Genomic DNA, 72,089 nt, shown 5'->3' with positions numbered 1-72,089 from the left:
GGAGTCTTCGCATTAGTGCATAAAGCAAAGTGTTTTTCAACTTGAACTTTACTATAGTGTAATTATCACAAAATTTGTCAAAAATTTGGTTGCACTAGGCATTGAACCATCTTTTCATTATAACAAATCGGTGACAACACACACCTTTGCGATGTTCACTTGAGACCTCTATGTCTCGCTTTGCACCGTTAATGGCCATGTGCACTTTCTATTCATGGACGTTCTTGAGAATACTCCCAATTCTCATTAGAGGCGACACCACCCCTAGGTCCATATAGGTAGAATTCTTACAGTATTTTGTTACCAAAAATACTTGTCTTCACAAGACTGAATTCTATTAAAAAACCTTTCAGTTTTAACCCTCAACTTGGTAACTCACAAGTACTCAATATCTCATATGGGACTTGTTTTGAGTACAACTAATATTCACTTGATTGACTTGTTGTTACCTATTGAACCTAACACCAGTTAAATAACTAGTGTTAAGATAGGTTACAATCAATCGTGAATCTCTTTAGGGAGTTTAAGTCTCATCCCTCGAGATGATGTAGCCATTAAATCCCTCGTTAGTGGCTTAGTGAAAGGATTCGCCAGATTTTCACTTGTTCTCACCTAGGATATTGAGATGACTCCTCTCTGAATCAATTCTCTTAAATATCCATGTCTTAGACTAATATGTCTAGACTTCCCATTATACACTCTGTTGTATGCTCTATCAAAAGTCGCTTGGCTATCACAATGTATCGATATAGTGGATACACTCTCTTTGATTAGGGGTATCTCTATCAACAGATCCCTTAACCATTCGGCCTCTTTGCTAGTAGCAGCTAGAGCTATAAACTCTGCTTCCATAGTAGAATGAGATATACAGGTTTGTTTCTTGGAACCCCAAGAAATTGCACCCCCACTAAGTGTAAATACCCAACCAGTTGTGGACAAGTTGTCCCCAAGATTGGATATCCAGCTTGCATCTGTATATCCTTCTAAGATTGAAGGAAATTTGGAGAAATGAAGACTTAGTCCTTTGGTTTTCTTGAGATAACCTAGGACTCTTCCAATTGCCTTCCAGTGATCCACACTTGGATTACTTGTAAACCTACTAAGTTTACTCACCGCAAATACTATATTAGGTCTAGTACATTGGGCATCATACATTAGACTCCCTATAGCACTAGCGTACTCCAGTTGAGCCACCGCTCTTCCTTCATTCTTCTCTAGTTTTACACTATGATCGAATGGAGTATTGACATCTTTAACCTTGAGATGGTTAAATTTTTTCAATACTTTCTCAACATAGTGGGCTTGCCCTAATGCAAAATCCCCACTATGTTTCTATACTTTGATACCAAGTATGGTGTCAACTTCTCCAAGATCTTTCATCTTGAAGGTTGATGATAGAAACATCTTCATTTCTTCTATCTCTTTCATGCTATCACTTAGAATAAGCATGTCATCCACATATAAGCAAACAATGATCACATATCCCTTACAAGTTTTGGAATACAAACACTTGTCTCCATTGTTATGTCTAAACCCATTAGACATGATGGCTTGATCAAATTTCTCATGCCATTGCTTAGGAGCTTGTTTCAATCCATATAAGGATTTTACAAGTCTACACACTTTATGTTCATATTTTGGTAGGACAAACCCTTCGAGTTGTTCCATATAGACCTCCTCATTGAGGTCACCATTAAGGAATATTGTTTTGACATCCATTTGATGAACATAAAAGTTGTGTATAGAAGCTAAAGCAAACAAAATTCTTATAGAAGTTGTTCTTGCAACAGGCGCATAGGTATCGAAATAATCGATACCCTCTTTTTGCCTAAACCCTTTAGCTACTAATCTAGCTTTAAAGGTTTGGATAGTGCCATCAGTGTGGTATTTTCTCTTAAATACCCACTTACACCCAATTGGCTTATACCATGGTGGGAGGTCTACCAATTCCCAAGTGTTGTTGGAAAGAATTGAATCCATCTCATCATTGATGGCTTCTTTCCAAAATGCACTATCTCTTGATTGCATAGCTTCTTTATAAGTCTTAGGATCATCCTCAACAAGAAGTACAATAGGAATTTTCCTAATGACTTCCTCTCTATTTCCTTCTACCATGTAGAATGAAATTCGTTGAGAATCTATCTCATCTTCTACTAGACTTTTCTCATTATTTTTTAGCCTTTGACTTCTTCTAAGTTCAAAGGGTTGTTTTACATTCTTTTGAGAATTCTCCTCTTGAGAATTAATTGTGGATGTAGAAACTTGAGAATTTTTCTCATATAACACATTCTCCTTTAGAGATGTTGAAGCTTGAGAATTGTTGTCACATAACATGTTCTCAAAGAATTCAAGTTCTCTAGATTCAATCACAATATTAGACTCTAAGTCTAATGGCCTATAAGCTTTACTATTGTTGGCATAACCAAAAAAAGCACACTTTATGGCTCTTGAACCTAAATTTGTTTTATTAGGTTCGCTTTTCTTGCAATATGAAAGACACCCCCACACTTTGAAGTACCTTATGTTGGGTTTTCTTCCTTTCCATAACTCATATGGAGATATCTCATTTTTCTTCATCAGTATTCAATTAAGAATGTGACAAGTGGTTAAAAGCGCTTCACCCCATAAGTTGAAGTTCAACTTAGAAAACACCAACATAGAATTTATCATCTCTAGATAAGTCCTATTTTTCCTTTCGGCAACACCATTGTGTTGTGGTGTATAAGGTGCGGTGCACTCATGAATTATACAATTTTCTTCACAAAATGTATTGAATTCATTGGAGAAGTACTCTCCTCCTCTATCACTTCTTAGCACATTAATCTTTTTATTTAGTTGATTTTCAACTTCTAATTTATATAATTTAAAAGCATCAAAAGTTTCATATTTATGCTTTAAAAGAAACACATAGGTATATTTACTAAAACCATCTATAAAAGTAAGAAAATACCTTTTACCACCTTTAGTTAAAACACCATTTAATTCACAAAGATCACTATGGATTAAATCTAGTAAATTAGATGATCTTTCTACACTGGGAGATGGTTTCTTAATCATTTTTGCCTTAACACATGTTTCACATTTACCATAGTTTTTAATATTGCATGCAATCATACCACATTTTACTACTCTTTTCATGGTTGAAAAACCTATATGCGATAGTCTAAGATGCTACAAATATAAAGAGTCATACTCAACAATATAGGCGGAATTTGCATTTTTATTGATAACATTGAAAGTTACATCATTGGTGCATAATTTAACCATACCCTCACAAGAGTACCCCTTTCCCAAAAATACATTTGATTTGGTAAGTATAAGTTTACCGAACTCAAAAACAGCTTTAATGTCGGGCTTGCCAAGCAAATCACCACTTACCAAGTTTCTACTCATTTCGGGAACATAAAGTACATTCACTAATGTAACTCTCTTGACGGAGGTGAAAAAGACTTCAATGGTACCTTTTCCAAGTACCTTGGATTTGCCATCATTGCCCATTTGAATCTCATGGTTGCCCTTTGACTCTTCAAAGGTCTTGAACAATGATTTGTCATAGGTGACATGGACGGTGGCACATGTGTCATACCACCATCCTTTCACCTTACCTTGGACCGCTTTCACCTCACTAAGGGTAGCAACTATATTTTCCTCTTGAGTTGTGTTTACCTTAGGTCCTTGTTGGTCTTTTCTATGCCTACACTCTCTAGCATAGTTGCCCTTTTTCCCACACACAAAGAAAGGACCTTTCTCGCCCTTAAACTTGTTTGGGTTGATTTTTGGACCCAAAGATTTCTCGTTACCCTTTTTCCCTTTGTTTCTGGAATGTTTTGGTTGTGACACCGCATTTGCTTTGGAAGTCTCTTCATTAGACCCCTCCATAAGTTTATCTCTACATATCGATTCCTCTTCAATTCAAATATGTTTTTGGATTTCCTCCAAAGAATAATCCTCATTTTTATGAAGGATTCTTTTCCTATAGCTCTTCCAAGTTGGTGGTAATTTAGCCACTATAGCACGAACTTGAAAGGCCTCGGGAAGCTCAATCTTTAGCACTTTCAATTTGTTAACAATAATTTTCAATTCATGTATTTGAGGAAGCATGGGTCTATTACCAAAAAATTTGAAATCAAAATATTGCGATATCAAAAAAAATTTGGTACCTTCCTCTTCCGCCTTGAATTTTGTTTCAAGTGCATCCCATATCTCCTTTGCCGATTTGGTCTCGGTGTAGAGGTCATAGAGCCTATCGGAAAGGGCGTTGAGGATATGACCCCTACAAAGGAGATTGTCCTCCTCCCTCTTCCTTCTTTTCTCCACCTCCTCGTGTGTAACGCCCTGGATAGCCAAGACCGTTACACTATGTGTTTATAAAGGTGCAAGACTCGCTAATCAAGTCATTTAACTCAAAACGTGTTACTGAAACTATAGTTGAACTAGGGTTAAAAGATTTTGGTCTCAAAAGTTGCATTTCTTGTAAATAAACATTTTCTTTTACATGGGATCCCAAAAGTAATAAGTTAAAGACTGTTTACAAAAGATTATAGATTTAAATACAGTGATTAGCCACTCTAAGGCAAAACAGATAGTTAAGCATTTCTTGTCCTGTTCCACTCCTCGGTCGTGGCGGCCAAACAACTGACTATGTACATTCAACCCCGCAGCTCTCCATCTCAGGATTGGTCCAACTTTCCTTTGCCTTTACCTGCACCACGTAGCACCCGTGAGCCAAGGATTAGCAAGAAAACACAATAACAGAGCACAATCATTTAACAGACAATCAGGTAACTCATACCGCATAAGCATGTACTTAACAGTTTAAGCATTCATGTTAATCAAGTATTCAGGATACCAAGTATATCATTTCATATCAACAATTAATCCACATATGATAACTAGGGTTAACGCCCTTAGGCTGCACCCTCTATTTATCCCACTGACTCCGGCCCGCTTAAACCGAGCTCAGTGTTTATTAAGCTGTCCTCAAAATTGACCCCAATATATTCCCTAAATTCCCAGAAATACCCCCAGGCTCGACCTGAGCCGGGTATAAATCCCCGCTGTGACTTTTTTGCTAAACCGCTCACTTGGATCATCTCGCGTCACAGATTACAAATATATCTACATAATAATGTGGTTTCGACAATTTATCACAAATATATACAGTTATGCCCTCAACGGGCCAAAATTACGATTATGCCCTTTTAACCTAATCAGGGCCTACATGCATACTAATACACATAGTCATGCATCGCAGATATTCAAATAGTCATATAACATGATTTAATCATTAAATCACAAATAATCCAGTTATGCCCTCCCAGCACACTAATCAAGGCCCTTAAGCCTTATTAGTAATTTGGGTCGTTACAATTATCCCCTCCTAATGAGAATTTTGTCCTCGAAATTTACCTGAATAACTCGGGATACTGATCCCACATCGCTGTCTCAAGCTCCCAGGTTGCTTCCTCGACCCTACTACTCCTCCACAACACTTTGACAAGAGGAATCGTCTTATTCCGTAGTATTTTATCTTTCCGATCCAAAATCTGAACTAGTTTCTCCTCATAATCCAAATCTGTCTGCAATTCCAAGTCTTCATACCTCAACACATGAGTCGCATCTGAGACGTACTTCTGGAGCGTAGAAACATGGAATACGTCATGGACTCCTGACAACGATGGTGGCAAGGCTAACTTGTAAGCCACCTGACCAATTCTTTCCAGAATCTCAAAAGGTCCGATGAACCTAGGGCTTAGCTTGCCCTTCTTACCAAACCTCCTCACCCCTCGCAATGGTGAAACTCAGAGAAACATGTGGTCCCCAACCTAGAACTCCACGTCCCTACGCTTGGGATCAGCGTAGCTTTTCTGTCTGCTCTGAGAGGAGAGCATCCTAGCTCAGATCTTCTCTATAGCTTCACTTGTCCTCTGAACCATATCTGGCCCCAAATACTTCCTCTCACCCATCTCATCCCAATGAATGGGTGATCTGCACTTCCTCCTATATAACATCTCATAGGGAGCCATTCCAATTGTTGATTGGTAACTATTGTTATACGAAAATTCAATCAACGGGAGATACTTACTCCATGACCCTTCAACGTCGATCACTCACCCTCTGAGCATATCTTCCAACACCTGAATCGTCCTCTCAGACTGTCCATCAGTCTGAGGATGAAAGGCTGTGCTAAACTTCAACTGAGTTCCCATAGCCTTCTGCAAACCACCCCAAAACATGGAAGTAAAGATAAGATCCCAGTCTGACACTATAGACTTAGGAACCCCATGGAGACGTACAATCTCCCTCACATACAACTCAGCATATTGATCCACAGTATATGTCAACTTCACTGGAAGAAACTGGGCTGACTTGGTGTATCTATCTACTATCACCCACACCGAGTCATGAAGCCCTACAGTTCTGGGTAAATCTCCCACAAAATCCATCATAATATCCTCCCATTTCCACTCAGGAATACCCAAAGGCTGAAGCAACCCTGCTGGTCGCTGATGCTCAGCTTTCACTTGCTGACAGGTTAAGCATCTGGCTACGTACTCCACCACATCCTTCTACATCCCGGGCCACCAATATAACATCCGTAGATCCTGGTACATCTTCGTGGTACCCGGATGAAGTGAGTACGACATCGTATGAGACTCATCCAGTATCTCTCGTCTGATGCCCTCATCTGCTAGAACACAAATCTGACCCTGATACCGAAGCAAACCAACCTCAGAAATAGAATAGTCCTGAGCTACTCCCGCTAAGACATTCTCTCTAACCTCCTGTAACTGAGTATCTACCAATTGCCCTTCTCTGATCCTCTCTAGCAGGGTCGACTGTAGAGTAATATTGGCCAACTAGCCTACCACCAATTCTATCCCTGCTCTGACCATCTCATCAGCTAACTCTCTCGAGATTTTGGTAGAATTGTATAACTGACCTGGGCCCCTCCGGCTTAGTGCATCTGCCACTACATTGGCTTTCCCCAGATGGTACAGAATATCACAATCATAGTCATTCACCAACTCTAGCCAACGCCTTTGTCTCATGTTCAGGTCCTTCTGTGTAAAGAAATAATTCAGACTCTTATGGTCAGTGTACACCTCGCACTTCTCCCCATACAGATAGTGCTGCCAAACCTTCAGTGCGAATACCACCGCCGCTAACTCCAAATCATTGGTAGGATACCGCTGCTCATACTCCTTCAGTTTTCGTGATGCATAAGCTATGACATTCTCACTCTGCATCAACACACAGCCTAAACCCAACCTCGACGCATCACAGTAAACAACAAACTTCCCTTTCCCCGAAGGAAGACTCAACACGGGCGCGGAAATAAGTCGTCGCTTCAACTCTTGGAAACTGTCCTCACACTTGTTTGACCAAATAAACTTCAAATTCTTCTGTGTCAATTCTGTCATCATTGCCGCTATCTTCGAGAAGCCTTCCACAAACCGTCTGTAATAACCCGCTAGACCAAGAAAACTCCGCACCTCCGAGGTGTTCCTTGGCCTCGGCCAATCCCTAACTGCCTCTACCTTAGATGGATCCACCTTAATCCCATCTGCACCCACGATATGTCCAAGGAATGTCACTTATAGTAGAAAAAATTCACATTTCTTAAACTTAGCATACAATTGATGCTCCCTCAATCTCTGTAGAACCTGTCAAAGATGAATCTCATGCTCTGCTTCTGAATTAGAGTACACTAAGATGTCGTCAATGAAGACAATAACGAACTGATGTAGAAAGTCCTTGAACACCCTGTTCATTAGGTCCATGAAAGCTGCTGGGGCATTGGTCAAACCAAACGACATGACCAGAAACTCATAGTGTCCGTACCTCGTTCGGAAGGTCGTCTTCGGTATGTCCTCATCCTTGATCCTCAGCTGGTGATAACGAGATCGAAGATCAATCTTTGAGAACATCGTCTTACCATGTAGCTGATCGAACAAGTCGTCAATCCTTGGTAGGAGGTACTTATTCTTAATAGTCAACTTGTTCAATTCCCTGTAGTCTATACACATTCTCAAAGTCTCGTCCTTCTTCTTCAGAAACAAAACTGGAGCACCCCATGGCGAGTAACTAGGCCTAATAAACCCCAACTCCAGAAGCTCCTGCAACTGTATCTTTAATTCTTTCAATTCTATCGGTGCCATCCTATATGGTGCCCTCAACACTGGCTCTGTCCCTGGCGCCAACTCAATGACAAACTGAATCTCCCTACGCGACGGCAACCCCGGCAAGTCCTCAGGGAACACATCCAAGAACTCGCAAACCAATCTGGTCTTTTCCGGTCCTGCTTGCGAAATCTTGGTGGTATCCACCACACTAGCCAGAAAACCTATACACCCTCCTTGTAACAGATCTCTGGCTCTCAGTGTCGATATCCTGGGTACGCGGGGTGCATGCACCGCTCCCACAAAAACAAAGGGATCCTCGCCCTTTGGCTCAAAGGTCACCATCTTCTTCCTGCAATCAATAGTAGCTCCATATCTAACCAGCCAATCCATACCCAAAATCATATCAAAGTCCTCCATACTCAACTCAATCAAGTCTACTGACAACTCTCTACCATCAACTACCACTGGCAGTGCTCTAATCCACCTCCTAGATACCACCAGTTCCCCTATAGGCAAAATAGTCCCAAACCCTGAAGTACAATACTCACTAGGTCTACACAGTCTATCAATCACCTTATGAGAAACAAACGAATGTGTAGCATCAGAGTCAATCAATACAATAAAAGAAGAGCCAGCGCTAGAAAGCTAACCTGTTACTACCGAAGGCTAACCTTGGCCTCTGCCTGCGTCAGGTGAAAACTCGAGCTGGAGTCAAGCTGACCACCTTCCCCACATCTCCCTTCTTCACTGTCGAGCAGTCTTTCTTGAGGTGTCCCACCACCCCGCACACATAACAGGCCTTAGCCCGACATTCGCCCGAATGGCGTCTTCTACACATTGTGTACTCAGGATAAGTCCTCCATGTATCACCGCCTCCCTAACGACCACCCTGAGTACCCCGACCTCTCCTATCCGGACCTGGAGCGGTCGAAGCATCAGGGGTCTACCTCATCAAATCACTGAGGCCTCCACCCCTACCAGAACCAGAATATGGAGGCACCGCCTTGCGGCCATCCCGCCTCACCGCACTCTCTCTCCATATCTTATTCTTTGCTTCCTCGGCGGTAAGAGCCTTCTCTACAGCCTGGGCATAAGTTGTCAGCCCTCTAATGAATCTATCATGCCTAGCTGCATAAGTAGGCACAAGATCTGGTGCGAATTTTGCAAGTCTATCAAACTTTAGGGCATATTTTGTAATGGTCATGCTGCCCTGAACCAGCCCCACGAACTCATTTACTTTCGCTGCCCTGATGGCAACATTATAGTATTTCTGACAGAATAGGTCCTTGAATCCTTCCCAAGTTAAAGCAGTAACATCTCTGGTCTGTGATGCCACCTCCCACCAGATCCGGGCATCCTCTCTCAGCATATATATGGCACAGGCCCCTCTGTCATGTCCCTCTACCCTCATAAAGTCCAGAATGGTAGTAATCATGATCATCCACTGTTCAGCCTTCAGTGGATCAGGTCCTCCCTCAAAGATCGGGGGCTGCTGCTTCCTGAACCGCTCATACAACGACTCCCATCTATTCCCAACCTCAACTGGCTGTACAACAGGTACCACTGTAGGTGGCACAATGGGGGCAACACTCCCTGATGGAGCCTGCTGCCGTAGAATCCGGATCTATTCATCTTGGCTCTGTAGCCAGCCTGCATGTCTGCCATAAGCTGCTGCCAGTTCTCAAGGACTGGTGAAGGGGTTTGGCCCTGGTCATCATCTCTAGTCTCAGACCTGTTGCCAGCTAGTCGCGTAGATTTTCTTGGACGCATAATTATCCAAGTCAATCTAATATCAACGAATCGGCGATCAGACTATGATGACAGGGTAATAATCCTTTCATGATCCATCACTGGAACTCCAATCATTTACAAGCAATCAAATTATAACAGTTTATCCAAATATTCATCCATATATTCATTCACATGCATAGCAATGCCAATAAGCATGCCTCAATATCATCATGCAATAGTCAAGGGCCAGGCCTTATCAGTTTCTCATGCTCCCTATTAATCAAGCAGATATCAACAGTCATATCTTATTCAAATCATTTAAGCACATAGTCATGTATGCACAATTTACCAAACCCTGAATCGAGCTTGGCTTTTACGGCGAATGTACATGTCCAGCCAGTCTTCAGGAACCCTTAAACCTAGGACGCTTTGATACCAAGTTGTAACACCCTGGATAGCCAATACCGTTACACTGTGTGTTTATAAAGGTGCAAGACTCGCTAATCAAGTCATTTAACTCAAAACGTGTTACTGAAACTATAGTTGAACTAGGGTTAAAAGATTTTGGTCTCAAAAGCTACATTTCTTGTAAATAAACATTTTCTTTTACATGGGATCCCAAAAGTAATAAGTTAAAGACTATTTACAAAAGATTCAAGATTAAAATACAGTGATTAGCCACTCTAAGGCAAAACAAACAGTTAAGCATTTCTCGTCCTGTTCCACTCCTCGGTCGTGGCGGCCGAACAGCTGACTATGTACATTCAGTCCCGCAGCTCTCCATCTCAGGATTGGTCCAACTTGCCTTTTACTTTACCTGCACCACGTAGCACCCATGAGCCAAGGCCTAGCAAGAAAACACAATAACAGAGCACAATCATTCAACAGACAATCAGGTAACTCATACCGCATAAGCATGTACTCAACAGTTTAAGCATTCATGTTAATCAAGTATCCAGCATACCAAGTATATCATTTCATATCAACAATTACTCCACATATGATAACTAGGGTTAACGCCCTTAGGCCACACCCTCTATTTATCCCACTGACTCCGGCCCGCTAAAACTGAGCTCGGTGCATATTAAGCTGTCCTCAGCTACCAGTGGCCGAGTCGCGCCCTGTGCGCAAGTATAATTTACGGCACCCTTAGGCCATCTATCACATGTCCCATGGCATAATACCATCTATGCCATTATACATATATAGGGAGCTCTTAGTCCCATCACAAACACATAACCGGGTGCAGTTTTCTTACCTTTTGATTCGCGAGCTTTGTTCAATTTGATCCTCAAGCACGATCCCTCTTGAGCCCTAGCGTACACCTAGTCAAAACCATGGATTATAATCATCACCAAACCTCAAGTCCAAAATCCTAGCCTCAGGACCAATCCCGAGCCCTTGGGAAGCCCTAATTCCACCAAACAGGGTGGTGGAATCGAACCCCGAACCCCCGAGCAAAAACCCTTGAAATTAACCCAAAAACCCCCTTTCTGGAAACAGGGTAGCGCTACAGCGCTCTTAGGAGGGCGCTACAGCGCTCTAAGGAGAGCGCTACAGCGCTACAAACAGAGCCTAAAATGCCCCAGACCACATAGCCTAGCGCTACAATGCCCAATGGCTAGCGCTGTAGCGCTAGTCACAGCACAGCAAATCCTGCATTTTCCTCCTTCGATTTTCCCCGAGCCAAACCTTACCAAAACTCTTCCAAACTTCAACCAAACATAAAAACAAGCCTACCAACATCCTCCACTCATCCCAACCACACATAACTCAATCACATGCACCCCCAATCAAAGAATTCACCATAGTTAAATCTAAAGTTCAGAAACTCAACAAAAACAACAACTGAAACCACAGAACTTGAACTAGAATTCCTTACCTTTGCTGGATGAGCTTAGCCTAGGTTATCCTCATCACTAGCTTGGCCCTCACCTCCTCTAAGATCAGCTTCAATTTCCCTAGAATTCCCCATCACAACTCAACTCAAAATCCATGACAATACCAAAAACCAGAAACTGAAAGCTACCTTGAACCTTACCTCAAAAGATGAGTATCCCCTGCCAATTCCTCAAACCAAGCCAAGGGCCCTAGCCTCAAGCTTCTGCTCTGACTCTCCCTGAGTTTCTGCCCCAAAAGACCTCAAGAAATGGTGAAGAAAAGCTTAAACCGAGAGAGAGAAAAATAGACTTCCTATTTCCCTTTTTTTCTTCCTTTTCCTTTCTTTCCCTTCAGACTTCTAAATCCTTCTACTTATTCCACTGAGGTATAAAGCCTAATAACACCTATCCTTTATAAACCAAATGACCACAATACCCTCCCTTTATTTCTAAGCCTTTTAATCAACCTAGGGGCATTTTGGTCATTTTACCAAATTCCCGCTAATTCCTCAAGCATCTCTAATATTTACCGCTTACTTCCCGACACCTAACTAATCATCAATTATATTCCTCAATGTCAAAATTGACCCCAATATATTCCCTAAATTCCCAGAAATACCCCCAGGCTCGACTTGAACCAGGTATAAATCCCTGCAGTGACTTTTTCGCTAAACCGCTCACTTGGATTGTCTCGCATCACATATTACAAATATATTCACATAATAATGTTGTCTCGACAATTTATCACAAATATATATAGTTATGCCCTCAACGGGCCAAAATTACGATTATGCCCTTCTAACCTAATCAGGGCCTACATGCATACTAATACACATAGTCATGCATCACAGATATTCAAATAGTCATATAACATGATTTAATCATTAAATCGCAAATAATCCAGTTATGTCCTCCCGGCACACTAATCAAGGCCCTTAAGCCTTATTAGTAATTTGGGTCATTACATTAGGAGTGTCCTTGTCGGATGGTGTTGGGAGAGGTTCTAGAGTGGGTTCTAGAATGTAGGCGATTTTGAGAGTAGTCAAAAGGAATCTCACCTTGTCTTCCCACCTAGTGAAATTGGACCCATCAAACCTATCCAACCTCACTATGTCTTGATTCATTATCTTGATGGTTTCACCTTCCATTGAAACAAACAAGGGTAAGCTTTTAAATGTTAGGAAAAATAGTCTTGCCTCAATGGAAATGGTAAGATAATTACAACTCTAAACAAAATATTACAAATAAATAATTATTGATTAAATAAAGTTACAACTCTGTGACTGAAAATACAAATAAATAAAAGAAGAAGGAGAATAAGAGAGATAGAGAAATACAACTCTATGCAAAATAATACAAATAAAGTGAAGTGTTTGAAACAAAAAGAAAAGAAGATTACAACTCAAAACAAGAAATACAAATAAACAAAAGAAAAGAATATGAAGATGAAGATGAAGAGAAATAGAAATAGAAATAGAATTAAAAGAAAGAACAAGAAAACAAAATAGAAACAACTCTCCCTCACACTACCAAAGTGAAGAGTGTTGGGGATCACCAACTTGAACAAAGTTTGAAACCTTTGTCCAAAAGCTTATTTCCCCCTAACTCAAGCACTAAGGGATCTCTCACAGATTTTTGGAAATGCTTTATGGAATAATCAAGTCTCAAGGTGTTTCTAGCCAAGTGCTCTAATGGATAGAAATGTTGTATCTTACAAGTGAGCATTAGGCTCCTATTTATAGAGTTTTGAGACACCATTTGAATTTCAAATTCCACCAACCCCCATGGCTGTTACCAATGATTAATTGGATGTTTATGGAATTAAAATAGAGAATTTGGGAGTTATTTGGCTGTTGGAAACGTTCAAAGTTGGATAAAACTGAAAGTTGGAAGATGCTGTCAGCCACTTCGGCCGCTGCCTGACAAACAGGCGCCGTGGCCCTCAGAGTGTTTCTGCCACTTGGGCCGCGGCCCTAGACATTTTCCAGCAACCAATTTTTTCAAAATGTTCCAAATTTATTCCTACTTGATTTTGTAACTTCCATACACAATATGAGAGTTAAAATCACATCTCTATCAGCTATTTCTCATATGGCTTTAAGAAATTCATCTCAATATTGTGTAACAACAATTCTACACAATAATGGGTGATATTTGGAAGTTACAAATTTGTAACACCAAATATGTTACATATTTGGATATATCTCATATATCTAAATATTGTAACTCTCTATTATATGTTTCAATATATGACCTCTTTGTCACATTTATTTAATCTAAAACATTATATTATAATATAATATAATATAATATTACATTATATTATAAAATAATATAACACCTACCGCCCTTTGCAAAGCCGCTCATCGCCACTAGCACCCCAAGCGGTCGCTGCTCGCGCCGTGCTCTTAAGGGCTGTCGTTGCGGATTGGCTCTCCATAGTTGAATCTGATGCTCAAAGACGCCCCAAATCACCCCATTGAGAAATTGGGCAACCCATGATGCAATTTCAACAAGAATTTACCTATTATACCTAGCCCACTCAATTTCTACCATCAATTTCACGGGTCAAGCAAGAGAATAGAGCAAGATGGATTTCAAGAAATGTGCAAAATTCATTTCATATACAAATCAATTATATATATATGTATTATTTAAATAAAATAATATATTTTAAAATTCAAATAATCTAAAAATAAATTCGAGTATCTTTAGTAGTATATTTTTATAATGACATAATAGTTACTGACCTACTATGTTATTTAAAAAAATTATTAAAGAGATATTCTCTAAATTATTTTATTTAAATAATACACATATATAATTGATTTGTGTATGAAATAAGCATACAAATATATATATATATATATATATTTATTAATATTACCTATATTATTTTATCTAACTTTTCAATAATATTTAATATTAGCTAATAATAATTTTTTTTATTGAACTCAAGTCTCGGCACTTCATGGACAAAAGTAATAAGCACGAATTTTATGAGTTTTTTGGTTGTGTTTTGTAAAATTTTTGTTTTTGAATTTTTTAAACACAAAAATGGAAATATTATTTTTATTTTTAAAAAATAAAAGTATGTTTGGTAACTATTTTTGTATTTTGTTTTTAAAAACAAAATATAATAAATGTGTTTGATAACTTTTATTTTTATATTTTGTTTAACAATACAAAATGAGGTGTTGATTTGAAGAAGAGAAAAAAAAAATAAACGAAAAGTCAAAAACAGTTTAAAAAACTTTTGAAAGTAAAAAAAAAATTCTATTTTTAAAATTTAATAAATTTTAATTAAATTTTTTAAAAATAATAAATAAAAATAAAGTTACCAAACACTATTTTATGTTTAATTATCAAAATTTTAATTAATTAAATAAAAATTTATTTTTTTAAATGTTACCAAACAGCACCTATATTATATACTTTGTATAGTGTGGTTTTTTTTTCCTGTTATCATAAAAATTTCATGCACGGAAAAATTATATTCGGAAGGTACAAAAAGTTTTTAGTATATGTATTTATGCTCCCATTGTAGCGTATAGGAAACCAACTCAAATGATTTAAAAATGTTGGAGACCTTTGATAAAAAATTAATTTTTAAGGCTATTGACTTATTTTTTCGTCAACTCACACGGAGTGATAAATGAAGAATCGTTTTGTGTAATATCTCAAAGTGGATCTTAATGATGAATAGTGAGCTAAAGAAAAAAGAAATAATGAAACAGTAAATGTATGAGATGAAGATTTATAGTGGTTCGGTCTAAAAAAGATGACCTACGTCAAGTTTAGTCAGTATTATTTATGAATTTTGAACCCTCAAGAGCAAGCTGAGTTTAATCTTGCTCTTTGGGTAGTTACACTGATGAAGAGTAGAAGCTCTCTCTGAAAATGAATAGTTACTGACTTGTTTTTCTCTTAAATTTTCTTCCCCCCCCCCCTGCTATTGTAGAGGTTGCACTATTTATAGTCGCAGAGATGGGTAGGGCTGACGGTGGCACCTTGTTTTCTGAATAGGCTAAATCTTGGTACACTTGGCTTGGAGACAAACTTGTGTCTCACCAAAAATGGAAGTCCGACGTATCTTATTCATTTAATGGTTGAAGGCGCACTCGGGTGCGGAACAAGGCTTGGGTGGCGAGGGGCCTTGGTGACCGGGGAGGTGCCTCGGGATCAACTATCTCCGATGGCGACTTTAGCAGATCCTTGTGATGCGTGTTTGTTTGATTTGTATGTCTGGTTAGGGGGGTTAGGTAGGGCCTTTTTCTTTTTATGATTGAAGTTGGTGTGGCCGTCTGAGGATTATTTGGCTTCACGCAATGGGAGAAGTAGGCCGGAGCTAGCGAGTCCAGTCTCTTCTTGAGTATTGGGGAAGTGGCAAGGGCCACTCCGTACGGCGGCTAGAGGTGACTGTTGTGTCCCAACACTTTGCCTTGACACGTCATCTCTTCGCGGGCTGCCATGAGGAAGTGCCAAATTTTGGGTATAACATTTGTCCCCCAAATCAGGCTCCACGTTGGTGTAGGGTTGATTTATATCACCAAGGGGCAGTCCGCCTGCTGTCAAGTTGTTCTCCTGATGGTGCGCAGACATCTCGTATTTATAGACCGCGAATTCCCATTCACGGAAGATTCGTACTGCCTTTACTGTGCAAGAACTCAGTGAAAGAAGGGTGTCTTGACGCCTGAGACGGTTGACAGGATGAATATTCATCCCGTACTCATGTGATTTCACTGTGCTAAAGGGATTTGACTTGCGTATTTTTTTACTATTGATGACTGCGTTCGTCGTTGGTGAAGTGTAGAATGGCGACCGACGACGAGGTCTTGGGCACTGCATTCTAATTAGCGTCATTCGCGACTTTTCAATTTTTGGGAGTTATTTTGAGCATACAACATTTCTCTTTCCCGTTGAAAATAAGTGGGTCCCACCTTAACAGTGCATCCGTAGGTGGTGGCAGGGAGCCTCCTAGGAGCTCCCTTTTATAAGGCAACAACGAGGGAGAGGCCATACATCCTCACTTGTCCCTTTTCATGCTTCAAGAGAAATTGAAACACCACCTTTGTGTTAGGAGTGTGTCCTAAAAGCATGTAAAGACATTTGTTTTTTCTGTGAATAAATAAATACAATGGTTTATTATTATTGTCATATTTAGATTGTTAAATTATTGTTTGAATAATTTTGTTATTATTAGAAAAATTCCATATTCATTATTGAGGATGTGATCTTGTATTAGTACGAGAGAATTAAGATCACATGAATGAATAAAAATAGTCAACAACGAAAAATTAAAGTTATGGAATTCTTTAAATTGGAGTTGTAAGTACGGTTTACTAAGTATCATAATGATACAAATAATCTAGATTCGGATTATTGACGTGGTAAGACATCTCGGTAAAGGTGCTTTATATAATATGATTATATATGACATGGACCGATATGAATTAAAGTCTTTATCCAAAAAAAAAACCATTTAATAATAAAGACTTGTAATTCATATCATAATTGATGATCATTTATAGATCAACCTAAATCCTGAGTGTTCATGAACTCCTATTCATGTTTATTAAATCTTTTGATTCATTCGTTAAAGTCTCTTCAAAGAATGAGGCTAATGACTTTTGTTTTGGAGATTTAATATCATGGATGGCTGGGAACATGTATCAACAATACGGAATCTAATCTTTCCTAACGGATCGTATATTAGTTCCCTTAAGGGTTAATTCTGGAACTGAATGATTTTGAGCTCAAATCTATAATTAGATTATAGATTAATTATTCACTAGTGAATTAATGGAACTTAAAGAATAAGAAGTAAATTAGAAAGGTTAAATGGTAATTCTTCTATTATAATTTATGAACTAATTAATTAGAGGGTTGAACTATTGTAAGATGGTTATATCAATGGACGACTTAACTTAAGAAAAAGATTTTTGTAAAAGTATATCTATAACATAAAGAGTGCAATTATGAATTTATAGTGGAGTAATATCATAATTAATAAATTAACTATTATAATTAAAGAGTTTAATTATTTAGTTTCAATTTATTGGAGCTTAATGTTATAGGTCCATGGTCCCTGAAATGGCTCAAACAATCACTGTCAAAGGCAAATACAAAAAATGGGCAAAAAGGACTTATGTGATAAGTAAAATATTTTTCTATGTATCAAACATAATTATTGTTTAATTATGTGTAATTAATTAATTGAGAATTAATTAATTATTTGATTTAACAAAAATATAATTAAGTTTGAATTAATTTATTTTTGGGATTTTTGGTATTTAAATAATAATAAAAATTGAGAAAAATCACATGCGATCACAGGCATGTGGTACACGTGTAGCACAGTGCACAGTCACTGTGCTACACGCATAAGGGAGTGTGTTCAGTCTCTTGATTCCACAATTTTAGTTATTTAAATATTAAATAAATAATGAGATATTTTAATATGATTAAAATATTATTATTTAAACAAAAATCTGATAACTGATCAATTATTTTGAATTTATTTAAAATAACAAATATTTTAATATATTGGATATTATTAAATATTGGATATCATTTTTCATAGAACATAATTTTTCAGGGATAGAAAAATATCTAGGATTCTCTCAGAGAAAAGAGAACAGTGACAAAAACAAATGTCATTGTTCTTCACAAAACCTAGGTCTAATGTAACGCCCTGGCTACCCCAGAACAGTTACGGTGAACGGTGGACCGGAAATTGGACTCACTACCTGAGTCCTTTGGTCAAAAACGTGCTCTAAGTGTAATTAACAGGTTAAGGTATAAACCAATAAAAAGGAAATGGAGATTTTTATTACAAACTGCTCTGCAGAGCTAAACAAAACATTTACAAGTGGTTCTTAGTACAAAATGGTCATTACTGTTTTAAATTTACAATCCCGCCGACCTAAGCGGCAAAAATAAGGGTAACCCCCTAGTTCCTCTGAGAACTCCTTGGCCGTGGTGGTCAAGCGGCCGCATATGTACACATCACCACATCAGCTCTCCACTCAAGGCTAGGTGAGCTTTTCTTTCCCTTTACCTGCACCACATAGCACCCATGAGCCAAAGCCCAGCAAGAAAACATAATACTTTTCATAAACATTATCAAATGATTATCATTATAATCACACTGAACGTAAAGCTTTCCAACAAGCGAGTGAACATCACATGTTCTAGCGGGGGAGAGTGGCTGTTAGGTAAGCCACTAGCCTCCAAGCGCTTATTTCATTCATCGACCCTCGGGGTCGGTCTGGCATTAATGCTCTTTGAGCCATTCAATGCTAATAGTCGATTAGATCTAATCCCTGTTGGCTTGCGTGATCCACGCTATGGTCGCTCTGACTAATAAATCAGCGCTATGTGACCAGTGTCCAGTATCACTGCCGAACTTGACTAGTAAGTCACAGCTTCACAGCTGATACTAACACCTTTGCCAATTCTAACTAACAAGTCAGTGCAACGTGACCAGTGCCCAGTACCACTGCCGAACCTGACTAATAAATCACGGCTTCACAGTTGATACTAGCACCTTTGCCAAACCTGACTAATAAGTCAGTGCCATGCACAAGTGAGCAACACATGCCCAACATTCTATATTCAATCCATGTCCATATTACACAACCAACATGCCTCACGAATATCCATGCATGTCACACTTGGGGTGCAGTTTTTTCTTACCTCGGGTTCCGAGCTAGAACAAATAAAAGAGTGACCCTGAGAACGATCGACCTTTTGGTCCTTTAGCGGTTACTTGGTCATAACCAAATTATGGGATTCCATCAATAAAATGAATAATAAAAGGTTCCCAAATCAAAACCTAACCTCCGGGACCTCAAACACTACTCAACCGGGTAGTAGGTTCAATCCCGAGGCCTTAGGTTTGAATTCCCAAGCCAAAAAGCTCACTTTGGCCAAAAATTCCTTAAGGGTCGCGGCCCTCCTTGGCCATGCTACGGCCCGCCCCTCAAACAGAGGCGCCCAAACTCAGCCTTCACCAAGGGTCGCGGCTCTCCCTGGCCATGCCGCGGCGCAACCCCCAGTTCAGCCAAAACCCCTGTTTTTCTTCCTCTACGATTTCTCTTAGAACCAACCCTTCAAACCCAGTTTAAACACCACCCAAACCTCCAATAAAACCCCTAAACTTGTTCTATATCACACCCCTAGCAAAACCCAAGACAAACCCCAACTAAAACCTCCATAAATTCCAAAAATCCCCCACAAAACACAAGCTGAAAATTATCTTTAAAATAGGGCAAAACCAGAAAAATAATGGTCAAAGCTTACCTCAAACTTGGTATTGAACCCTCTCCAATGGCTGAACTAAATCCACAACCTTAGCCCCTTGATTTCCTAGCTTAGTTCCACACCTTGAGCTCAAAAACTCCAAAGAAGAAACAAGGGAAATGAATGTACGGGAAGGAAGAGACTCTCACTCTGTTTTGGTTCTATTTACTCTACAGCCTTCCAAGCTTCATATATATCCAAGCCAAAAGACCATTATACCCCTAGGTCTTTCAAAGTTTCTAAAGCCAACTCAAGGGTAATTTTGGCACTTTCCACCTACACCGTTAATCATAATTAACGCTTCCCAATTCCCGCTAATCTCAAAATTCTCAAACACCACTAATTCACCTCCCGTTACCCTTCAATGCCCGGTAACACTCTAATCATTAAAAGCACCTCGAGACTCACCCCGAGCCCCGAGCTTAAGCCCGTTATGACCAAACCGATATTTAACATTCCTTGATCGTCTCATGCCAAATAGCTCGAACAAACCCACATCATAATGTGGTCTCAAATTATATCACCAACATGCGAACAAATAATCAATTTACCCTCAACGGGCCAAATTACCATCACACCCCCGTGGATAGAAATATGGACACACATGCATGCATTTCACATCATATCATAATATAATCAACATATACATGCATTTATCAATTAATAACATAATCAAGCAAGTATGGCCCTCCCGGCCTACTGTTCACGCCGTTAAACACAACGGAGAATTCGGGGCATTACATCTAAACTTTATCAGATCTCATGTGTTGAGAACATCTGATAAATAGTTATTGCCTATTATTTGTATAGCGAACCCACACTCGTTCTTTGTGTGTCTGAGAACATTTTGGAAGATCTTGGTGTGAGATCTCAAGGATTCAGCCATACGAAAAGATAGCAGCAAGGAAGGACCTGAGGTAATTTTTCTATTTTTGTCCTTGATTCAATATATATATATATGAGTGTGAAGAAGTAGATCTAGAAATCTTATGGGATTAATCTGATAATTTGATTGTTGTTCCACTGCGCATAATCTCTGATTTGATCAATAAAAACCAACAAATTCCGTACAGTCCAGCCCGGCGGCCCCGTTTGACGCCACGTGTCCCCGCCTGACTGGTCCATAATTTTTTTTTTTCTGAAATTAATCTGTTATTTTTAAATTTTTAAATGTTTAAATATCCTATTTTTGAAATTTGATATTTAAATAATGAGATATTTTTGTTGTCTTAACAAACTATTTTTTTTAATATCTTATTTAAAATTTATTTTTTCAAAATAACAGATTTTAATTTAAATTTATTTCAGTTTTAATTAAAAGTTGTTTTAATTAAAAAGAAAAATAAAAATAATGATTATTTAAAAGTTTGTTTTAATTAATCAAAATAATTTGAAAATTGTTTTCTTATTATTATTCTGGACCAACAATGTCACAAATCCTACCGACAGTAAAGTAAAGAAGCCCGATGGAGATCAAGGCATTTTATTTTATTTATTTTAATTTTATAAAGTGGTTGTAAAATTAGAAATACCCAAAAGCACCCGGTTCAACATTTATTGTTTATTTATTTAAATAATTATATTCATGTGGTTAATGTGATTGATAACATGTTCATGCATTGTATGCCATACATGAAAACCCACACAGTTATAATCATGCATCTCATTAGTAGAAACATGATTATTAGGATTCTCCTATATGTTTATATGAATTATTTTGTGAAATCAATTGCATGTAAATTACTTAGTTTTATTTTGAAAACTTGGTAAAATATCACACTAAATTTTAAGTCTTTATGACTTAATTTCTTTAAACCAACTTTATTTTAAAATGTGTTTTTTAGTAAAGTTTAGATACACATGATTGGTAATTTAAAATTGGATATGCACCTAGAAACTCGCTTTCTTTCCAATTTTAATTATGTTCATAAAGTGTAAAGAAACTGTAATTAATTTGGAATTAATTAGGTTAAAAACACTTATTTCAAAATAGTGAGTGGGAGAGGGTTGATATCTCAAACATAACCCATGGTCTCCATTATTAATATGACACCGTGAGATATGAATAGCGCCTCGCGACGGCTTTGTTTTCGTCCCCCTAAGGAAGGTGTCTGGACATATCAATAGCAAGGTTATATTTCTTACATAGATAGGAACTACTGATGTATTTTAGGCTTGACCGACCCTAAGGCGGCATGTCCTAAGTTAAGTCATGAACTCCAAAATAATGGGTTACACTCACAAAGTTATGATTAAGCTTGAGAGTGGATAATCATAACTTGACCAAACTAAGCGGTACTTTAATGTTTAAAAGAGAAAATAAAGAGTTATTTTAAGTATTAAACAATAAAGATAAGAATGTCTTATAAATTCTCTAAAATTAATTTGACCGACCCTAAGGCGGCACTTTAATTGTTAGAAAATTTTATCGTGGAAATGAATCTTTATTTTATGTGTTTTAATTGTGCTCATGCATCACGTTTAATTTCTGAAACTTTGATATTTATTTTTCTAAATATAATAATAATATATTTGTATTTTTTTTATTCAGAATATGTCTATCTCTGGAAATCTCATCACTGCTTTGATTGCACAAGAAAAATTAACTGGTGATAACTTCATAAAATGGAAATCAAATATGAATCTGTTGTTGGTTAGTGAAAACCACAAGTTTGTCCTAAATGAGGAATGTCCTGAAGAACCTGGCGCCAATGCCCCGAAACATGTTCGGGACAAATTTGATGCATGGATTCAATCCAATAACAAAGCTAAGTGCTATATTCTTGTAAGCATGAGTGATGTCTTACGAACAAAGCATGAATCCATGGAAACTACTTTTGAGATACTAGAATCTCTTAAGGAAATGTTTGGGCGCCCATCTGATCAAAGCTGTCATGAGGCTACTAGAACCTACATGAATGCTAAGATGAAGAAAGGTCAATCTGTGCGTGAGCATGTTTTGAACATGATCAGTGTACTTCATGAAGCTGAGGCGCATGGAGCAGTCATGGATGAAAAGACACAAGTAAGCATTATACTTGAGTCTTTAACTCCTGCCTTTTCTGCATTCACAACAAATTATGTCATGAACAAATTAGATTTTAACATGACACAATTGCTGAATGAATTACAAACTTTTGAGTCTTTGAATAAGACCATCTCAAGTCAGGCTGAAGCAAAACCATCTTCTTCAAAGAAGAAAAGAAAAGGCAATAACAATGATAGCAAACCTAAAAAGGACAATCCGAAAAAGGCAAAGAAGTAATCCAAGGTGCCCGAGAACAAAAAGAACAATGACCCCAAACATAAGGCACCCAAAGGAAAATGTTTCCATTGTAATGTCGATGGTCATTGGAAGAGAAACTGTCCAAAGTATCTCGCCGAGCTAAAAGAGAAAAAGAAAGGTAAATCAGATTTATTTGTACTCGAAGCTTGTATGGTGGAACAAGATAAATTATCATGGATAGTTGATTCTGGTTCCACTAACCATGTTTGTTCTTGTTTGCAGATGCTTGAGTCCGCAAAGCAGTTGGAGCAAGGAGAGATGACTATGAGAGTGGGAAGTGGAGCGCTTGTTTCAGCCAAAGCATGTGGAACAGTCCGTTTAAATTTTAAGAACAATTTTCTAGTTTGAATAATGTGTTATTTATTCCTGAAATTACTAGAAACATTATTTCTTTATCTTTGTTACATGAACAAAATTTTAACATTTCTTTTAATAATAATATGATTTTTATTTCAAGGAATGGGAACAATATTTTTCATGCAAAACAAAAGGACGGACTGTACATGCTTAATCTAATAGAAAAATCGCTCAATAATTCTGAATTATTTAAAGTAGTTGTTCCGCAAAGTAACAAAAGACAAAAGGTTTCTAAAGAAAATGACACGTATCTATGGCACTTAAGATTAGGTCATATCAGTCTAGATAGGATAAACTGGTTAACTAAAGATGGACCTCTAAGGGAACTAACAGTTGGAACCCTACCGGTTTGTGAATCCTGTTTAGAAGGAAAATTGACTAAACGACTTTTCACTTCGAAGGGAAATAGAGCCAAAGAACCACTAGAGCTAATACATAGTGATGTATGTGGTCCAATTAACATTCAAGCTCGAGGTGGTTATGAATATTTTGTCACATTCACTGACGACTATTCTAGATACGGTCATGTGTACCTAATGCTTAAGAAGTCAGAAACTTTTGAAAGGTTTAAAGACTTCAAAGCTTTAGCTGAGAAGCAATTAGGTAAATCTTTAAAAACACTCTGATTTGATTGTGGTGGTGAATATTTGGATTCTTAATTCAAAGATTTCTTGCTGGAGCATGGAATTCTATCCCAACTCACAGCACCTGGAACGCCACAACAAAATGGAGTTTCAGAGAGAAGTAACCGGACTCTGTTGGACATGGTCAGGTCTATGTTAAGCTACTCTTCACTTCCCTTATCATTTTGGGGATATGCACTACAAACGACTAACTACATTTTGAATGTAGTTCCATCCAAAGCTGTGACAAAGACACCTCTGGAACTATGGAATGGAAGTAAACCTAGTTTACGACATTTCCGTATTTGGGGTTGTCCTGCTCATGTGCTAAGACCTAAATCTAGAAAACTGGATTCTAGGTCTGAAGTGTGTATATTCATGGGCTATGCTCTAGAAACAAGAGGTGGATATTTCTATAGCCCAAGTGATCAAAATGTATTTGTTTCGACAAATGCAACCTTTTTAGAAAACGACTATATGAATGATTTTAAACCTCGGAGCAAAGTAGTTTTAGAGCAACTAATAACAGATAATATTTCATCTCCATCCTCTTCATCAGTTAATGACAAAACAACCAAAGAAACCACATTTCCTGAAAAGGAAAAACCAGTGCAACGTCATAGTGGGAGGATTGTGAGACAACCTATTCGCTATGAACACGAGGCACACGTTCTTGTATCATATACTGAAAAGGACGATCCATTGACTTTTAAAGAAGCAATGGAAGACCCTGATGTTGATAAGTGGCAAGAAGTCATGAATCAAGAAATGGAATCAATGTATTCCAATTCAGTCTGGGAACTTGTAGATCTACCTGACAATGTTAATGCCATTGGATGCAAATGGATCTATAAGAAGAAAAGGGGTGCAGATGGAAAGGTAGAAACCTATAAAGCAAGGCTTGTGCCCAAAGGCTACACACAAAGAGAGGGTGTGGACTATGAAGAAACATTTTCTCCTGTGGCCATGCTTAAGTCCATTCGCATACTCTTATCCATAGCTTCCATCTATAATTATGAGATATGGCAAATGGACGTCAAGACAGCTTTTCTGAATGGCCACCTTGATGAAACCATTTATATGGAACAACCAGAAGGGTTTATAAAGAAGGATCAAGATAAAAAGGTATGCAAATTGTTGAAATCCATATATGGATTGAAACAAGCGTCAAGATCTTGGAACTTAACATTTGATGAAACTATTAAAACATATGGTTTCGAACAAAATGTTGATGAAGCATGTGTTTATAAATACATCAAAGGAAAAATTGTGGTTTTCTTAGTTCTTTACGTTGATGATATCCTACTCATTGGGAATGATGTAGAGACATTATCAAATGTAAAGAAATGGTTGGCTCACAAATTCCAAATGAAAGATTTGGGAGAAGCGAGCTATGTTCTAGGCATTAAAATTTTAAGAGATAGAAAGAACAAGCTCCTAGCACTTTCACAAGCAAATTATATTGATAAAGTGCTTGAAAGATTCTCTATGGAGAATTCCAAAAAGGGTCAATTGCCAACCAGACATGGAATTTCTCTTTGCAAAGATCAGTGTCCAAAGACACTACAAGAGCAAGAGGACATGAGAAAGACCCCTATGCATCAGCTGTAGGGAGCCTAATGTATGCAATGTTATGTACTAGACCTGACATATGTTATGCAGTAGGGATTGTCAATCATTATCAATCAAATCCAGGTTTGGAACACTGGATTGCGGTGAAACATATTCTCAAGTATCTCAGGAGAACGAGAGACTATATGCTAGTATATTCGGGTAGTGACCTCGAGCCTATTGGATACACTGACTCAGATTTTCAATCTGACAAGGATAGTAGAAAGTCTACTTCTGGGTCAGTATTCACTCTTGGTGGTGGAGCAGTTGTCTGGAGAAGCATTAAGCAATCCAGTATAGCTGATTCAACCATGGAAGCTGAATACATAGCAGCTTGTGAAGCAGCTAAGGAAGCAGTTTGGCTGAAAAAGTTCTACACAGATTTGGAAGTAGTTCCAGAAGTGGAGAAACCACTTGTTCTATACTGTGACAATAGTGGAGCAGTGGCCAATTCTAAAGAACCAAGAAGCCACAAGAGGGGAAAGAATATAGAGCGCAAATATCACTTAGTCAGAGAAATCGTACATAGAGGAGATGTGACCATTCTGAAAATCGCATCAGAACACAACCTGGCGGACCCGTTCACGAAGACGCTTCCAGCAAAGCAATTCGAGGGTAATGTACGTAATATGGGATTGAGAGAAATGCCTCACTTGCTTTAAGTACAAGTGGGAGATTGTTAGGAGTGTGTCCTAAAAGCATGTAAAGACATTTGTTTTTTCTGTGAATAAATAAATACAATGGTTTATTATTATTGTCATATTTAGATTGTTAAATTATTGTTTGAATAATTTTGTAAATATCAGAAAAATTCCATATTCATTATTGAGGACGTGATCTTGTATTAGTACGAGAGAATTAAGATCATATGAATGAATAAAAATAGTCAACAACGACAAATTAAAGTTATGGAATTCTTTAAATTGGAGTTGTAAGTACGGTTTACTAAGTATCATAATGATACAAATAATCTAGATTCGGATTATTGATGTGGTAAGACATCTCGGTAAAGGTTCTTTATATAATATGATTATATATGACATGGACCGATATGAATTAAAGTCTTTATCCAAAAAAAAAACCATTTAATAATAAAGACTTGTAATTCATATCATAATTGATGATCATTTCTAGATCAACCTAAATCCTGAATGTTCATGAACTCCTATTCATGTTTATTAAATCTTTTGATTCATTCGTTAAGGTCTCTTCAAAGAATGAGGCTAATAACTTTTGTTTTGGAGATTTAATATCATGGATGGCTGGGAACATGTATCAACAATACAGAATCTAATCTTTCCTAACGGATCGTATATTAGTTCCCTTAAGGGTTAATTCTGGAACTGAATGATTTTGAGCTCAAATCTATAATTAGATTATAGATTAATTATTCACTAATGAATTAATGGTACTTAAGGAATAAGAAGTAAATTAGAAAGGTTAAATGGTAATTCTTCAATTATAATTTATGAACTAATTAATTAGAGGGTTGAACTATTGTAAGATAGTTATATCAATGGACGACTTAAGAAAAAGATTTCTGTAAAAGTATATCTATAACATAAAGAGTGCAATTCTGAATTTATAGTGGAATAATATCATAATTAATAAATTAACTATTATAATTAAAGAGTTTAATTATTTAGTTTCAATTTATTGGAGCTTAATGTTATAGGTCCATGGTCCCTGAAATGGCTCAAACAATCACTGTCAAAGGCAAATACAAAAAATGGGCAAAAAGGACTTATGTGATAAGTAAAGTATTTTTCTATGTATCAAACATAATTATTGTTTAATTATGTGTAATTAATTAATTATTTGATTTAACAAAAATATAATTAATTTTGAATTAATTTATTTTTGGGATTTTTGATATTTAAATAATAATAAAAATTGGGAAAAATCACATGCCTGCACAGGCATGTGGTACACGTGTGGCACAGTGCACAGGCATTGTGCTACACACATAAGAGATGGACTTAGTCTCTTGATTCCACAATTTTAGTTATTTAAATATTAAATAAATAATGAGATATTTTAATATGATTAAAATATTATTATCTAAACAAAAATCTGATAACTGATCAGTTATTTTGAATTTGTTTAAAATAACAAATATTTTAATATATTGGATATTATTAAATATTGGATATCAGTTTTCACAGAACGTAATTTTTCAGGGATAGAAAAATATCTAGGATTCTCTCAGAGAAAAGAAAACAGTGACAAAAACAAAGGTTATTGTTCTTCACAAAACCTAGGTCCAAACTTTATCAGATCTCATGTGTTGAGAACATCTGATAAATAATTATTGCATATTATTTGTATAGCGAGCCCACACTCGTTCTTTGTGTGCCTGAGAACATTTTGGAAGATCTTGGTGTGAGATCTCAAGGATTCAGTCATACGAAAAGATAGCAACAAGGAAGGACCTGAGGTAATTTTTCTATTCTTGCCCTTGATTCAATATATATATGAGTGTGAAGAAGTAGATCTAGAAATCTTATGGGATTAATCTGACAATTTGATTGTTATTCCGTTGCGCATAATCTCTGATTTGATCAATAAAAACCAACACTTTGTGTCTTCCTTCTTCTCGGGAACTACTCAGTTGCCGGAGCGCAATGGTGAAGTGCCTAGCCAAATGGGGCCTTTAAAGGTGGTGTCTTGCCACTCATTGAGTGTTTTCTCTAAGGAACTTGTTACCCCCCCTCCCCTCCCCCCCTCATTGGGTCTTCCTCTAGCATTGGGTCATCTTCTCCAAGCGTTCTCTTCGTCGTGGTAAGCTTCTTTGCCTATTAATATATACAAAAATATATATTTATTAATATTGCATATATTATAATTTTTTAAATATATATTAATTAAATAATATTTGGAATTTAAAATTTTTGTTTGAAGGGAAATATTTCCACTTGTAAGGTGGCATTAAAATTTTTTTTTACGCATGGATACTTTCACAGTTATGATAAGACCCAACTAATAAAGCCCAATGCCAAATACCCTAATCTCACATTCTGTAACCCAACCGTAGATTATTCCCCGTTGGGGACGGGGTGGAGAACCCCCTATTGGGGCGGAGAATCTCTATGGGAACTCATTTATTTAAAAAATACATTTTAAATTAAAATTTTAAAATAAAAATTATAAATTATATGTTATTATTTAAAATATTAAAAATTATCCTAAATAAATTTTAAAATAATAAAAAAGTTACTATTATACTACAAAAATATAAAAGAAAATTATAAAATACATATAAAATATTACAAAAATATATAAAAATTTAAACGGGTTTGGGCGAGGAGTGCTAGAGCAGTTCCCACCCCCATTTCACATTCGGGATTGAAAGTTATTCTCGTTCCCGCCCCGTTCCCATTTAGATGGGGATTCCCCGCCCCATTAGGGGCGGGTCCCCACAGGGCCCGTCCCCATGGGAGAAAATGTGCATCCCTATGCACACCCCATCTCCATCTCTGGCTCTCATCCCACCTAAGCTCTCAATCTTTGTCTCTCATCTGCAGGTTTTGTCGGTGGCAGCGGTGTCATTCGTGTTCGCAGTGGGAGCGGCGTCGGCGTCTTCTTCGTAGTTTCAGCGGTGTCGTCTCTTCGTGTTGGCTGGCGCGTCTTTGTGGTAGCAGCAGCATGGGACTTGCTTGGTATATCTCTGCCTCCCTCTCAATTGCATTAATTTATTTTTATTTAATCTGGGTTTTTTTTTTAAATCTTGTACAGAACCAAAATAATATATATTTATATAAATATGTATATCAATCAGGAGAAGAGCATTCTCTGTTTGTTAGAAAATAGCTTATGATCTTTATGATTTTTTATTCAATTCAACACATTTCTTTCTATTTTGGAGATCTGTATGGCCATGTTTTCGAATGAATATTGTCTTTTTGTTTGGCTAGTTCTACTAATTACTTAGGAGATGGGAACAAGAGGCAATACTATTGTAATTATTTTGTTGATTTTGTGTAATTGGTTCTTTATGTGGTTAGTGGTTTTAGTCAGGCTTAAACTTAATAATTGAGTTATTACTTGTTTTGGTAGGTTCGACAGAGTTATTAGTTATTGGATGATGATGCAGAAGTATATAGGATCTAATGTCACATCAAAGGTAACTCTCGAGTGCTTATTTTTGAGCCAATGTCTATGCTGCAAAAAATGTGAGAGGTTAGTGCTATTGCTTTTCTGTAATTCAACTACTTTGGTAATGTGATTTTCTAAAGGATTTGTAAATGATTTTGTCACAGCTGATGGAGTGTGCCCTTCTCTTATAACTAGCAGATAAAAGTGAGAATCCTTATATGTGAATGATGTATATATTCTAGTAACTCAGAGACAAACCTCACTTGCAGCAGGCAGCAAACCTAGAGTTTGACTTATTTCAACTCTTTCTGATTAAATTTTATAATTATAAGATGTTTGGTAAGTTAATGGTAACCTCAATTTTGTGAACAAGTTTAGCAGATGGTTCAAGAAGACTTGTTTAAAACATTATCCAAAACTAGTGAAAATTAAATTTTGAGTAAATTATTATAAATATCTTGAATAATATTACGTTATTACGTCCAACACATAATTACATAATATTATTGAAGATATATATTGGAGGTTATTATGTCGTTCTCTTGTGCAACATAATTAATAACCCTTCTACATTATTCTTAGAGCAACCTAGAAGACCCAAAATTTAGAAATGATAAACTTTAATTATTATTTTAATATAATTTCATATGTCAAACAAGTTACTGGATACTTGAAGTCAGAAATTTGTTTTTTAATAAGATGTTGTATCGGGCTAACGACAAAATCACAATTTTGACTTATTGTACATATATATATGTATCATTGTGATGAGTTACTAGGCAATATAAATAAGCTAAATATTACATATATTTATATAAATATATATATCGCCACTTATTTCTAGCTAGCAATAATCACTACCTGATGGTGATGATCACCAAGATCAAGTAGTTATCCCTTTATTAAGCACCGAATTCATCTCCACATCTACAATATTTGTAGCTCTGTCCTCCATTTCCACGACAGCCCCTTTATAACGATAACTATTAGCACAATAGAGGAAATAAACAACGTTAATGACTCCCAAACCAGCCAAAAGGTAGTAAAAATAGTCCAACCTCCCTTTATTAATATCATTGGTCAACCAATCTGGTCGGTCATGGGTCGCCGTGACCCGATGGACAACCGTAACCAAAACACTGCTAGTGTAACTAGCACCAGCGAAAGAGCAGGAAAACAGAGCATTTCCAATGCTCCTCATGTGATCAGGAAATTGACGGTTGAAAAACTCAATGAGTCCTATCATGTTAAAGGCTTCACAAAAGCCCATTAGGGCCAATTGTGGGGCCAACCAGAACACCGTCATCGGCGCCATCCCTGAGTCAACCCTTGCTCTTCTCTCCTTCTCGACTAATCCGGCCACTACCATCGAGAGAATTGAGAATATGTTTCCGATTCCAATTCTCTGGAGGAGTGTGATTCCAGTCTCGTGGTTGGTGACTCGGCGGAGCGCCGGGACGAGGAGGCGGTCGTAGAAAGGGAGCCAAAGGCCGATGGTCATGAGCGAGATGACACTGATTGACCCTGCTGGAACCTCGAAGTTAGACCCCATGTGACGATCCATTTTGAGAGCTTGTGAGATTGTGAAAGTCCATTGTTGGACTATGGCAGTCAAGCTAATGATTCCTGAGGCCCATATTGGTGTGATTCTCACTAAGCACTTCACTTCTTCAACTTGTTGAATGCTGCATAATCTCCATTTGTTGACGGGAGTGCCGTTTATTGGGTTTACCTCGTTTTCTAATATTATAGCTGCTTTGTCAAAATACCTGTGTCGACAATTACACACAATTAGTAATTCTAAAATGAAAGGGGAATGAAATAAGTAACGATCCTAGCTATCATAAGTTAATAGAATTAATAATATGATTTACTTAATTGATATGTTATGATCAATGCATTTTTATTTGATTTTGAAATATACATTTTAGTTCGTGAATTACAATTCAAATATAGAATTTGGATGCACTTAAATATTACACTACATTGACCACATTTACGTAAAATTTTAATATAATATTTAACTACAGGTATATTACTCTTAGATGCATTATAATGTATAATATATTAAAAAATATTAATATGAGACACGCTGAACATCACTTAATATGCAATTTAATATCAAATTTTTTATAATTTATTTTAAATTAAAACATGTAAAATTCAATTTTAAGTTGTATGAATTTCAGTATGTCGATTTAAATGATTTGGGCACTATATAGTTACCCCAATCGCTCATGTATAAAACATTTTAAATTGAACGATTGCATCTGTGTTTCTGAGGAACAATGATGTTTTGCTTGTTCAATAACACAAAAATAATACGTACACAACCAATCAACAATGTGTAAGTATATTTATATTTATAGTCATCCATTATAATTAATAAAAATCCACTACCAATCGCTATTTTTACATAACCAAACATATATATATTATATGTATATAATTCCCAATTTGATCAAATATTATCCTATATACATGATTTGAAAATCTTATGCAATATTTTATATTAATATATTGAACTGTGTCATGTAAAAAAATTACTATATATATTCCAAATCCTAGTGCGTTAACTTGGGTCTTGCCTGACCAAAAAAAGGTATGGCCATTTGCCCAAAAAAAAAGATATAAGATATTTTATACTAATAATTATTACACAATATTTTCCATGGTTGAATTTTGCACTGTGTTACATGATATCATCAATTGAAAGACACAATAATAAAGAACACGTTTTTGTGAAGACTAAATTAATATCATGAGCAACCTTATATGCATATCAATCAAATAATGATAAAAACAAAAATCATTACAAATATTTTATATGTGCATATATATTACTTATAATTAAAGTACTTTTTTAAATTTGCTTATAATTAAAGTATTATCAAACTTAATCAAATAAATAATCAGAAAAATCTTGTTATGGTTATAATTATTAACGTACGTATAAGTACCTGAACTGATTGGTTCGAGGGAGTTTTGACAAAATAACTCCTTTCAGTGGTGGATCATAAAATAAGACTGTGCCATCTCCGTCGACATCACTGGCTGCCGGAATCTGAAGGTGACGCTTCTTAAAAGCAGCAACGAAAACCTGAGCAATACCTGAAAATATGCTACCCTCTGGTTTCACGTGATTATAAAGACGAGCCCCAACGAAGAAGAATACAATCGAGCAGGCCATGAGAACTGTCGGAATCCCAAAACCTATCACCCAACTCAGGTGGTCTTGAATGTAAACGACCACAGTCTGAGTGATTAGTAGGACCACCGTGAATGTGGTATAATACCTGTCAGTTACGTTGTCATCACCTCATTATTTAAATAATAATAATAATACATTAGCAAGTAAATGTTACTGTATATATATTTATATAGCCAATATGTATATTATATATGACTCACATAATTCTAATCTAATATAAATAATATTACATATAACAACAACACGTGAACCATAAACATTGTCATCACATACATTTTTATTTGGATTAAATTTTTACGTGCGAATCAAACCAAATATGGTACGACGTCAAATGACATTAAATTATTTTATAACATTTAATTAATATTAATTTTTAAAAATTAATGTGAATATGATTTTAGGGTGATTCTAATATGGACTTGTGACTTTAACTTTTAGTGGATTTTTCTGAGTTTTCTGCAAGTGAAAAAATTACAATAGAAATTATTTTATATGACAGTATATATTGTGGTTATAACAGATATCTCACGAAGTTTTAAGAAATAATTTTGAATAATTTATTGTAACAAAATTAGGGTTGAAATAATCTATTTTATACAAGTATAAAAAGTAACAAAACATGCATACATGCAATAAATTGTTTAAACCTTGAATATGATATTATAAATTATTAATAATTTATCAAATACTTGTGAGACTTTATTATATCTGCATTTAGACTCTTATATAACAAAACTATTTACAATTATATTTTTTCTACTTACTGAAAACAGTGTCAAAGTGACACCTCGTACTAAAATTTTCCTATGATTTTATATGGTTATACCAGTTGAAAAAGCTGTTGATTCCATTTCGTCCTTGGTCGGTGGTCGGATCGAACTGATCCACGCCGAAAGGAATACTGCATGGCCTGATACCACCGGTGCCTATGGATAAGAAGCCGAGGCCTAGCAGCAAACAACCCAATTCAGTTTGAGTTGGGCCATGGCACTGTCCCAAGTCTAATTGTTGCTTTGTGCACGCGGAAGGATGTAGCTGCGGTAACCAGGCTGTCATAGTCACCGTCACCATTCCCTGTTTGTCAACAATATTTTACAAAATATAAAATAAAATCATTAGTTTCTTTATTTATTTCGCCAACTAAACAATATGTATTAATTTTTCAAAAGAGAAATGATGTGTTCACCAAATTCTTGCGCCAAATCTTTAAATATAACGACATAATATGTATATACCCAATCAAATTTCTCTAGGTAGGATCCACATGTGAAAAAAAAGAGTATATATATGTCATGTCATTTTGCACAATTTGCATGCATACACATCATTATTTTTTTGGATATGTAAATCGCATGAAATCCGTGAATAGAAGACAAAACACGATATAAAGTTACTTTATTTGATTAAAAATAATAAATATTATAACAAAATAAGAAAGCCCATTTCTATAATAATATTTGTAAAAATATTATACTTTTTTTATAAAAAAATTATTAGTATTTTATTACATATTTTAATATAATATATCATAATATAATGTTTAATTTATAAAATATCACAAATACAAAATTAATCAAAATTATAATTTAAAAAAAAGATAAGATCAAGATTTATATTAGTCGTATTTCCTTTTTGTAATTTTTTTAGAATTGTTGTATTTTATTAAGGAAAGGACGAAAATGTCTAAAAAATATTCTTCCAATTGTGAAAGAGGCCCAAAATAAATAATTGTAGAAATAGTACTAAAATAAGAATAGTGAAAAGAATGAAAATACAAAAATTTTTAAAAGATTATTTATGCATCTATCTATTTATAGTATACACAGTATATGATGGAAACCTTGGCAGATATATTGTGATAAAGAAGATTCTCAAATGTATTATTCCCACAAATGCTTAAGCTTACCACCTCCACTATTTATTTTTACAAAAAATTATTATATATATATATTTAAATGAGAGGCACCACACAACAATACTACATCTAATTACAATAATAAATATTTATAGACTCATCATAATAACGATAAACATTTATTTGTGGTGTCTAATACATTAATTTTTGTAAAAGGGATTAATTAACTATGCTAGTATATATCCCTGGCAACAAATAACTTATATTTATATAAAGTCAAATCTATTGTTGTTTTTGCTAAAATTTTTATTTTTCGGTTTTCTTAATCACAAAAATAGAAATTCTTTTTTTTATTATTTTTTGGTTTATAAAATAATAATGTGTTTGCTAAAAGTTTTTATTTTTTGTTTTTATAGATAAATAACAGAAAATTTGTTTAGTAACTTATGTTTTGTTTTTTTAAAAGAAAGAGAGGAATTGTCATCAGGTGAGGTTGAAAAAAAACGAAAACTATTTAAAAAAAATTTAAAAGCTCAAAATTTTTGTTTTTAAAATTTAATAAATTTATTTAAAAATTTTAAAAATAAAAAATATTACCGAATAATTTTGTTTACTTTATTGTCATTTTTAATTATTTAATAAAAAAACTACTTATAAAATAGTTACCGAACATGACCTATATATATCATGTATTTAAGTTTTCTTTAGGACGTGTTTGAAAATAACTGTATAATTAATAATTACATTGTGTAATTACTAATTACTATCAATTTTAAATAGTATTTATTACATAATATTTTTTCTGTGTAATTACTAGCATGATAATATGAATTCATAAGTAATTATCACTTGACATCCAAACACATCTTGTATTTTCAAATATAGTTTAATTACTCAAATATGTAATTACTACCCCTAGTAATTACACAATTGTTTTCAAACACGCCCTATATCTTAAAATACAAAGTGAGTTTAGATGTTAAATAGTAATTACTAATCAATTCATATTGTCATGTTTGGCAAAATAGTTAGTAATTACACATAAAAATAATATTATATAATAAATACTATTTAAAATAGATAGTATTTAGTAACTACACAGTGTAATTATACCTAAAGTACGTTTGGAAAGTCATTTTGTATTTAGAATTTGGTGTAATTCGGAGTAAATACTCAAGTTAGCGTGATTGTCTGACCATGTAATTACACAGTAATTATGTAATTTAAGATAATTGAGGGGTCTCAATTAGACTCATCAATCCTCATAACCTCCATGAATATTGAGTGTAATTACAATGTGTATTTACTAATTACTATCAATTTTAAATAGTATTTATTAAATAATATTAATTTTATGTGTAATTACTAACTGTTTTATCAAACATGATAATAGGAATTTATAAGTAATTACCACTTGATATCCAACACACACCTTGTATTTTAAAATATAGTGTAATTCCTCATATATGTAATTATTATCTAGTAATTACACGACTATTTAGTAATAATTCAGTTGTTTCCAAACACTCTTAATTCTTATTGGAGCTATAATAATTGAAGAGTGTAATTGGGTCCTCTCAATTATATTCAATTACATGGTTACCATATAATTATATGGTCATACAAAGATACCAATAAATCGAGTAATTACTCCAAATTATAACCAATTTTAATTTTCCAAATGCTCCCTTAATTAATGAATCTTTATTTATTCATGTACGTATTCAGGTGTATATATATTTTATGCTCAATGTTACTTTTAACACATGTACGTTACACGCGCACACACACATATATATATATATATATCACTTTTATATAAAAAGTTTGTAGTTAACATAAATTTGTGGTTTTAACAATTTTTTTGTTTGGTTAATTTTAATGAAAATTTCCAAATATTCAATGTAATATACTTTTAATACCAATTAAAAATAAATATGCATTAATTATATTAATATTAATTCAAATATTATAAAATGTTATTAGATATTTATTAATTATATTAATATAAATTCAAATGTTATAAAATATCATTATCAAATTCAAATATTATAAAATATCATTAAATATTATAAATTCAAATGTTATAAAATGTCATTATTAAAATAATATTTAATACTACACTAGATATTTATTAATTATATCCATATAAATTAAAATGTTATAAAATATGATTACAATAGTATATAACATATAATATTTAATCCTAATTTTTATAAAATTTTGCCACAATAAATATTTTATAATTATATTAATATAAATTTAAATATTATAATATATTATTACAATAATATTTAATGCAAAACTAGATATGTAATAATTATATTAATATAAATTCACATGTTATAAAATATTATTATTACAATAATATATAATACATAATTGTTTACCGAGATTTTCGGAAACTATACTAATGAATATTATATAAGACTAATGATATGGAATTTAGAAGATTAAAACAGGATTTTTACATGGTTGGGGTGTTAATGAGCCTTAGTCCACGAGTTAGTTGTATTAGAGCTTGGAAAGTCTTTTACAATGGGGTTTCTCTCTACGTTTTGACAGAGTAACTGTATACAAGTCGAAGAGAGGTCATTTTTCCAGTGCTTTATCGCCTGTATTTATAGGCTCACATGAACACTAGGTCTGGGCCGGGTATGACCCGGGCCCATCAAAGGTGTGGATACTCTTGGCTTCTCTAGCGGAAGCCCAATACAAAAGATAAAAATACACAGGTCCAAGAATAATTAAGGCCCAATGGGGCGGCCCAAGAACTATATTGCGCCCGACAAAATGGTGCTTTTGGTCTGGGCACTCCGAGTTACGAGGCAGATTCAGGGGACAAAGCCAGTCAGTGTACTTGGCAGCGCAGGTCTGAAACAGCGCGCGTGCAATCCCGAGGTGCCCTTTTCCGCAGGTGAAAAGTGGGGACAGATCCCACGCGTCGTGGGGCGACTTCAGAGTCATGGATGCCTTTTCCTGCTAACCTGGAGGACATGACCCGGGTTCGTTTACCTCTGTCCCTCTTCGTTTACCAGAGGCCCGGACCGTTTACCAAGCTCCGGGATTGTTTCGCGTACACTTCGACCATAATCCCAGCTGACCATACGTCTCCTGGGCGACTGTCCTGGATCACCTTCCCGGACACCATCCGGATCCGGAACCACACTTGGGCTGTAGCCCTTGGTTACTCCCGTACTAAGCGGGCCTGGGTTGGTCTCATATCCAAACGCCTAGACCATGGGCCTGGACCATCGTCCCGGGCCCACGACAGGAAATGGGGATAACATTTACCCCCCAAGCCTTCGCCTGGGTCCGCGAGGTGGAGGCTTGCCTTGTTCTCGAATACTCCACGGTTGTCTTCCCAATTCCTGCTTGGAATCGTGGGTCCGTGGCAAAGGGCAGTGACGCTGGCCGCACACTGAGCCTGGACCATTTACCAATGTCTGGGTACGTTTACCTAAGTCCCGCCTCACGGTAGGGATACACGTGTCGCCAGATGACTGCTGCAAAGATGGCACTTGACCTCGAAAGGCCACTTGACCACCTCAAGGGTCGCTAAGCCTAGGCTAGTGCGTCAGCACAGATTCCGAAGCGTCCCATCCGCACGGGGGTCCTTCATTAATACTTCTGTGCTGATGTGGACCGTAGGATGGGGCAACCTTTGACATTCGCCTCTCCTGAGCCGTTAGATCAGAAATGGCGAGGATCTAGCTTAAGAATGCTCATAAATGCCCCTACACGAATTTGGACTATTCGATGGGGAGATTTCTATCTGCTGGATTAGAGGCCAGGATTTGGGCCTTTATAAATACTCCTCAAATGACTGAGAAGCTTTATATGTCCGATATCGCCGACGACATCCTTCACCGCCTACTTATTCTACGTCGTCGTCTATTTCCAACAGTCCCAGTGTCTGCCCCTCCGCCTGAGCGCACATCCTGGGCCTGCCCTATCGACGAGTTACTGAATCGGCTTCACCAGTTCAAGAACGAAGTTCTGCCGTCCTTACCGTCAGACAACCACCATCCTCTACGGCCAACTACTCACAGTAAGTCTTCTTGAACTTCTTGGTGAATGCATGAACGTAGGCTGTTCTTTTAGTTCATATGCTTAGGCTGCTAGAATTTGCTTACACTTAGGAACATTGTTAGGAAGGCCGCCTGGTCCGGGTTGCTCCGGGTCCGGATGCTTCCTGGACAGATGGTGGAGCCTACTTAGTAGCCCCTTTTTCGTTCCCGATCCAGTTCTCGCGGTTCCCTGGTGATCCCGGACCCGATCCAGAGGGGATTCCAAGCAGTCCTTAGGAGACCCCCCGTACCTTAACCGACTTTCTTGGGTTTAGGTACTGACTGCTTGGTTTCTTTTCTTTGTTCCCAGATTATCAATCATGGCCATGAGTGTCACCCTTCACTCAGAGGAGGAAGTCAACAGGGCCACCGTCGTCCTCTCCGAGTCCCGGACCCCCAAGGGCAACAGGTGGGAGATGGACATGCTGACCAACTTGTTCCGGAACTACCGGATGATGTACATCCTGGAGAAACGCCTGGGCATAGAGTCCACTCCCAGTCTCTTCCACAACCACCTGGCCAGGATAGAGGAGCGGGCGCACACGTCCGTAGAAGGGTTCAGGGCCTGGAACGCTGGCCATATCAGCGCAGGAGCCACACTCCCGCTTCACGACTACTTCGTGCGGTTCTTGACATACGTGGGGATCGTACCGTTCCAGCTCCTGCCACAAGCCTACCGACTGCTCGCGGGATGGCGAGTATTCTGCATCGCGAAGGAGATCGCGGAGCCGACCCCTGCCGAAATCTTGTATTTCTACAAGATGGAGCCGCAGGTGAACGCCAAGGACAAGACCTTGGACGGCTTCTACAGACTAAAGTCGTGAGGTAACTATCCCGCTCCCACCAGCTCTTGGAAGCATCCCCCGGACGTCCATCATTACTGGTTCATGACGTCCGGGTTCCTCGTGGAGAAGAACCTCACGATGCTGCTGGACTTCCAACGAGTGGGTAAGTGCTTCCCCGATCATTTTCCTCTTTTTTTTTTCTTTCTTTTTCTCCGTGTCTCATCATGTTACTCCGGGTGGTAGGACCTTTCACCCAGACTCCTCTCACCCAGTTCATCCTGGAAAGGAGGAGGTACTATTCCGGGCTGAGCGCAGACGACCTGGACATAGGAGGCTACGTCACCACGGACAACCTCCGACTAGTCGGAATGCTCGCGGCCCACCAAACTATTGTCATCCCGAACCTTTGGGGAATCCAGTGCGAGAAGAATGTCGCCATCAGGGAACAGCTGGCCCTGGACCACATCGCGGAGGTGGAGAAAGCGGCGCGAGCCGACGCGGCCAATTGGAAAAGGGACCTGGCCCAAACGGAGGCGGCCACTTCGGAGGAGCTGGAAGAGCTCTTCGAGGATGCCCTACCGAACACGGGGATCCCCGAGGATAGTGTATTGGGGTGAGGTAACTCCCCTTTGCTCTTAACTTATGCTCCCCAAGTTGGGGACTTAGCTAGGGATAGGCTAGCATTCCGAGGCCCCGCGTTCGGGGCTGACAGGGAGATGAGACCTTCGTCTCCCGTCCCCGTAGGCTCGGAGGTTCTCATGTTCTTGTCCGGGTTCCTTCAGTACGGGAATTTCTTGAACCCGGACGACATGGGGGATCGAGTCCATTCCTTCGCGTTAGATGAGTTGAGTCGCGCCCGGGGCCTAGATGAGGGTTCGTCCCGGGTCACTCTTAGTTTTGATTTTGATTCTCTTGGTTAATCGTACTAACTCTTTTTACTGTGTTTTTGCAGGAAACTCCAGCATGTCTACCCCCGCGAGCGAACTGAGGCAACTCCTCAAGGACTGGGCAGCCAAGAAGGCTGCCAGAAAGACAAACGAAGTGGCAAGCCCGAACCCAACCCTCAGCAAGGAGGCGCCAGGGGCGGAACTTCGACCCGATGGGGGAGTGCTTGCCATGGTCCCCATCCAGGCTGTTGACCCGGCTGCAGTCCCCAGCTCTGCCCAACACCCAGTAATTGATCTGGAGACGGGAACCGCGGCCAGCCGGAGTTCCGGGAAAAGGGGCCTGGACGCGGGTGCTGAGGAGTCCAGCACCGGGAAGAAGAGGCCCCAGACCAGGCGGGTTGGCTCGGTCGATGAGTCGCACGGCGAGAGTCAGCTCGCGCGCGAAAGAGATTCCCGCACTACCGGCCTTCCCCATACGTCCGGCACTACTCGAAGAGGGGGAAGCAGTCGTGAGGGATGAGCAGTCTCGGCTGATTTCCCGGACCTGGGAGAATGGTCGGGGCTGGAGAGACGAGACATACAAGGCCCTGACGATCCGTCGTCAGGTCAAGTTTGCGGAGCGCTCGGCGGCGTTCAATGCCCCTCAGCCGATCGTGGATCGGCCAGCTGCCGAGACAGGCTTTCGCCCTAAGCTTGGGCAGGACACGACCCCCTTGGCGGCGGACCTGTTGGACCAGGTGGGGAACACCATGTCCAACCTCCAGCTCAAGAGGTACGCCACGATAGCCAACCTGGACGTGATGTTCATCTCCCAGGCTCTCCGCCATCAGGCCACCGCAGTAAGTTTACTTCGTGTCTTTTTCTTCCCTCTTCTTATTTGTTTATAAGGATTCCTCTTAATTTTGCTTTGTTCCAGGTTGATCTGCTGTCCCATCGGAGTGCTGATCTGGTGGATGAGTTGGCCATGAAGATGGAGACGATCCAGCTGGAGCTAGAGGCAGCCGTGAACCAGAGGGAGGCCGCCAAGGAGGCCCTATCTAGGGAGACGGCCCAGGCTAGGGCGGATCGCGAAGAGTTCGACCGTGTCAAGGCCAGGCTGGAAGAGGCCTTATCCCGGAAAGAGATCGAGGCCAATGAGAGGATAGCCCTTCTAGAGCGGGGCGCAGCTCAGTCTGCCCGGGACAAGGAGGAGATCCAGAACTTGACGTCTCGGGTCCGCGAACTGGATAGCTCCCTTCGCGAGGAGAAGACGACGCACGAGGAGGCCCGCCGGGAAAAGGAGGAGGCGGATGGTATGCTGGAAGTCACTTTCGAGGAGGCCATTTACATGGCTTGGCGCAAGGACAAAAGCATGAACCTCCTGGTCTTCCCCGACCTGGAATTGAAGAGGGTTGAGTTCGAGGCCAAGGAGAAGGAAGACGCGGAGCTTTTGGAGAATGAAGCCTAGGCCAGGATCTTCGCCTTGCCTCTTTTTTCTTTGTTTTTTTATATATTTTTGTAACTTTTTCGGACGTGTACGCATTCAAGACAATTTGTATTACTCTCCAGTTTATCTTATTTTTGTTATTCCTTCTAGAAATTTCCTGTTATCACCGTGCATAACTGACTCTGAGGGTTTGGTCCTGGTTCCAACGGCCTGGACTAGACCAATTCTGACTAGCTTGTTAAGTTTTCAGTCCTACCCAACTAATTCTCAATCCCGGCTCCAACGGCCTGGGCCAACGAGGCTTAGATAGTTTACTGTGGAACCTAGTCCCCCCACTCTACCAGTCGCAAGGTACGGCTTCGCCCTAGGGCATACTAGATGCTTTTCTCTCCCGTACATCGCTCGTCCGGGGTGGGACCAGCCTTAGGCTCGGTCCTTTTGATTTATACCCCCGGACATCGTTCGTCCGGGGTGGGACCATGTAACGACCCAAATTCAGTGTTTAGGCTTAAGGGCCTGGGGAAGTGTGCCTGGAGGGCATAATGGGATTTTGTGTGTGACTTTAATGAGCTTAATGCATGATTACGATTTATTGCACGCTATGTGTTTAGTTGATTAATTGAGATGCATGACTATGTGAATTAGTATGCATGTAGACCTGATTGTCTTAGAATGAGCATGATTGTAATCTGGCCATGTTTGGGCATATCTGTGATAATTGTACTATGTGAATTGTGCCATGTGAGTGTGATGTTTTATCAGGATGCACGCATCGAGACGGTCCTAGTGAGCCAGTTAGTCTAAAAGTCACAACGGGATGTTGTACCCGGCTCGGGAGGAGCCTAGGGGTACTTCGGGAATCTTATAAGTTGAGTTGAGAACGAGTGATTAGTTATTGGGTAACTTGGGTAACCATTTGTAACTGTGGTGGGTAGCAAGTTTTAAGATAGAAAGTGATAGAATTGAAATAGAAGTGTAAAGACTTAAGTGCCCTTGAAGGTTTAGTTAGGAAGGATTATTAAGAAGGGGTAAAATGGTCTTTTGGCAAGGGTAATAGACAAAAGGCAGCTGGGATATAGGGGGGCACGGTTTGGGGCATTGGGCATTTGGGTGTTTTGATAAAATTGGAAGAAAGGAAAGAGAAGAAGAAAGAAAGGTTAGGGCAAGAAGAAGAAGAGAAGGAGAAGTGGGAGTCTAGGAGGAGATCAAGGAAGATTTGTGTGGATTCTCCATTTGAGTTAAGGGTTTTATACACATTTAAGTTTGGGTTCTGTTTTGATTTGAGGAATTTAATGCCTAAGCTAAGCATTTTTAAGTTTTGGGTTAGTTGCTGAAATTTAAGATCAAAGGTTTGGATCTTGGGTGTTTGATGTTTTGATCTTGATTCTAGTGTCTACAGGTTGTTAGATTGTTCATATAAAGTTTGGAATTGAGTTTTGTGGTTGAGATATGTGTTTGGGATGGTTTAAGGTGAGGATTAGAGAGTAAAATGGTGGGTTTTTCTGGGTTCGAAGGGTCGAGCCGCGGCATGGTTCTTGGTGAGCCGCGGCCCTTCGAAGAAGTTGTATGCTGATGGAGAAGGGCGGGCCGCGGCATGGCCCAAGCAATGCCGCGGCCCTTACCTGTTTTTGGGCCTTGAGGGTTCTGTTTGGGGGCCATGCCACGACATGGGTGGCCTATGCCGCGGCGCTTAAGGGATTTTGGGATTTTAGGATTTTAGGCTTGGGAATTTAACCTAGGGTGCTTGGGGTTGAGTCTTTTACCATGATTGGTGAATTTCAACGTTCCGAGTACTAGAACTTGGCCTGGAAGCTCATTTAAGGTTGTTAAAAGTGTCTTTTGTGTGTTGTGACTAGGATTTTGGGAGAGGCTCGTTCTAGTGGACCGTGCTCGTGACCGTGGTACTTTGGAAAGCTCGGGATACAGGTAAGAAAACCGTAACACCCGAGAATAGGGCATGGCCCCACTGTGTGATTGTAGGGCATGGCCCCAGATTGTACTATGTGAAAATGTTTAACCTTAAATGAATCATGATGTGTGTGAATGATTATTTCGAATGTACTATATGTGTGATTATGATGAAATGAACGGCAAGGGCCGAGTGCAGCGTAGGCCGGGGCGGCCGTGGGGCCGAAAGTAACACACAGCACATGGGATGCTTATATTCAGGGTGGGACCCAAGGGATACATGAGTTATCCTCGCGGTGAGAACCGAAACTCCAGGCTTTGGTAAGGCCTTGGGGGCGGCATGGCCGTACTTGTTTATTATGATGGTTTTTCCTATGTGTCAGTGAATTATGCCAGCTATTTGATTTGCATATGTTATGTGCTATTTGGGTTTTCTTGCTGGGCTTTGGCTCACGGGTGCTCCTGTGGCAGGTAAAAGCAAGGAGTCAGTCAACCGGCCATGAGTATGGAGAGCGTGGGGGCGGCGCGTACATGTTCGGCCTGCCCGACTGCTTTGGTTGGGGGCATTTTGTATATGGCTGTATTTAACCATTCTTTTGATAGCTGATCAAGTGTAAATCTATTTTTGAGTTGTAAACATTTTGTAAACCTTATTTTGGGATCCCAGATGTTTTATATTTAACGTTTTCAATGAAGTTGACCATTTTAAAAGAATACAGCCTTAAACTCTGGTTTAATCACACTTTTGGTTTTAGAAACCACTTTGAGTCAATTAAATGCACAATTTATGTTTTAAACTCACTTAGTAACGGCTCTAAGGTAGTAGGGCGTTACAGACCAGCCTTAGGGCTTGGTCCTCTTTAATTTATACCCCCGGGCATCGTTCGTCCGGGGTGGGACCAGCCTTAGGCTTGGTCCGCTTTAATTTATACCCCAGGACATCGTTCGTCTGGGGTGGGACCAGCCTGAGGCTTGGTCCTCTTTTAATTTATACCCCCAAACATCGTTCGTCCGGGGTGGGACCAGCCTTAGGCTTGGTCCGCTTTAATTTATACCCCCAGACATCGTTCGTCCGGGGTGGGACCAGCCCTAGGCTTGGTCCGCTTTAATTTATACCCCCGGACATCATTCATCCGGGGTGGGACCAGCCTTAGGCTTGGTCCGCTTTAATTTATACCCCCGGACATCGTTCGTCTGGGGTGGGACCAGCCTTAGGCTTGGTCCTCTTTTAATTTATACCCCCGGACATCGTTTGTCCAGGGTGGGACCAGCCCTAGGCTTGGTCCGCTTTAATTTATACCCTGGACATCGTCCGCCTGGGGTGGGACCAGCCTTAGGCTTGGTCCGCTTTAATTTATACCCCCGGACATCGTTCGTCCGGGGTGGGGCCAACTTAGGCTTGGTCCGCTTTAATTTATACCCTCGGACATCGTTCGTCTGGGGTGGGACCAGCCTTAGGCTTGGTTCGCTTTAATTTATACCCCCGGACATCGTTCGTCTAGGGTGGGACCAGCCTTAGGCTTGGTCCTCTTTTAATTCATACCCTCGGACATCGTTCGTCCGGGGTGGGACCAGCCCTAGGCTTGGTCCGCTTTAATTTATACCCCCGGACATTGTTGGTCCGGGCCAGGACTAGCCTGAGCTTGCGCCCCGCAGGGTATTTGCTCATACTCGGGATACCCCCCACAAGTGAGCAGAGACTGGTCTGGGGTCACTTGAGTAAGATTTTCATTGTTTGATAACATTTCTTTATGATGTTTTGCACACGCCATTTTTATTATTCAAGGGGGTCGCCCTGAGGCGTACATTGTTTACAACGAAAATACAAAATTGGAACACGCTCTCTTGATTACTGATAGTATTTACGGAGATGTTCCGCGTTCCAGGCTCGCGGGACTTCCGAACCATTGAGCCGCTTTAAGCGGTATGTCCCGGGGCATACTTCTTGTTGGATCTCGTACGACCCTTCCCAATTTGGGCCTAGAACTCTCACTCCTGGATCTTGAGTAGCAGGGAAGACTCTTCGCAAGACTAAGTCGCCGGTTCTGAACTTTCGGCTTTTTACTTTTGAGTTGAAATGACGTGCGATCTTGCCTTGCTACATCTTCAGCTGCACTTGCGACTCCTCCCGGATCTCCTCGATGAGATCTAGTGATTCCTGGAGTAAGGCGTGGTTCTGGGTGAGGTCATATGTGTCTCTTCGGTGAGACGGGATGGTCGTTTCGATGGGGATGACGGCTTCACATCCATAGACCATGGAGTAAAGAGTGTGGCCGGTTGATGTCCTCTCGGTTGTCCGGTAAGCCCATAACACGCAGGGCAGCTCTTCGGGCCATTTGCTCTTGCAGGCCAGGAGCTTTTTCTTTAGCGTCCCTTTCAAGATTTTGTTCACGGCTTCTGCCTGCCCGTTTGCTTGGGGCCTGGAGACCGCGAAGAATCTCTTGACGATGCCATGTCTCTCGCAAAATTCCGTGAAGTGGGCGCTGTCGAACTACTTCTCGTTATCAGACACAATTTTGTAGGGGAGGCCGTGCCGACACACTATGTTGTTGATGAAGAAATCCAGGGCCTTCTTTGAAGTGATCGTGTTCATGGGCTCCGCCTCAACCCACTTGGTGTAGTAGTCCACGACCATGATGGCGTACTTCACTCCTCCTTTCCCGGTCGGGAGCGACCCTACCAGATCGATCCCCCACACCGCGAAAGGCCAGGGGCTAGTCATCAAGGTTATCTCCGTTGGCGGGGCCCGTGGGACCTTCGAGTACCTTTGGCACTGTTCGCACTTGCGGACGTAATCGATACAATCTTTCTTCATGGTCAGCCAGAAGTATCCTTGGCGTAGAATCTTTTTGGATAGACTGGGCCCGGCTGTATGATCTCCGCAAAAAGCCTTCGTGCACTTCATGCATGATGGCGCTTAGCTCTGTCCCGGACACACACCTAAGGTAAGGCATGGACAACCCCCGGCGATAAATTTTTTCGTCCATCATGACATATCGATTGACCTGGTACTGAAGCTTCCTGGCTGCGGCCCTGTCTGCTGGCACCTCCCCGGCTGTCAGATAACGGATAAATGGTCCCATCCAAGATGTGGAGTGGTCGATGGTGAGGACCGCGGGGGCTCTGATGCTTGGGATGGGGAGATGGTTGACGAGGACTAGCCCAGCCAGTTCTGCTACGACGTCGGTGGCCAGCTTTGCTAGTGTATCCGCGAAGACATTTTGCTCTCTGGGGATCTGGCAGATGGAGTGCTTTGTGAACGCCTGCAACATCTCTCTCGTCTGGGTCACATAAGCCGCCATTCTCTCTCCTTTAGTTTTATATTCCCCCGAGATTTTCCTGACAACCAGCTGGGAATCGCTGTAGATTTCCAGGTTCGCGGCCCCTACTTCCCGGGCCAAACGCAGCCCGGCCAAGACAGCTTCATGCTCAGCTTCGTTGTTCGATGCCTTGAACTGGAAACGCAGGGCATTTTGTAACTGGTGTCCTTGTGGTGATACCAATATGATCCCGGCCCCGACCCCGTTCTCATTCGAGGCCCCGTCCACGAAGACCTTCCATACGGGGGCCTCGGGATCATCGTCTTCCTGGGATATCCCGGAACACTTGACGATGAAGTCGGCAAGGGCTTGCCCCTTGATGGACACTCTAGGGACATAGGATATATCGAACTGACTTAGTTCCATGGCCCACTTCAGGAGTCTCCCCGATGACTCGGGCTTCTGTAACACTTGCTGCAGGGGGTGGTTGGTCAGGACTTTTATGGCGTGGGCCTGGAAGTAAGCCCGGAGCTTCCAGGATGCCATCAGCAGGCAAAAGGTCAGCTTTTCGATTAGTGGATACCGAGATTCAGCGTCCAACAATCGCTTACTCACGTAGTACACCGGGAGCTGGGTCCTTTCCTCCTCCTATACCAATTCGGCACTGATCGCGTGCTCGGTCACTGCTAGATAAAGGTATAGAGGCTCCCTGTCCACCGGCTTTGCCAGAATCGGGGCTTGGTCCAGGTGTTCTTTCAGTTTTCGGAAGGCTTCTTCGCACTTGACTGACCATTCAAACCGCTGGCTTCCCCAAAGGACGTTGAAGAACGGGATGCACATATCCGTGGCTTTGGAGACGAAACGGCTTAAGGCGGCTATCCGCCCGGTCAGGCTTTGCACGTCCTTATGCTTCTGGGGAGAGGGCATATCAATCAATGCCTTGATCTTATCCAGATTGGCCTCTATTCCCCGGAAGCTCACTATGAAGCCCAGGAACTTCCCGGAAGCCACGCCGAACGTACATTTTTTGGGATTCATCTTCATCCCGTAATTCCGAATGACTACGAAAGCTTCAACCAGGTCGTCCGAATGCTTCCCAGACGTCTTGGACTTGACCAGCATATCATCGATATAAACTTCCATGTGTTCGCCCTAGCTGGGCCTGAAACATTCGATTGACAAGCCTTTGATAGGTTTCCCCAACGTTTTTCAGTCCGAAGGGCATGACGATGTAGTAGTATATTCCCTTGTTGGTTTGGAAACTGGTGTGCTCCTAATCTGCCATATGCATAGAGATCTGATTGTAGTCGGAGTAAGCGTCCATGAAGCTTAGGATCTCGTACCCAGATGTAGCATCCACCATCTGGTCGATCCTAGGTAGCAGGAAACAATCCTTCGGACAAGCTTTGTTGAGATCTGTGAAATTGATGCATGTTCTCCATGTTCCGTTTGGTTTCGGCACCAGAACAAGATTGGCCAGCCACACGGGCTATACGGCCTCGCGTATGAAGTTGACCGAAGACAGCTTCTCTACTTTCAGTTTAAGGGCCTCGACCCTCTCCGTCCCCAAGGGCCTTCACTTTTAGCGGACCGGGGTCACGTTCGGGTCGATACTCAACGCGTGGCAGATGATGTTGTGGTCGATCCTTGTCATATTCGAGTGAGACCAGGCCATAATATCCTGGTTCTCCTTAACTTGGGTGATGATGGCGGCCCGGACATCCGCCGACAGATTTTTCCCGACTTGGATGACCCTAGCCGGATCGGTGTTGCTGATGCACACCTCCTCAATCTCGTCCATTGGCTCCAGGACGCGGTCGTTCCTTATCCTCGGGTCCAGGTCATCTTCTTCCCGGACCACTCTCTCAGCAGGTGGGGGAAGAATTGGGTCGATGAGGTCCTCAAAGGGCTCGTCCCGGACCATGTATATTGGCCGGGCAGACACGTGGTAGCACTTCCGGGTGCTCTTCTGATCTCCCCGGACAGTCCCTACCCCTCCGTTGTTGCAGGGGAACTTCATGCAAAGATGACGGATAGAGGTGATGGCCCGAAACTAGACTAATGTGGGCCGGCCGAAAATGACATTGTAAGCGGTGGGGCAGTCCACCACCACGAAGGTGCAGAACTTGAACGAGTGCTGCAACTCACTTCCTAACGTTACGGGCAACTGGATCTTCCCCATGGGGAGTAGTGCGTCTCTGTTGAAGCCGTAAATCTGGGTCGGGCACGATGCCAGATCCGCTTCAATCAAGCCAATGGCGGTGAAGGCGGGCTTGAACAAGAGGTTGACGGAGCTCCCGTCATCCACCAACACATGGGACACCAACTTGTTGGCGATTTGTGCATCTATGACCAGCGGGTCATTGTGCGGGAAATGGACGTTGAGGGCGTCGTCCTCCGTGAAGGTGATGGGGAGGTTCATCAATTTTGGGCGCTGAGCCGGGGGCTGGACAGGGGCGCACACCTCCTGATCATGGTCCAGTTCGCTTAGGTAGCGCTTTTGGTCGTTCCTTGACGGTCCTCCTAGGTGTGGTCCGCCCGAGATGGTGGCCACATGCCTGTCCACTCGAGGGGGTGTTGTCCCGGATGGGTAAGGCATTCCAGGGCCGGGAGCTTGCACGACGGGGCCCCCCAGAGGGGTTTGTGCCGTCGGTCCCTGCGCATACCCTCCCTGAGGTGGGTATGCCCTGGGTGCTCCCGGGACCGTGGGTTGTCCGGGACCTGCTGACAGGCCCGGGATTCCCACGGGCATCCTGACCCACTGGTGGAGATGCCCCAGCTTGATGAGATTCTCGATCTCGTCCTTGAGCTGCCGACATTCTTCGGTAGTGTGGCCCACATCCTTATGGTAGGCGCACCTCTTGTTGGTATCCCTCAGATTTCTTCCCCCCTTGAACATGGGGCTAGGCTTCCGGTAGTGAACCGCCCTTTCTGTGGGCAGGTAGATGTTCTCCCTGGTGTCCACCAGATTGGTGTATTCTGAATATTGGGGCTCGTAGCCCCTTTATCCTTTCTTGGTCGGCTCAGGCCAGTTTTGGCCTTTGCCAGATCGCTTCCCCCGGGAGGGGTTTATACTTGCTTCTGTCACTCCCGCTTGCGACTGCTGGGTCCCGACGGGGGCGACGCTGTGACCCGCCGGCGCGGCCCCATATCCGGAGAAGTGGGTGCATTGGGTCGAGGCATATTCTGAAGAGGCAGGACCGTACACCGTAAGGGTGTAGGTGATTCCAGGCGTAATGGCCGGTCCCGGGGCGATCGGGGGCGTGACATAGGACTGCGCAGGGAACTGCACCCCGTACCTCGGGAACGCTTGGGCGTTGGGCTGTGGTGCCGGAGGCCATCCGAAAGTCTAGATCTGAGCCTCTTCCCAATTAATAAATCCTTGGGCCCTCCTGATGAACTCTTCCAGGGAAGCCGCCTTGTTACGCTGCATGTCGTCCCAGAGGGGGGACCCAGCCCAGATTCCGGACTGCAACGCCACCAGGCGCTGTCCGTCGTCCACCTTTGTCTTGAAGGCTTCTTCAGTGAAGCGTTGGATATAGGCCCTCAGTGTCTCCGCGGGGAGCTGTTTGATATTTGCGAGGGTGCTGATTTGCAGCTACCCTCTCCGGGAATCCGGGCCTGCAGTCCTGAACAGGATTGGATGGATCTCGGCTTAGGTCTTTTCCACCACTCCTCTGCGGGACCACCTAGAGTGATCGAGAAACAGAGGCACTTGCCGTCGTCACTGACGTGGGCTACTGTCATAAGCCGTTTGTATCGGGACAAATGGTCCCTGGGGTCGGTGTTTCCGGTATAGGCGATGAGGCTTGGCATCTTGAACCCCTTGGGGAGTACGGCGTCTACTATGTGCCTCGTGCAGGGTTCTTTATCCTCTTCATCGGAGTCGGTATCCACTCCTTCCTGTTTGCGGACCAAACGGTTCGTGACCTTTTTCAAAGCAGCCAGCTGCTTTGCCGTGCCATCCTCTAGGGGGATTCTTTCGTTCCTCTTGTCGTTGATGTTGTTCCTAAGGTTGCCACCTCGGGGGAGGATCTTTTCCTTACGGACCCGCTCTTTCCGAGCGTTCAGTTCGTCGCATAGGTCTACCCGGGACGTGTCGTCCCCTGAACTAAGGGCATGACACTCCTCGCTGCGCGGCCGTTCCCGATGGTTTTTGTTTACCGAGGCGCTTGGGTGCAAAGACCTTTCCCGTTCGTCTCGCATTGGGGCGTACTGGGGCTGTGCGTTCCGCAGCCGCGTCCCCTGTGGATCGATCGGGGTGGCCCCGTCCTGGGACGGGGCGCACCTTCTCTTTCCTAGGGAGTGGGCGGGAACGAGTCCCGGCTTTCGTGACGGGGGTGTTCTTTTCTCGAGTCTTTCCACCGGCCTTCTTTTTCTCCCTATCCGGGTTTCCTGGGGCTGGCTCAGAAAACTGCTCCGGGGGAGGGGCCGGCCTCGCTTCTTCAGGGACCCCGGCTCGGGCTTTCAGAGCGGGCTGTTGCGCTCCTGGAAATGGGCCAGCTGGGGGATTGGTCGCCGGACCCTGCGCAGCTATGAATGCCTACAGGGCTTGGAGGGACTCTTGCATCCGCCAATGCGCCTCTGCCTGCTCAGCAATCCTGGCCTTCTGGTCAAAGACTTGCTGCTTCAGTCTAGTCACCTCCAGGTCCTGCTGGTTGGGCTCTCCTTCTGGGATCTCGGGATCCGCAGCTTCATCGTGGTACTCCCCCTCGTTTTCCTCTTCATAATATTCCTCCTCGTTCTCCTCTTCGTACTCTATCCCACCCTCACAGTCTTGTGACTCATCAAGGTGAGATGTTTGAGGGGGGGTGTTCTCAGGCGGATTCTGAGGAAGATGCTGGGAAGGCAACAGATCTCCATTGCCCTGCTCTGGGTTACTAGGGTCAAAAGTGGTGTGTCGTGTATTCACCATTGCAGTAGAGGCTTGGTGTTAGCACTAGCTTTCTCAGGCTCTCAATGAAAACACCAAAATGTTTACCGAGATTTTCGGAAACTATACTAATGAATATTAGATAAGACTAATGATATGGAATTTAGAAGATTAAAACAAGATTTTTATGTGGTTGGGGCCTTAATGAGCCTTAGTCCACGAGCCAGTTGTATTAGAGCTTTGAAAGTCTTTTACAATGGCGTTTCTCTCTACGTTTTGATAGAGTAACTGTATACAAGTCAAAGATAGGTCCTTTTTCTAGTGCTCTATCGCTTGTATTTATAGGCTCACAGGAACACTGGGTCTGGGCCGGGTATGACCCGGGCCCATCAAAGGTGTGGATACTCTTGGCTTCTCTGGCGGAAGCCCAATACAAAAGATAAAAATACACAGGTCCAAGAATAATTAAGCCCCAATGGGGTGGCCCAAGAACTATATTGCACCTGAAAAAATGGTGCTTTTGGTCTGGGCACTCCGAGTTACGAGGCAGATTCAGGGGACAAAGCCAGTCAGTGTACTTGGCAGCGCAGGTCTGAAACATCGGCGTGCAATCCCTAGGTGGCCTTTTCCGCAGGTGAAAAGTGGGGACAGCTCCCACACGTCATGGAGTGGCTTTAGAGTCATGTATGCCTTTTCCTGCTAACCTGGAGGACATGACCCGGGTTCGTTTACCTCTGCCCCTCTTCGTTTACCAGAGGCCCGGACCGTTTACCAGGCTTCGGGATCGTTTCGCGTACACTTTGACCATAATCCCAGCTGACCATACGTCTCCTGGGCGACTGTCCTGGATCACCTTCCCGGACATCATCTGGATCCGGAACCACACTTGGGTCGTAGCCCTTGGTTACTTCCGTACTAAGCGGGCTTGGCTGGGCCCATATCCAAACGCCCAGACCATGGGCCTGGACCATCGTCCCGGGCCCACGATAGGAAATGGGGATAACAATAATAAATACATTATATATAAGTGTTGTTTGTGTACAAATAATATGACTATGTAACTAAATAAGAAATTAGAATAACATTTATCTTTTATCAAGAATAAAGAAGCTTCTTCTCCAATTATTGAGGTGTGATTTAAATAATATCATGAATGTTTTGTATTTTAAATATGGTAGTTTGTCATCTAAAATATTATTGTATTATTTAAAAAAAACCATAAACAATGTTTTAATTTTATTTTTCTTTTAATATATTTATGTCATTCTTTTATATATAATATTATTTATTTATTTAAAATTTATATAACAATAATCATACAAAATTAATAAAAATAATTACGTTGGTAATAATTATATATACATATATGGATATATTAGGTAGAAGAAATATACAATGCACGATTTGCTTAGTTTTAAAATTGAAACATTGACTATAATTTTAATAAAAACTAGTTCACTGTTTTTAAAATATATATATATATATAATAGAATGAATTATAGTTCTATAGTATGCATAAATTAATAATCTCTACATATTTAACATCTAAATGTGATAAAGATATATATATATATATATTTACATAATATATATATAATACATGATATATATATATATTTACATAATTATTTACATGGCTACATGATATATATATATATAATACTATAATATTTAAAAAGAAATTAATAATACAAATATAAAATAAGAATAGAAAATGTCATAGTGTAGACAGTAGTATATATGCATAAACTATTTTTAGTTTATAATATATCTTGCAATGTTATTTGGTGAATTTGATGAAGAAAAAAAGCTCAAATCATTTGATAAAAAATAAACATTCACACAAATCTATATATTTATATAAATGAGAGTACCAAGGAGATGATGTGATACTCTAAAAACTCTTCAAATCACTGTATTTATTTTCTCATTTAATTTAATTTTTTATTTATTTTATAAATTATAATAATAATAAATGTAATTTTTTAAATTTAAATGAGATATTTATAACATATTATTATTTAAATATAGATAAATCTCTAATCTATTTCTAATTTTTCTACATTTTTTATTCTATTTTATTTAATTTATGATTATTAAATAATTAAAAAAATAAAATATCTAAAATCATCAATAATGACAATGCGTCTTCCGTAACTCTTTTTTTTTTAGTATTTATCAATAAATAATTCCCTAATAATTATTATAATAAATCAATCATATATAAATTCACAATTATCTTTAAGATTTTCCAATTCACGATAATCTTTTTATTATTTCATATTTCATATTTCATATTTCAAATTAAAAATTTAAAATATCTTAATGTATTTATAAATAACTAATTTTTAAATAATCACAATAATAAATAATCATATATAATTGATATTTATTTCAAAATTTTCTATCTGTATTTATCTTTTTATAGTTTTGACATTTCAAATTTAAAATAAAAATATTTTTATTTATATTTAAATAAAATATTTAGGAATAACTAATTTTTTTAATAGTTATAATAATAAATGAATCGTATATAAATTGACATTTATCTTCAATTTTTTTTTTGATATTTCAAATTTAAAACTAAAATATCTAAACAATTAAAAATATCAACATGTATACACGTGATATTAATTTGATTAAGAACATTATTAATTAAATTAATTAAAATATTTATTTAAAAAAAAAAGAATGATTGTGCAAAATGTCATGATTTATAAATTTTCTACCCTAAAAATATAAAAATCTTAAAAAATTTGTATAATAAACAAAAAAAAAAAAAACACGCAAAGCGTACAAAATAATACTAATATTAAATAAAAGCACAAGTACAAGTAGCTTGAATTTTATTTTTGGCACTGTAATTATTAATAATTTCTCGAAAACATGCAGGAGGCTCGCTTATAATGAACATTATCATGAAAAAAATAAGGTCAAGACGCCCTTACATATTCATATAAGGAGCATTGTTGTGTGGGTAAAGTGAAAATGAATCTCTTACACACAATCTCCCCAAAAAAATTTTAAAAAATATAATTTTTAATCATTACAAAACACTCCGCGAAGCGTGACTATGTTTTATAGTTTATAAGATAAAAAGATGATATATATGCCTTTATTATTTTTAAATAAATATGATTTAATTATTTAAATTATCATAAAATATCTTAAAAATATCATATTTTAATTAATTACTTAATTTATTTTTATTTAAGTTTATGTTTTGTTCTAGTTTTTGAATTAAGCAGTGACAACAAAAAATTATATATTATATGTTTAATTAATTTTTTATTTAAGTTATAAAATGTAAGGTTTTATTATTTTTAAATAATTATCATTGCAAAATATCTAAAAAATATCATGTTTTAATTTATTTAATTATTTATTTATTTTATTTTATTATGTTTACGTCATGTTTACAATCTACTGTTAAATATAAGAATATTCCGTTAAAGTTAACAGAAAAAAATAAAAAAACCATTAAAACCAAGAATTTCTGTTATCTACACATTTTTTATATAGAAAAGATATATACACTAGATACAAGTAATTGTACGTTTATTAAGTTTTATTGATAGAATTTATCAATTATTTTTATTTAATTTATATCATTATCATATAAATTTAAAATAAGTAAACAATGTAAAAGAATAATATAAACATATTAAATGATTAAATCAAAACATTATTTATGATTTTTAAATATATATATACTTATAATATGATAACTTTTTTAAATATAAAGAATATTTTTTAATAAAAATTAAGATTATGTATTACATATTATAATTATAATGATATTTTATAATATTTAAATTTATATTAATATAAATATTAAATATAACTCTTGTATTAAATATTATTATAATAATAATATTCTATAATATTTAAACTCATATTAATATAAAATAATATATTATTATCATATTAATATTTTATAACATTTAAATTTATATTAATATAATTAATTATTAAATATTTAGTATTGCATTATATATTATTATAATAATGATATATTTTATATCATTTAAATTTGAATTTGAATTTATATCAATATAATTAATAAATATCTATTTTTAATTAATTCTAAAGATATATCGATTAAATATTTAAAATATTATATTAAATTTAATAAAATAAAACCTTAAAATAAATTATTTTTTGTTATCTACATCCTTTTTATTTAGAAGAAATATTTATACTTGTATTCAATAACACAATTAATATACGCGACAAAAAAAATAACACAATTAAGATTCATAAGGATATATAATTGTTTTTTTGAAAGAAAAAGAATTAGTAATACTAAGGACTCTCATAATATTAATTACACTTGGTTATTATTATGTGTATACTTTTTAAGTGTTTCTAGTATATTAATCATTTAATTACTTTAGAAACTATATACATGTTTATATTTTTAAGAAAATAACAATCTTTCCCCTATGCTCATAATAATGACAATAAATTAAGATGCTACAGATACTGCTAAACTTTGTCCCACTACATTTAAATTTCGAAAGGGTCAAAATCTAATATTTATTGGTTTTGAAATAATAAAACGTATATAGTCCATTAAAAAAAGAGAATAATAAAACGTAATTTTACACTTCACGTGGTCCACTTATAAACAAAGCCAAAGCTTCATTACCTTCTGTTAATATAATATATATATTAATTATTGACAATTAATTCATATCAGGTAGATTATCCTAAAATGTTTAATAATAACAAATAGTTAGATTCAAAGCTTGCTACGAGTTTATCGCATTTCATATAAGTGTGACCTGTACGCACTTAATGCAACTTAGCCAACCCAAGCGTATTGAATGAATTGGGTTGGAGAAATTAAAAATGATTACTTGCTCACTCTTAATGTTTGTGGGACCCTATTTTAAGACTCATTTTCAATCAATATCGCAAACACAAAGGCTGAGCCACTAGCTGCCAGAGACTACGAGAGACACATGGTTTGTCATTTGTGAATTATTTGTATATATATTTATGGGTGAATTTTTGTGCTTCATTTTCATTATTTATAGTCTGTGAATAATTTTTGGCGCGATTTTTTTTTATAACCGTGTATATTGTAGCTATTTAGAGTATCTTACAAATTTTTAAAAAATTTCGAATAGTTTACAGTGCCGAAAACTAGGTTCAAACATGTTGTTGCACGCGTGACTATTTTTTTTTATGCGCGTGAAAAACAACATGTTTGAACCTAGTGTTCGGTACCGTAAACTATTCGAAATTTTCTGAAAATTTACAAGATGTTCTAAATGGCTACAACATACACGGTCATAAAAAAGTCACGCCGAAAATTATTCACGAGTCGAGAAACACTGATAACCTTACCGATAGGACTTAAAGTGAAGCTCCTAGAAAAGAATTATCCTCTATTTATATATATATATAAAAATAAAATTTGTTCATGCATTACGTGTCTTCTAGAACAGAAAAAAGTGGGTGAATGTGAACGTTTTAATTTTTTATTTTGGAATAAAAGTAGTGAGTGAAGCTAACCTTTTTTATTTCCTTGTAAGAATGAAAATGAACACCCAGAAACACACAAGCAAATAATTCAAATTAATTGATAAAAAATGTAAAGTTTGACCAAATTTTGTCTTTTGTTGCAAGCCTTGAGCAATCACGACAGGCTAACCTTCAGATAATTAACCTTTAAGAAACTACAGTAAACAAATTGAATATTTAATTTTACACCTATATTTAATTAACTGACCATAGAAGTCATATTTTTTAATTGTTGCATCGAGTAATTTTAAACTATACATTTACGAAGACATATCGTGTTCGTAAATTCTATGTACACAATCTGGAAATAAACAGTGAAAAAACAAAAATAATTTGAAAAACAATAAATCAAACATATAATAATAAAAATATATAATAATACATGAAAAGTGGTTTTTAAACCTATAAAAAATTGGAGAACCATTCGTTACTAAAATATAAAAATAAATGCATCATATAATTTTTAATCGTTTTATATATTTATATAAATGGATGTTAAAGGAACATACCAAAAGAGAAGCAAAAGATGCAACAGCAATAGTCCAGAAGCGACCAGCAAAGGTATCAGAGATGAAAGCCCCAATCAAAGGTGCGAAATTGGTGATACCACCCCAAATGTTCATAACGTTAGAAGCTGATACTTGATCCATGTGAAGCTTTGTGGTTAGGTACACCATAAAGTTTGCCAATAATCCGAACGTTGCCAATCTCTCGAAAGTTTCATTTCCTATACTCAAAAGAAAAAAAGTAATATAGGAAATATTAATATCCTTATAATCTATTTTAACACCAAAAAAAAAAAAAACCAAATATGGTTATCTAAAAAGAAAAAGAAAAAAAACACACTACTTGAGTTTATTACCTAAAATAAAAGAGATGGCCTTCCATCCACCGGAGTTTCTTTTGACTGAATCATCATAAACAATTTTTCCATTCTTTTTCTCGGCCATCACTTCATCGTCTTGATGATCATGATCAGAAGAATTGCTTCGACAGCTCCCGTTGCACAAAGAGGAAAAGGACCAACTTGATCTCTTCTTCATCATCTTATAAATATATATAACTGTATATACGGTAATTAACTTCCTTTTTATCAGTGTGTGAGCAGGAGATATGTATCCTTCTCAAGAGTACATATTTTTCTTTGAAGAGAGTTTGGCAGAGTGGCCCTCTATTCATAATATGTGTAATGACTATTATTATATATAATAACCATGACTGATGACGACATGTGGGAGTAAGGCATATATTTAAGACCAGAAAGAAACGCCTAACGCTGCTCATTTGTCTTACATATCCCTCTGAACCTTACTTGGTAATTTAATAAATAATTATTACTATATATATATATATATTACTCCACATTCCAAATACAGAAGAAATAAGAGTTACTAAAAAAAAATAGAAAAAAAGAAGAAGAAATAGGAGTTACAAAATAATAGTTAATATACTGCAATGTATTGGGGCCCGCGGGCCCGCCATTTATTAAGTTTTTGGACCATAGGGGCTGCAACAGTCAGAGGGGAGGGACCATTGAGTCTTCTCACCACCAAAGTTATCTCTCTCTTGGAGCGATAGAGAGCTTATACACCACGCGGTACCTCAACTACAACTTGGGTAAGAATGAAAGTTATAATATACACATACAATGCAGCACCATAATTTCATCGACGTCGACTAGATTTTTTCCTTGATATATACATTCATACATAAATGAATAGCTGTCTATTTCACCCACGATTTTGCCGATCGAAAGAGAAAACAGAGAATGTACGTCTCTCTCTCCTATGTTCCATCCATTGCCTCATTTTGTCAAATCTTCTCAATTATTTCCTCTCTTACTGTTCCCACATTCTACAAAACAGGTTGTGGTAAAACAACAATTACTATATTATAAAAGTTGAATTATTAGGTCTTTCTCCTAAAAGCATAATAATATAAAATCAAAGTAAAATATGTTGAAATTAATTTTTTTTTTTTTTTATGAATCAGCAAGTATTATCATTACTCCAAAAAACAGTTTGTACAAACTAGAAGCATCCTCCAAAAGGAAGACCTGATAAACTATACAAAATCTATCTTTACAAAGTATTAAACCATTCTATATCTCTTTTAGTAACATTCCTAGGCCACATACAAGTGACTCTGTGTTTAATTGCATCCTTAGTTTTGAGAACTACTACATCAATATTGTCCAAAGAAGACAGCCACAGATTGCAATTTCTGGTGCGCCAAATCTGATATACAAGGGCAGTAATGGCTGCCGAGTACAACCTCTTCTTAAACTTGCTAATCTTGGATTTTCCAATCCACCGAATTATTCTTAGTAATGATGTTGAACACACACCCCAATTCAGCCAATCTTTAACCTGTTTCAAACAGTCAAATGAGAAAGGACAGTAAAAAAATAAATGGTCCACCGATTCTACACTCCTGCTGCAGAGAATGCAATCAGCATTATCTGTTATGTGAAATCTAAGCATTCTGTCCTTAGTCTTAAGCCTCTTTAGAACAGCTAACCACAACATAAAGCTATGCTTGGGAATGTTAAGCCTGCTCCAAACAACTTTGCTCCAGTATACTCTATCAGTTATAGGACTCAAAATCCGGTACCCTTGTGAAACTGTATATCTATCAAGTGTGAACTTATTTGTATCAACTAAACTCTTCACCTTATCCTTAATTGCCACAAGTTTCCTCCAATACCAACTCCCTTGAATCGGGGCACTATAGTTCCACCATTCTTCATCTTTTACATACACATGATGTACCCATTTAACCCACAAATTGTCCTCCTTATTAGCTATAGCCCAAACATACTTAAACATAGCTGCAATATTCCAATCGGAAACACTTTTGAATCCAATCCCATCTGAAGTTTTAGACTGACACAAAGCAGTCCAAGCTACTGCAGCAGAGCCTATTAAACTATGATGACCTTTCCATAAAAAGGCTCGGCAAATAGCTTCTATTTCACTTACAATTTTCTTGGGCAGCACCATCACTTGACACCAGTAAGAATGGGTGGACATCAGCACAGAGTTGATTAGGACTACTCGGCCAGCAAAAGATAAGTTTCGTGAGCTCCACGTCCTGACTCGAGCAATCATTTTCTCCACAAGAATGCTACACTCCTTTGCTGAAATTCGTTTAGCACATATAGGAACACCCAAATACTTGAATGGAACCTCATTCCTCTTAAAACCTGAGGCATCTAAAACCCTCTGAACATCTCTGTCCTGCATATTGCTGCAATAAAATGCAGATTTTGAAGGATTAGGCATCAAACCCGATGTGATAGAAAATAGCTTAAGGCCCTGCAACATGTAATAGATGCTCTTGAAATCCCCATTACAAAATAGAAGGACATCATCCGCAAAACTAAGGTGATTTAGCTTCAATTCTCCACACCTCTCATGGAATTTAAATCCCTGTTTCTGCCCAACTTTTTGCATAATTCTGGAAAGATATTCCATTCCTAAGACAAAGAGAAGAGGAGACATTGGATCACCTTGTCTCAACCCTCTCTTTGCCTCAAAGAAACCATGCAACGATCCATTTAGCATTAATGAGAATCTTGGAGTTCGAACACAATTCATAATCAGCTTAATGAACTTATCTTGAAACTGAAATGCATAAAGCATTTCTTCAATGAAGTCCCACTCAACAGTGTCATATGCTTTTTATAGATCAAGCTTGATCATACAATTAGCCTTGGCTGATTTCCTCCCATAATGTCGAATAAGATCCTGACAGATCATAATGTTATGCCCAATGAATCTCCCTTTAACAAACCCCCCTTGATTCTGTGCCACCAAGCTAGGAAGAATAACTTTAAGCCTCGAACAGATTAATTTGGTAGCAGCTTTATAAATGACATTGCAACAAGCAATAGGGCGATAATCGCTAACTGAATTTGGGCACTTATTTTTAGGAATAAGCGTCAAAACAGTTGAATTAATTTCCTTTAAAAGTTTCCCTGTATGAAGGAAAGAAGTAAGAGCTTCAAACACATCATTACCTACAAGATTCCAATTTTCCTGGAAGAAATAGCTTCTATAGCCATCCGGACCAGGGGCTTTGAGGCCAGGGATGTCAAAGATGGCTTTCTTAATTTCTTCAAATGAAAAATCAGCTAACAACATATTTGATTGATAACTCGAAACCACTGGCCCAACATTTATAACAGTAGCCAAAACAGACTTCCTTCTTGCTAATTTACTGCCCAGTAGACTCTTGTAAAACTCTAAGAAAGCATCAATAATCTGTTGTGGATCATCTACCCGAACTCCCTTGGCATTAGTAATAGAAAGCACTCTGTTTTGGGCCCTTCTTTCACGAATACTTCTATGAAAAAATGCTGAATTATCATCACCATCTTTAACCCAAGTCAATTTAGCCTTTTGTTGGAGGAAAGAATGATATGCATTATGAACTTTAGCATAGGAATTTCTTGCTTCCAGCTCCTGTTGCTGCATTTCCTGGCTCATAGGATCACTACACATTGCATCTTGACAAGTATCCAGGTGTTCTCTGGCTTTAATTACAGCAGAATGCAAGTCTGAAAAACCTAGCTGATTAATTGCTTTAAAAATCGGTTTGAGTCTCTTAAGCTTAGTCACAAGCTGATACATGTTAGTCCCTTTAACCTGCTGCTGCCATGATTTGGAAACCATTTCTGAACTTTTAGGATGAGAAGACCACATCCTAAAATATCTAAAAGGTTTCTTCCCACTCAAAACCACATCATACACAGTAAGAATGGCAGGCGTGTGATCGAAAAGTCCCTCATTCTGAAAAAATACTTCAGCGTTAGGAAACGAGTCCAACCATTTCTGATTTGCCAATACCCTATCTATCTTTGAAAATATCCTCTCCTCTCCTTGCTGCTTATTACTCCAAGTGAAGAAGTTTCCACTATACTTAACATCTTCAAGTTGACAAGCTTCAACACAATTGATAAAATCCAAAGAAGATTTGTATCTTACCCTCTTGCCAATTCTCTATTCTTTACTGAGAATATCGTTGAAATCACCCAGGACAATCCAAGATTCCATAACAGAAAGCTCCTGAAGATCTCTCCAAAGGCCTCTCCTACCTTCCTCATCATTGAAACCATATATAAATGTAACATAGAAACTGGCCTTTTTACCCACAGGTTCAACAAAAAGATGAATCAACTAACTTGAGCATTTCAAAATATTCACAGTATAGCTTAGAGGATTCCAGCTTACTATAATTCTTCCTCCATCATGCCACGCACTATTAGACGTGAAACACCACCCCGAAAACATTCGAACATATAAGGCCCCAAGGTTCTGGGCCTTAACTCTCGTCTCAAGAAGACCAACTAGCCCAATTTTTTGATTAACAATCAATTGCTTGACTGTGTTTTGCTTTTGTTGGCTATTGATCCCTTGGACGTTCCAACTCATTATTTTATCCATTGACAAGAGGAGGTCCTCTCCCCCTCTTGTTATTTCCCCATCTAAACTCTGTTTTTGGCAATTCTCAGTCTGTTCTCCCCCTTCAGTAGCTGAGTTTAATGGCTCTATTAAGACCTGAAATGAGTTGTCCATTGTGGCAGCCACTACTGGGACCTTTTCTTTTGGTTTCCAACCCTTAGCTACTGGTTGAAAGCCATCAGCATCAATCTTAGTGTCTTTGCTAGGCACAGCTGCATCCTTTTTCTTCCCATCATCTTTAATTACCCATTCTTGTTTCCTTCCTCCTTTTTTCCTGCAATCAGCCGTAGAATGACCCAATCCAAAGCAATGATTACACACAATGGGCTTCCATTCGTATGAGATCGATACAGAGGTGTTAAAGCCATACTCATCTTCGAAGTATATTAGGTCCGAAAATTCTTGTTTCAACGATACCTCAATTAAAACTCTAGGAAAACTGAGTTTATCCCTGAGCTTAGTCACATCATCAACCATTATAGGAGTCCCTACCTGTCCAATGATCTTGAACAATGATTTCTCCCCCCAATATTTCAAGTCAAGATCATCTAAATGAACCCAGATTGGAACCACCCTGATATCCTCCTTTTTGAAATTGATCGCAGGGTCCCAAGCTTTCATAACAATCGGTCTTTTGTTAAAAAAGACATATCCACCTTTAAGCACCTCATCACGATCTTCAATGGAGACGAATCAGATCAAGAATACACCATAAGACAGCATTCCTACTTTGTCAATCTTGTCTTTCCACATTCTGCGAGCAAATCCTTCTAGTATTGAGAGAGGGGGATTTGCCCCCAATGCATAGCACACAATAGATGATTTCCAAAAATCAACTTCTTCTTGTATATCATCCATAGTAATCTTAACCTTGTTCTTCGAACCAGTGCTCAAGAATGATTTTCCAAAACTTCGCTCCTCATTTCCAGATCGTAAAACAGGAGGATGAGTGGAGTTACCTTGGGAAATATCACTGGAGCAACGATCAGTAGCCTCCAGGAAATGAGCAAAATCCTGCCGTATGTCCTCCTGCTGCATGATAGATCGAAGGGACGATCTGGGTGAAAGAGGCTCAGGGAACAGTTCACGGAGTTCAGAAGGTTGTTTCGCCATAGCAGAATCGTCGACAGGTTCCCCTTCAGCATCTGAAAAATCAATTGGATCTACTCCCAGTACAGCATCCATGGATTTTGTCTTTTGGATATCAGAGATTGAATTAGGGCCTTTCTTCTTCTTTTTCTTGTTCGAATTCAGTTTCCCCTGCACTCTAGTTCTTGTTTTTGCCATGGCTCCAGCTCAAGAGCTGCAAGAAATTCGCGCGGGAAAAAAAATTCAGCTATAATTTATGTTGAAATTAATTTAAAATCAAACAATAATCAAGAATTGATCAAACATATTCATGCTCAATATTGCACAATGAAATCATCTAATTTAAGACATCAAACATAATATAAATAAAATGAAGCTTTACATACATTTGTGATCAAATCTATAAACCATCATTCTCCATAATTATGCTCATCACAATTCACCCACCTACACATCAAAGATCAAAGGGGTGCTTCAGGCTACTCTCTCATTTTTTTCCCTCTAAAACACCCATTGTCCACACACACTTAATAAAAGGGTGTAACCATTTTTATAAACCATAATGGACTTATTGGGCCTAGATACCCAATGAGAGGATTAGTTGCCTTGGCCCAATGGGCTGGCCTAAAGACGTTGAGAGCGTGTCCATGGACCTCGAGCGTGTTAGTATGTTATGTCCATCCCATTATGGTCTGATGGTAATAGCGTGCAATACCGATTATATAGTTATCCTTACATGCTAATCACGACATTGCGTGAACAACGTATAATTATGTCCGTCCATATAAAATATTATAATATTCTCCCACTTGAACTACATTATTACACCAACAAGTGCTCATTGAACAATAGTGTCTACACAAGAACCTCAAGAAACACAAATGTCTATAAAACCAATTATGCATCGTATCGTATCAATATGATACAAATATGATACATAACGAGACATTAGAGATTCACAAAGCATGGCAATAAATCCCAATATGGATCCACTCAAACATGATATCTAGAGTAAGTCATTGGCTCGCATCATTATATCATTACCAAACAAGTGTGCACTCATAATGCCAAAGAGTGATCCACAATATGCATGTATTAAAAAACAAATAGCAATCTTTAACATATCTATCATATATGAAAAAGGTAACTCCCACTGATTAAATACATCTCTGGCACCTAACAATCCACATAAGAAGTATGTTCTCGGTACACATGATTAGGTAAGTCTTGTTAGTGTAGTTATTGACATGTTATCTATAAGTGCGTGTCATAATGCAAATAAAGGACTTCACAACTTTCTCACTACAAATGGAATGTCATCATCATTAATGGAGTAACAGACTCCGCAAGTTCCGAGAGAAAGATATGACTGCGACATTTATCACATAAGTTCAGTAAATTCACAATAGAGTCAACTACTCTTGACACTGAAACAAAATATCACAGTTGTACTGTATAAACCATGTCCTCATAACACGACACTCACTCTACATCTATGAATGAGGATGCTGTAAGTGTCCACCTAACACCTGATTACAAAATAACTCCTTTTACCATTATGCCTGCATGTATGAGAGAGGAAATTGTAGGTGCTTATTTGATTAGATACTTAATCACAAAATAACCCCTCCTACCATTATAAATGCTTAGAAAAGGATTTTGTCATCCATGCATCCTGTCCAATCGATATCACTAAAACCAACTATTGAGTGTCATAATGTTGATTTGTCGATTGCAAAAACATCATTGATACCATAAGGATGACTTCTCAAGACCAATCTAGCATGCAATATCACAAAAGGGAATGTGTATACTTGAGTAAACTCGAGGCTGCCTTCAATAAGCATGTACGGAACAATCTCAAAATTGATCTCTCGTGATCATCAATACACAAGGACTTTAGGCCTTTCACAATACATCACACTTTAGCCTATTCCAAAGTTCTCAATGAAATTGAAACATTACTCACATCAAAAGTTAGTCAACATAAACTATGAGATAATTCATCTTTCCGTTGATCTCATCATGAAGAATCTAAATACTTAGACCATGCAAGGCTTCTCTAAAATTCTTCATCAAATAGAGACTATCAAATAATAGTTTTACTTGTCTCCAGATTAGATCAGCATCATAAAATATAAGCAATGTACTATACAATGTAATAATATAAACATATCATTGTTCCCACTGATTTCTCACATAATATTGACTAACGATAATGTTTCGAATTGTCCATTCTGAGAATAATAATAGTCATTGTCTTGTTGCCTTTCCAAAACGAATTTAATCCATTGAATTCGGGCGTCCTTGTAAGTTGCCTTCTCAAGGCTTGATTGAGGCAAATGAAATTCTAAAATAAGAATTTAGTTCTCACATCCTTATATATTGATTTCCAAATAGCCATCACTTTACCATCCAATAGTAATGCATTTGAACAGTTCATTCCATTATAATAGTAATTAGCTATAGGCTTTAATCAACCTTAATTTGTTCCTCAAATAGTCTGTTCTCAACAAGAACTTCCATCAAGAAAAATCTCCCAATTATCATGTGATTAAACCAAAACTTCCATGCTTGATCATATCTTGGAAATCGTGATATTAACATATCAGCTCTTCAAATAAGGATTAAGAACTACTAATGGCTCTCGATTAACAATTTTGAGGTATATGTCGTCAACCTTATTTTCTGCTTGAAATTGTAGGTATGTAAACCTATTTTGATCCCATATGTTTGCTTGTTCACATATGGAGTTTCTTATCATATTCTGGCTGATTGTAGGATTGACAATAATAGCAGTGGAAGCAAAACAAGGGATAAGTCCAGTTATTCCCTAAATAATCTTTTGACCCTTGACTAATCCCAACTTGAGACTCCAACATAGACAACTTTATTTACTTATCGTTAATAGTGGATAAAAGAGACAATTATATGAACCTTAGTACTCTCGAAAAATAACCATTGAGATAATCATCTTCTCTTTCACAATTAAACTTTGAGATTGTGATTGCCCAAAAACAAGGTCTGCAAATTAAATCCTTATTTAGTCTCAACCTATATAAGGCTATTTAGAATGAAACGATACAAATCATCAAATCTAAATCCTTTTGAGAGTCATAGCAAAGTACTTAACTCATATTGTCTCTTTAAACACCTAACATGATTGTGAATATGGAATTATATTTGTGATTATATTAGTCCATACAACAATTCAAATATCTCTCCCACTTGGACCAATATAATAAACAAACACCATATTAAACTTCATTATCTAATAGGCAGTTGTTGACAGTGAGAACTCGTCAACAAAGTTAAGTTGGAAAAATTATCAAATCAAGATCGCTAATTGGAAAGCTGTAAAAACTTGAACAATAACTCAAGAACAATGATGTAACAATAATGGAGAAATCAATCTTTCATTCACACTTAAGGCTCTGCTACAGTAAAATTTCCAACCCCCTTTCAGGTGGCCTTGGAGTTCGTTTTATAGTAGGCTCTAATGGCCTCAGGTACATAGTGGTCCAGGGGACCAAGTGGTACATACATACTGTATTAAGGGAGTGGCTTCAGAGGTTGTGGTTGTACATCCCGTACAGGAGCAGGTGTCAGGAGGATGTCTCCACTACTTGTCTGTACCCATGTCTGCTGCGTGGTGGCAGGCGTATTGGCGCAGGAGGTGGTGGTGTCGGCTCTAACCTATGGCCGTAGACGTACGGACCATGATCCTTACCCCAGCAATCTCACTGGCACTGGTATCCGTACTTAGTACTTGGTCGTACAAATATGTCTCATTCGACTCGTACTGGATCTCCTAAGCATAGGGATCTCGAGGTGTAAGGAATGGGACCCTTGGTGCCTGTACTGGCCGTGGCGTTGAGTAGGAATCTTGGGTCCTTAGCACGAGATGCCCGAAGCACCCAAAGGTCACCCACGGGCGCGGGCGATAAGCGCGTGGCCTTGCTCTACATCTTAGTGTGCGAGGCAAGATGCCTCCTCTGCAAGCCTTCCCCTTCGTGTGACTTCCCCTACATGGCCCCTAATGGTGGGGTTTGGGCCCATACGTGTCAAGTGACGGGGTGTCGGCTTCCTGAGAAGATGGTGGGCTGATGGACCTCCCGGGGCGCGCGCGCGTGGGACCTTGCGCGGCCTCGCGCATGGGGCGCCGTTGACGGCCTCGCAGCCTCCCTCGGCCTTGCATGGTGGGAGTGGTCCAAGGGCCTCGCAGCCTCCCTCGGCCTCGCATGGTGGGAGTGGCCCAAGGGCCTCGCAGCCTCCCTCGGCCTCGCATGGTGGGAGCTGACCAAGGGCCTCGCGAGATGGGACGGCTTCGCCCATGTGATGGCCTCGCGGAATGGTGGCCTCGCGAGACGGGGCGGCTTCGCCCATGTGATGGCCTCGCGGAATGGTGGCCTCGCGAGACAGGTGGCTTTGCTCATGTGATGGCCTCGCGGAATGGTGGCCTCGCGAGACGGGGTGGCTTCGCCCATGATTGGCCTCGCCCATGTGGTGGCCTCGCGAGATGGTGGCCTCGCGAGGTGGGGGTTCACGAGGCTACTGAGTCTTGGCACCCGTGCCTTGCCAATGTGGGCCACCTGGCATCGACTCCACGAGGAGCGTACCCAGACTCGTGTTGGGATGGTGCGATGGCTTGCCGAGACGACGGTGGCCTTAGGGCCCTGCCTCGGCCTTACATTTTCTCTTGATGAGATCATGAGCATCAACATCAGTCAAATAAATCATGTATAATATCATATCGATATGATACATATATTAAATATTTGGCCCGAAAGATATTCAAATATAATAACAACCATTAAAACAACATGCATGTAGTACAACCATTGAGACTATATATATACGTCCCGTTTTGTACTTGTCACTTCGTCAAACAATGCATATAAGAAGTGACTGCACATCATTATGCATGTTTGTATTAATCATTTAGGTGTTTCCACTTTAAAGCTTTCTAAAACACAAAAAACACTTAAAACTTTGATGAGTCAAAGCTTGAGAAGACTGTGCTCAAGATAATGATCATGTGAGAGATTTTAACAAAAGAGTAATAAATACTCGATATCTCTCAAATCTTATACATGATATTATAGAGCATAAAAACTTTATGGACAAAAGAATCAATATATCAGCATGTGTACTATGCTTAAATAAGTTAAAACCTAACTTCCCCTTATTCTTTCCATTGGTTATCCAAAAAAGAATACTAAGCAATCAATATCACTATATGGCAAGCTTTGTTTCATTGACTTCAATCAAACAAAAATTGTTCCCTAAATATAACTTAGCTATCCTCAAATTTAGTAGCAACAACGACATGATATTGAGTACACATGCGTTATTCCATTTAATTTGGATTCATCGTGTTTACGAATGTCTCCAAGTAATACGATTATCACCTTGAAATAGATAATGATCACATATCCATTGTCGTATTCATCCAAAAAATTTCCACTTATGATCTATGTCATATCTTGAGCTTTAATTATAAGAAAACCACAATAGATGATTCACTAGTTCCACTGAAACTATCTTAGGGCATAAAATCAATGCAATAGTCTCCTGAACTCATCATTATTGAAAAACGTAAGAGTTTCACTTCAATACCTTAAGAGATTCCTAAACGATCTCATCCTCATAAAGTTGTCATAGAAGGATCGATTAACACATATATACCTCACTACAGCCAACTGACACCCATCTCAATATTCTCAATATTCTCAATCTCCCACTGATCTAGAGTAACTTGGCATCTATATAAACAATACGACTTCAAGATTTATCAATTTTAGGCCTAGTCCTTCTTTATAAGGAGATATCGTTATGTCAAAACATATTATTGTCCCATCCGATAACTAAACGGTAGAGATTTTGGGATTCCTTGAAGCTAAGAGAAAATATCAATGAGCAGTGCCACTATGCATGTGAAAACAAGGATCGCGCTATCTGCTCGTTTTCTCAGCTTTCCAAATGATCTATTAACAGAAACGATAATTTCATGCTAGAGTCATTCTAACAAAACATATGACTCTTACGCAGGTAAGGACAACCACTTCACATGTCACAACCAAATTCATTAATCCACTACTGATAAGGTAGAAAAGATTGTGTGGTTCATGACATCCAATGTGTTTCCTTCACCATCTAAGCATCCTACCCAACAATAAAATCATCGACAGGATGACTAAATTGCATGTATGGATCTTAGTATTAATTGTGATTAGAACAAATGTGAATTTAATCAGCAATAATCACAATCATGATATGAATATCCATAGAACATTCAATTACATGTTCATCATAGATTATAATCTTATAATCATGAAATAATCCCAACTAACCATCCATAAATGTCAAAGAATCTATTAACGAGAGCATAAATCAAATAGGTAATAATTCTGTAAATAAACTAAATATATGCCAACAATAATCCATTCATAATCATGAATCCTCAAAAAAATTATAAGACAAATGTACAAAAATTTGGTATAACATATTGCTCGATTATTGGGTCTTATGTGAGATTATAATTTAAAACTCCATAATTTGACATGTTTAGACTAACGATAGGCAAGAACATAAACATTCAAATTGTATTAATCTCACAATTATTATGAATGACAAATTGATATGCTTAAACTCATGATAGGTGAGTACATAAGCACTCAATTAACGTTACAACAACATAATCATATTTGCACATAATGCCAAGTATTTTAAAACAATACATAAGGCATAAATTTCAAATAAATATAATCATGTTTACAATTAATAAATGATATAAGATAAATTTTGAGATAATAATTTTATTTTAATTGAATTGTGTGATTATGTGTCAATTAATCGTTAACAGTGACCAAATCCAAAATATAAATACACAATTAAGTGGGAAAATAAAAAAAATAGTCCAAATGGTGAAAAATTGGTCCCAAAAGAACCCTGCACACGCCCCCACGCGCCATAAAATGTTCAGATTTTTTTTTTGAAAAATAGGCCTAAAAAACGACATGTCGTTTTCCTCATGGCTGAGGGAAAACGATGTGTCATTTCCTCTCTGTTACTCGTGACTTCTTTGCATAAAAAAGACATGTCATTTTCTTCAGTAATGAGAAAACGATGTGTCATTTGGAGCATCAGAAAATGCCTATTAACTCTAATAAATGACATGTCATTTTTCTAGTGGCTGGGGTTGAACGACATGTCGTTTGGGGTCGTCCCTGACCTCTGAACCGGGTCAACCTGACCCAATTCAGACCCACGACTCCGACCCTGTCGGATTTTGGCCTCTTGTACTCCATTTTTAACGCCGTTTAAGGGGTTTTCTTGCTCGATCTATTCCCAACATTTCCCAAGCTCCAAAACAGCCAATAAAAGCCTAGAGAATTCCATTTCAGATCAAAATATGCAAGCCAATTTCATGCTTTAAAAACCGAATTTCTCCCATCCTTGCTTGTAATAATGCAATAAAATACTTTTACCCAATTTATTTCAAAAACCCAAGAACAATAGACCCGAAAAATGTCCGAAAAAAATTAAAATTAAAATTTTTGCATATGGGTCTCTAACAAAACCGTGGGTATGGAAAATTTTTCGAGAAAAGTGGGAAATATAAAATTAAACAGATTTAAGCCTTAAAATCAGATCGCCTAGCTCAAACAATAATCAAGAATTGATCAAACATATTCATGCTCAATATTGCACAA

The 72,089-nt window shown here is 38.6% G+C and overlaps 2 protein-coding genes across 2 annotated transcripts; both read right to left on the bottom strand.

The window, feature by feature from the left end:
• Positions 1-30,689: 30,689 nt before the first annotated feature.
• LOC133823134 (protein NRT1/ PTR FAMILY 2.13-like) lies at positions 30,690-59,008 on the bottom strand. Its single transcript, XM_062255741.1, has 5 exons — positions 58,683-59,008; positions 58,330-58,547; positions 34,051-34,298; positions 32,974-33,309; positions 30,690-31,782 (listed from the first exon to the last, which is right to left on the bottom strand). The coding sequence occupies exons 1-5, from the start codon at positions 58,864-58,866 to the stop codon at positions 30,897-30,899; spliced, it is 1,872 nt and encodes a 623-aa protein (XP_062111725.1). The 5' UTR covers positions 58,867-59,008; the 3' UTR covers positions 30,690-30,896.
• A 2,495-nt stretch (positions 59,009-61,503) lies between these two features.
• Positions 61,504-63,906, bottom strand: LOC133825029 (uncharacterized). The gene is made up of 3 exons (XM_062258030.1): positions 63,055-63,906; positions 62,856-62,964; positions 61,504-62,765 (listed from the first exon to the last, which is right to left on the bottom strand). Exons 1-3 carry the CDS (start codon positions 63,904-63,906, stop codon positions 61,504-61,506), a joined length of 2,223 nt encoding a protein of 740 aa, XP_062114014.1.
• Positions 63,907-72,089: the final 8,183 nt, after the last annotated feature.

The sequence above is a fragment of the Humulus lupulus genome, chromosome 3 (genome assembly GCF_963169125.1).
Source record: "Humulus lupulus chromosome 3, drHumLupu1.1, whole genome shotgun sequence".
NCBI lineage: Eukaryota > Viridiplantae > Streptophyta > Magnoliopsida > Rosales > Cannabaceae > Humulus > Humulus lupulus.
Note: the sequence above shows the minus strand (reverse complement) of the source record. Positions and strands in the feature narration are given on the sequence as shown.

Excerpts from the sequence above, each read along its gene's own strand:
- LOC133825029 (XM_062258030.1), bottom strand. The coding sequence starts at position 63,906 with ATGAAAGCTTGGGACCCTGCGATCAATTTCAAAAAGGAGGATATCAGG. Across the intron at positions 62,965-63,054 it reads ATGATGGAGGAAGAATTATA|GCCAGTTTCTATGTTACATT; the intron begins GTAAGCTGGAAT and ends GTGGGTAAAAAG. Across the intron at positions 62,766-62,855 it reads GGAATCTTGGATTGTCCTGG|CTTGTCAACTTGAAGATGTT; the intron begins GTGATTTCAACG and ends ATTGTGTTGAAG.
- LOC133823134 (XM_062255741.1), bottom strand. The coding sequence starts at position 58,866 with ATGATGAAGAAGAGATCAAGTTGGTCCTTTTCCTCTTTGTGCAACGGG. Across the intron at positions 34,299-58,329 it reads CATCTTTTGCTTCTCTTTTG|GGAATGGTGACGGTGACTAT; the intron begins GTATGTTCCTTT and ends GTTGACAAACAG. Across the intron at positions 33,310-34,050 it reads ATCAACAGCTTTTTCAACTG|GTATTATACCACATTCACGG; the intron begins GTATAACCATAT and ends CGTAACTGACAG.